This window comes from Magallana gigas, chromosome 10, assembly GCF_963853765.1.
Source record: "Magallana gigas chromosome 10, xbMagGiga1.1, whole genome shotgun sequence".
NCBI classification, from domain to species: domain Eukaryota; kingdom Metazoa; phylum Mollusca; class Bivalvia; order Ostreida; family Ostreidae; genus Magallana; species Magallana gigas.
Genome location: NC_088862.1, coordinates 14,337,539 through 14,409,627, shown reverse-complemented (window position 1 = coordinate 14,409,627; position 72,089 = coordinate 14,337,539). Strand labels below are relative to the sequence as shown.

At 33.1% G+C, this 72,089-nt stretch overlaps 2 protein-coding genes across 4 annotated transcripts; both read left to right on the top strand.

Annotated features, from left to right (window-relative positions):
- Nucleotides 1-22,011: 22,011 nt before the first annotated feature.
- LOC105339500 (PDF receptor) lies at nucleotides 22,012-54,931 on the top strand. Its single transcript, XM_034461931.2, has 12 exons — nucleotides 22,012-22,194; nucleotides 42,428-42,536; nucleotides 43,099-43,209; nucleotides 46,116-46,261; nucleotides 46,467-46,733; nucleotides 46,967-47,123; nucleotides 48,529-48,589; nucleotides 49,733-49,802; nucleotides 51,669-51,760; nucleotides 53,567-53,747; nucleotides 54,036-54,164; nucleotides 54,630-54,931. Exons 1-12 carry the CDS (start codon nucleotides 22,156-22,158, stop codon nucleotides 54,711-54,713), a joined length of 1,446 nt encoding a protein of 481 aa, XP_034317822.1. The 5' UTR covers nucleotides 22,012-22,155; the 3' UTR covers nucleotides 54,714-54,931.
- A 2,901-nt stretch (nucleotides 54,932-57,832) lies between these two features.
- LOC105339501 (uncharacterized) lies at nucleotides 57,833-71,000 on the top strand. 3 transcript variants are annotated; one of them, XM_034461927.2, is made up of 11 exons: nucleotides 57,833-58,021; nucleotides 62,671-62,894; nucleotides 63,351-63,430; nucleotides 64,283-64,355; nucleotides 65,033-65,191; nucleotides 65,562-65,720; nucleotides 66,013-66,083; nucleotides 66,490-66,565; nucleotides 66,695-67,962; nucleotides 68,686-68,822; nucleotides 69,221-71,000. In XM_034461927.2, the coding sequence occupies exons 1-11, from the start codon at nucleotides 58,002-58,004 to the stop codon at nucleotides 69,237-69,239; spliced, it is 2,286 nt and encodes a 761-aa protein (XP_034317818.2). In that variant the 5' UTR covers nucleotides 57,833-58,001; the 3' UTR covers nucleotides 69,240-71,000. The 3 variants fall into 3 exon arrangements, with proteins under 3 accessions (XP_034317818.2, XP_034317820.2, XP_034317821.2); XM_034461929.2 differs by lacking the exon at nucleotides 57,833-58,021 and adding an exon at nucleotides 59,808-59,898; XM_034461930.2 differs by lacking the exon at nucleotides 57,833-58,021 and adding an exon at nucleotides 59,808-59,948.
- Nucleotides 71,001-72,089: the final 1,089 nt, after the last annotated feature.

Below are 72,089 nucleotides of genomic sequence, written 5' to 3'. Positions count from 1 at the left end.
ATACTTAGGACCGGACCCAGAGCTGGTACGTAAATACCTGGAAGAGAAGGCCGCGATGTCTACGCAACAGAGGAACGCAGGAGACGCTCCGCGAGAAGTCGCCTCGCCATCCGCGCCGACCCTCTATCCACGGGTGCCGATGATGGATGAATAATTAAGCTGCAGCCGTGAAGAAGTTGTGTATTCCTTATAACGGAATTGTGAAAGTTAGTGAAAATTAAAAATGTGAATTGTGTAAAATGTGTAAAAGTATAAATGTGCGTTATCTTGTGCTAATATAAATCTAGCATTCGGTGATTCACTCTGGAGAACTGCAGGAAGAAACCGATGGACTCCGAACCTATGACGCTAACCTCGACCCTAAGGAGGAAGAGATATTTTGTGAACTTACAAGCATGCCTTGACTTTGTATATATGTGACTTTAAGCTTAATCATACTTAGTATTACTTTGATGATGAATTAAGATTATATTCAACTATGGTTATTTCATCTTGGTCATTATTATCATACTTTATTCATTATTGTTTTCATGATTGTAATGCGATATAATCAAGCTATATGATTTTATGAACATGTATACATCCTGGTTATGGATTTGTTTTTATAGATGAATGGTGTTCCAAGCCGGAGGTGGAAACATGTCACTTGTTACTATCTCTTAACATAGATGTTCTGACTGGTATGTCACTAGGAAGTTCGTCTGATCAAGGGTAGATCAAGGACGCTTTCCTATTCCGGGCGCCAGGCATGAGAAATCTCCCTTCGGGATATTTCTTTTGTTTGGGGGACGTATGTAAACAGATAGCCATGCTATGACCTTGAATTGCTAGTATTACATAATGGTCACTGATATTTATGTGTACCTAGATGCTGCGCACTGAATGGTGTTAATGATAATTGACAGAATGAACTCTGTGACTCTTGTAGCAATGCGTAGTATTCCTAAATGATGTTATGAAACCAGGTGCATAATACGGGCATAATAATATCCAAATTGAGAGTTTAACAACAAGTGACATATTTGGCGATTCTGTGTCTGCAACGATAGCTCTAGTTATATAATAGTGTTGTGTTGTGCATGTACTATGCCTAAATAGTAGTCAGGGTTTGATACATGGTGCACGAGCCGGAGGCGAGTGCACTATGTATCAAACCCTGACTACTATTTAGGCATAGTACATGCACAACACAACACTTTTGTTATTATTATGCCGACTGTTAAATATACTGACGTGCTTTGCTATAAGTAGCTCTGACGTTCGAGTGTTGACAAGTCCCTTAAAATAATCACCGGAAAAGCAAGCGTTTGTTGTTGTTTTTCAAATTACGTGTAATCAATTGATTTGATTGTTTATTTAATCAACAAGTTGTTGTACAATAAAAAGTCAACAAAGGTTTATGTTCTTTTCAAGAAATAGAGAGACGTTTGGCCTTACCGAGAAAACTCGAAATGTTTAGCAGACGAAATCTCAGTGAATTTTTTTTCTTGAACATTCTTTATCAAGCGTCATTTAAAAAAGCGTTTTTGTGATTCTCATGTAGAATTTCTTTGAAAAATGTTCAATCAATTTGTTCAAAAGTTTATAGGAAACTTTGACTTTAAAATTACCGTCAATAATGAAGTTTTTTTTTGGAAAAATGAATAATTTTAATTGCTTGATTTCATCGTATATATCTACGTTTTATATACCTAATTACCGATGTTCATAATAACAGATAATTTAGCGTAGCGGTAACGCGTTGGACTTAATGCCAGAATCAATGATTTTAGCGTCGTGAGTTCGAATCCCGCTGTCGGCGCTTGACAGATTTTCGTTGAAAATATTCGCCGTGCTCTATTTCGACATAGTATGCTTACGCTATATAAATCCTTTGATACTATGCGAAAATAGATGAGTATTGAATATATAGTGACAAACTGACAGAAGGCATAATAATACTCTATATTGAGTCATGTATTGTGTATTCTATATATTAACCTTTGTAACCCTTTATGCCGTGTATGAATGAACGTATTGTGAGTAAGTGATGCCTCATACTAGGTGGGGGACTCCGAGACCCAGGACTCGGAGACTCACATCCTGCATCCAGACTCTTTGATTGGCAGTTTTGACGGTTTTGTTACTTTATTTAGGAATAAAATAATTTTAATTTTGAACACTAAATGTTCACTCATGATCGTCGTAAATGGGCTGAACTAGTCAGAACTGTCCATCATAAGTAAAATGTTATATATACCCATGTAAAATGATGTTGAACAGATTTAGAGAGAGATTTAGATAGATTCCGCTTAATGAGACTCCTGATTTGGGCTGCTATTAGCTGATGTTATTGTAACTATACGATCACGCTTAATAAAACCGCTTGAGAAAGAAATACTGGACTTGGCATCCATAAGCTTGAGCTGACCCTCAATAGGATCCTGTAAGACAGAAGGCCTACAATAATATATTGCTGAAATCAGCACTTCAAATTTTGAAGTTTTTGATTCTGAATTTGCACATCAAATAGGGTTTCATGTATTTTTAGATATGCAATTTGGTTTTAGTTTCTTGCTTGCTTGGCAACCAATATGTTTTCAAAAACTGTTATTAATACATGAATTGAAAACATAGTATTAGATGAATGTCAAACATATATCTAATTGGATCTCTTTTCTGTGCGGCCGTTGTTTGTGGCGACAATAACAAAACCATCCTCCTGTTCTCGAGAGAAGACACGTCGCTTACAATGGGACACAATAGTTCTAGAAGTTCTGTCCCCTAGTAATAATTCCGGATCCGCAGATACAAGTGCTTTCAACGGCAAAGTCGCCGAGAACTATCACTTCTTACGTCGTCGTTTCATTGATTTACGATGCTTTTTCCAAAAGCAATTGGTTTTACATGAACCAACTATAAACAGGTAGTTGAATTGACTTTTAATGTCGCCTCAGTTTGAAGTGTCCAAGATAAAAGCATATCTGAGCATTTGACGTACTCGTTAATACCGAGCTTAAGTTCTCCTGAACTTGCAAAAGTTTAAAGTGTTTGATGAGAGGTTTTAAATAGTTTTATATTATAAAAAGCAAATGATCGAACGTTGTATAAATCTGAATGTTCAAAGTGACTCCAATGTATACATCCTCTGCACAATTTTGTTTAGAAATACTGCATATACAGTATCAGCACATCATTATCGTATTGATATATATTTTTAAGTGCGTGCATGTATATATAAGTAAACTATACTGCTGTAATTAAGCATTACGTTACGTTTTCTACAGTCATGTGAATATACCTTCTCTATAAAAGAGACCATTAAAACCAAGTCCTATGGAATAATTAGTATTTCATACATTCAATGATTTGGATATGATGATTAGCGCAGGTGACTGAGGTCTAGATATAAGAAGAAACTCAAGACACTAAAAAAACGTAAACCTGTAAAGAAATAATGCCATAAAAGTCAAATCTCTTCGCTGATCTGATGGTCTACCAAACATTCTTCATATTTGAATTTCAAAATCATGTATAATATTTTAAACAAACGGTTTAACTCGTATCTAAATTTGATCAATTTAGGAAGAATGTGCTCTGAAACCTTTTGAAATATCGTAAGGGCTATCACTATTTTCAATTTAAAAAAAAAAAAAAAAAAAATTTATAGCATTATTATGAGTCAGCTATAGTAAATGAGGAAAAGTTTGACTTGAAATTAACACTGTTTCCGTAATTAATATGATCCATATTTTCACTTAGGATTTTAATTGGTTGTTCCTGTTCCTATTTACATCTTCATAGCATGACAAAATAACGAGTTATCACTTATCGTAGACCTTGAATGTTGAACCACGTATATTCAATAGTATACTAAGGCTGGTCCGTTAAAAAAAGCCAATACTTACTATCTGTAAAACATAATCACGCCCCTTACATATCATATTTCATATGTTACAATAGATTTTTATCTAAAAGGACTGGATTTCAAAACTATACTAATTTCCTTGATAAGAAAAGCTCGAAAAAAAGATTTAAGGAAAAAATATCCAAATCTTAAATCTAAAATATTTGGAGTTTACCTATACTTAATGGCAGTTAAAGGCAAAAATTATCATATCGAGTGTTCCAAGGTAAATTTCATGGTTAATAGGTAGACCATCCAGCCTTTTTAATGCAATGTTTACATTACGAGGATATCGTTTATATCAAAATATTTTATTTTACTTCTTAGGCTAATTTTTAGACGATCAATCCTCCATAAAAACAAAAACAAAATTTTCCCATAAAAATTAAGTATAATGTTGTGTACCACTTCAATTTTATCTTCTAATAAAAAAAACGAACTCAGGTGAGACAGGTTTACTTAATTTTTCTACCTGGCCAATTTGTCTTCCCGCTTCTACAGCGTTGCCTGGAGTTTGGAGTGTTTCCGTGTTTGACTGAAAATAAATGGTCATTGTAAGAGCAATCAACTGTCCAAATAATAAGAGACCTGTCAAGGGTTTTAAAACGGTAAGCGCGGGTGAAACTGGCGTGAAGTTCCCCATACAAGTGGCATCATATATCCCAAAACAAACCTTGGTGGACGTCTATCCCCGGTAGTGTTATATAGACCTAGTTTTTTGGTTTTGGGGGTTTTATCTGATTGGCAGGGAGGTTTTTGGGGGAATCTTATTGGGAACACCTTATCTGGTTCTGAGATGTCTGTCTGTGTAAATGTTCAAACAATTCGATCAGATAAAAGGTAAGAGTAAAAACTTCCTGCACTCGATAAGGGATATAAAGGGCCCCTTTGGGATTACTTTTTTATTTATTCCCGTGCTCTGCCATTGAAAACTCTTGGTAGTTGGTGGTTCCTCTTGAATTTAACGCACACCAAGATGGTTTTTAATGTGACATATCGGAAAATTCAGGATTATAATTTCCAACATGTACACGAATCTCGGCCGTTGCCTTACAGAGCTCGAAGATCCTTACATAAAATCCGAGGACCCAACGTTCTCTCGGACTTGTGTGTTTCTACAGGAATCGGTCAGCCCCCGATTCGCACCCAAACAAAAATTCATCCAGCACCAGCTTTCAGGGCTTTCTCATCCAGTGACGTCAGCAAAGTCGTTGGTCGTCTGTACAAAAATCCATCCAATATTAAAAGACACTCACTTCCGGCTGTAGAGTCGCGAAATTGTTTATCCAAGGAAAGGGAATCGGAGCTCAGTGCAAGACTTATGCAGCCCACCGTGGCGGCGAAAATTCGAATGGCCATTCTCAGGGTGAAACCGAGCGAAAGTTTGCCAGACCTGGTCAGAAATTCGTGTGATCGACTTAATAATAAAGGACCTTCCTCTAGGTATTATCCAGGATGTTACGAGAATGTCTCCGAGCGGAAATTTAGTTACAGATACTGGAATGGGTCTACTTCTACCTTTTAAATTTTTATTGTGATACACACATTTCAGGAAAAACCGGTGATTTGTCTCATTTATCAGGAAAACGGAAAAATTTATTCACCATTGTTATTTATTATTGTAACAGTAGTCTGCTGATAAATGATGGCCGACAGAATGTTAGATATAAACACCTATTATTAACTTTTGAATGGGATTGTAGATTGTTTGTTATGTTGTAAACATTTGTGTATATTTGAAAACTTCATATTGAGTACGTTTTTTTTATTCATGTAATTCAAATGTGCGTCTTCAGATATTATCAACGACATTAAATACTAGTAGACATTTACTTAAAATTTAATGTTTTTGATCGTAAATTTAAATAGCGAAATGACAGAATGAAACCTGATATTCATTTGTTTATAAAATGAGTTTAATTGTTAATGATGTGAGTAACTAATTGATGGATTATCAATGGAAACAATTGTTCCTGTGTTTGTAAATGTATCTATTTTATATAGACAACCTTTACATACCATATAAAGGGTATTGTCAATCGTTGTTCTGAGATAAAAATTGTATTTTCTGCAGCGGTAAAAAATCAATCAAATGCTGAATGAGGAAATGTACATTTTGTCAGAGAAACGTTGATTTATATTCATTGATTAATACAACGCATTCATTATTTTTTATAAGACTCTGTAGAAAGATGGTTATGGGTATAATAACTATGAGAGCATTCATTTGTTTTATCAACACATTTTTCTGCATGTCTTTTGTTAACTTATTTAAACGATTGTTTTATAAAGCTTGTTGAAAAGTTAACAAGTTTAAATGCAAACAAGAAAATAAAACAGTAATATTGTTAAACATGCAATCTCTTTTTCTTGCTAATATTTCTTTGATCCATACGTTAATGCATTTTAATTATTTAATTATACAAAAATTAAATGAAAAAGTTGCATTTTTGTTTATAAGTAATGAATTTGGATTCGTGATTCGTACCAACAGGTTTCAGTGACTAGTGGATTTAAAATCTACATCGTAATGTACCTAACCATGAATAGATAATAACATTCTACATCTTTAAAAAGAGATGGAAATAAATCTTGATTGTGATTCATTCACATTCAGAAGCCGATAAGAGTACAAATTTATTACTTTTTATATTTTGCAGGTTTAAGGTACCGACCATTTTATTTCTGGATAATTTGTAATTTCAAAGAAAAGGTTTTATGGGGAATTAAAATGGAAGAATCTTAGTAAAACATGTACATCTTTTTAAAAAGTTTGACATATTTGGAACTTCTCTCGTGAAACCGTAAACATCGTTTCTGACTGCATCAAACGGGTTCTTTTATGTCGTTCTATATCGTTTGAAAATTGTGTGTTACCGCGTCCCTCAGGTAAAAGGTGGCGTTTTAAAAAAATCCCTCCAGAGTATTAAAATACAATTTGGACAGAAAGTTATCATGAAAATCAAAATCAATAAATCCTACGATACAGAGTGTAGTAAGAGTTACGTTTCCTTCAACAGCATTCTTCAACTAAAAAAAATCAACATATTTGTCAATTTAAGAAAAAAAAACTTCCACCATGACAACCGAAAAAAGTGGTTTTCCGAGCTCTGTCGAAAAAACCCCGAGATGTTGCGATAATCGTTATCCATTACCCAATTTAATCCATCCACAAAATTTCATCGCTTCGAATCGCTTTCATCCATTTTTCATTTTCTATCGTATATGTAATATATCAGCTGTGAATATTTCAAAACCTTTAGGGGTTTTTTTCTCGGCATTTAAGTTAACAAATCTCACATTTTGACACGCTTTTTTATCACTTTCATAATGATAATGACCTATGCTCTTCAATGACCATAGCAAAAACAAAAACATAACAAATTGTTATGATCATATAACGCACTGATGGCATTATACATGTATTGCCATGACCTTTCATTCATGATTATAATTACTTAGTCTGTATCGGGATTTCCTCTGTTTTGGACGACTGTCTGCTCAGCTATGTTAAGGGCGTCCATACAAAAATAGCGATATTTATCACATAAAATGTTAGCCTTTGAACAATCTTGGTATTCTACTCCAAACATTTGTTAAATAAAGTGATATTTTATCGATTATACAAATTAAATAATTTGTTATCAGATGAGCAATTTTTGAGTCTCTCGGGAATACCCTGTCACGTGATACTGCTAAAAATAGATGAACCAGGAATAATACGAAAAAATGCAAAGTGCAAGGGCATAACATAAACTAATATAGTTATTTCTGTTTCTAACTTGTAAAATGAACCTTCAAAATTTCGAAAAGTGCTGGGAGCTTGAAATATTCAAGTAAGAACAATTTTTAAATTCAATGTAAACAGTGTATGAACAGCAATTTACTGGGATTTCCTGCAATTAACGCTTATTTATATGAAATGCGTAGCGACTTCATACAGCTCCCAGCACTTTTTGATATAATAGGGATACAATGGTAAGACATGGAAATTTTCAATATATTTGATCAAGTGTATGCCCTTGCACTACTGCATTTTATCTGACCCACTTTCCTTTCAGCGTCATTTGTGTGAAATTCAAACGCAACACTGACTAAGATCATGATTTTAATTTCATTCTTAAAATAATTTAACGCTGTGAATTTCACTAAAATAATGTTAAAATGTTGTTCCTGTTCATACCAATCATCATTATAAAATTGTTGAAATTGGAAAAAAATAACTTCATCAGTTGCCTTTATTGGGGGGGGGGGGTGTAAGTGTTGAATTTGTAATTTACACATTTATGTTTCATAATAATTTATATTACTATGCTGGTGAATAAATTCTTTTAATGTATAATCAGGTTTACTTGTAATCATAATTGATATTTCAGTACTAATTAAAGAAAGCAAGAAGAAAGAATATATCAATATTATCAAGAATTTATTTTGATAATCAACTTTACAAATACTATAGAGATTGCTTTTCTGTGACAAACTGTTCAACAAGATTAGTGTTTTCTGATTTTTAGTATTTTTCAGTCAAATTGTGGAATTTATGGACATTGACAATTCTTCTTGCACACTACATGTTCTTCTCTTCTGTCTTTTTGATATTAGGAGGTATAGTCCAGTTGATAAGAAAACCAATACCTGAAATGATGAATATATATCAATTTCAAATTTCATTTCAATAGATATCAATGCAAATTATTATAATAGGTTACATTAGTATCATTATCACTATGATATTAAAAAGCAACAAACTATGCATGAAGTTGAAGTTAGTGAGTATTAAAAAGAAATATTTATATACATTTGTAGTACCTACTTTTTATCAACATCCCAAGAAGTGTTTTCAGTGGACTATCTACTGCCTAAGTAACCCTGAAAATGAATAATGTGTCATAATTAGCAAGCTATTGTGTTAAAGATAACATGAAAATGAAACATTACTCTATTATTGGGCATATTAATGGCGGTTTCAATTTCAGTGATATTACAACAGGCATAATCAAATGTTTATTTTTTAAAATGTGTGGAAATTCAGTTTGAACACACTTTAATTTTGTCTTAAATAAAATTAATTAGATCTTCATAAAAGAAGGCTGAATAAAATAACACATTTCGATTTACTTAAACAACATTACAATCTTGTCTATAATCATTCCAGATCCTCACAGTAATCTTTGTAGTGCTAGAACATACAGTGTTTGGCCATGGCCTTTTTATTGTGTACTTTGAACATGGAGCAAATGCAATCTAATATTATCGCGATATGAGACCAGTAAAAAGCTACAATGAGCCTCAACGCTCTTTATGATCAAAACTAGCGAAACACAGAACAATTTCTTTGCCTGACTGAGTCACCAAACTGATGTTTGAACACAATATTACATAAAAAAACAAATGTAAACAAGTAAACAAAATCGAAGCCGAGGAATTTCACTTCGTTTCCGTTCCATCCAACAATATTAAATAATATAAAACAACATCTAGGGGAAGTACAGATAAATCCTACTTTGTTCAGTTGAATCCTATGCCGATTTCTGTCCACGCTGGTTGTCAACGAGTTAAATTCCGAGATATATCACTGAATTCCACATGTTTATTCTGATCACAGCTGCAAGCGCCGATGTGACGTAGTCAGCCTCGACACGTCATCAGACGACTTAGGAATTTCATGATTTCGCGAGATATAAAGAATAGTTTATGATTTTATTTCAGTACACCTTTCTTGAACCATTCAAACCCAATAATTAATCATATTCATTTTGGTAGATGAATAAGGGGCGGGGCTTATGTAAATATTTTACTAAATCACACGTGGTAGAATTCTTAGACCTTCCTTAACATAGCTGAGTGTCTATCAATTTCCAAGGAAGACGAAGGGGTCCCAATTAAAGGAAAATAGTTTCTCTCCAATCAGACTTTGTCATGCTAAGGTCACATTTTCTATTTCTATTTTGCGTTTAATGAAGCAGTCATTCAAGCTTCTAAACAGCAATTCATTAAGCCGCTTCACCATGATGTTAAATTGCAACCATCCGAATGATGCTTACAAATGAGTACTGTCCAGCGCATACAAGCATTAACTAGGGTCTTATTCAACCCACGTAATATAAATGAAATTGCTTAGTTCGTGCATTTTCATTTTCAATGCACATTGCTAGCACTGATTAAACACTATTTCAACCATTAACCCTTTTGTAATCCAGAAAATTCACGACAGGGGTAAATACAATGTGTAGGTGAACTGGCAACTGTTCTTTACGAAGGATAACTGACATAACATGTGTTGTTACATAATGATTTCATTTAACTGTCATTGAACAATTCATCAGTAAAGTGGTCTAACAGTTATGTCGAAACAATATTTACGATAGCTTAATGAAATATTTGCAAAGAATTTATCGATTGCAAAGATAGCGAAACGAAAACAAATATGTAAAATGGCGCAAAAGCTTGATTTCATGGTTGACCAAAAATTGTAGATTTATTTATTGCAGATTTACCTTCCTACAAATTTTGACTCACTCTTTGATAGCAATTTATTCCTGAAAAAACCCTCCTTTAAAACAATACGATTAGGAGAATCTCCCAAAATTTAAGCATAATAGTATTTCTATTATCATTATTCATGGTGATAAAAATACAGGTATTATTTACATTTTAATAAATATTCTCTTTGGTTACTAGTAACTGAAAAAGTAGCTGCGCTGAAATATCAGCAAAACATTACAAAAATGGATAAGGTTTTTGTTATTTCGAACTTAGATTCATTCGGATATTGTTTACTCGTACCAAGAATAATTTTATTTTTTCCCTGTTGTCCGTTACCTTCAAAACATCGAGAGGAAAAAGCAGTCAATTGCGCTAACAAACTAAAGAAGGTCCCGTATAATAGAGTAACATCAACCTTTATTTCTTCAAATCTAGCCCCATTTTTTTTCGTCGATTCACAATCCAGTATTATTTTATTTCAAATTGTTGTTCTAATGCGAGTCTACATTCTATATTCATTCCAGTAGGAATACGTGATTATCTTGATAAATATAATGTTAGGGTGTTGAACAATTCAGAAAGGTCATGGACTAAAATTTGATCAAATCAATATTTGCATTCAGACCGCGCCAACAATTTAAATGCATTGCAGAGTAAACAACTTGATTCAATTGTAAATAATACATGTATATCCGCGGTAGCATTTAAAAAAAAATTCTCAGCTTGATATTAATGACACAGTCCAAGGTTTTGAATGCTCGCAGGTTACTTTTCTCATTCTTAATAAAAAAAAATAGTCATGCTCTTTTTAAACATCAAGATAAGCATTTTTTTCCATATCAGTTTTAATGAAGTTTTAACTTTTGTTTCAAGTTTAAGTTAGTTTGTGAGGGTGGTTGGAAGACCGTACATACAGATAATGTGATTATTTAATTTTTTTTTTTTTAGTCTGTGGGTGTCAAAACAAACCATTTCAAAAGATGATCTACCATTATGATATACAGTAGAATCGCATCTCGCTCAAAGATTAACCGCATGTAAGTTGATCTTTCTGGCCTTTCCAGCAAATAAACCCTAATTAAGTTTTTTAAAAGGGAACAATGACCGTGTCCGCTTCTCTTAAAAGTTCGACATACCAAATCAAAGGGAAATGATTAAAGGCTCGTTTTGCAAAAGCTCTTTATGGAGAGATTTAAATATTGATTCACTTTATAAACACATATAAGACAGTCCATTGTTATCGCGCGGGGCTTTAAAATACTTCTTTTATAAATTCACCGGTTACCCCAAATCAACAGAAGTGGTGGAGGAGAGAGAGGGAGAGAATTATTAATAAAACGTATTGACGAGTGAGGAATGCTCTGACATTAGGGCGGTGAATATCCGGTTTGTTTACATTAGCGACCATTCAGTCAGAAATGTAAGGTCGTTTTGTGATCTAATGATACAAGTGTATAATTTTTTTAACGTTTGGGTATTTATTTTCCCATGGTGCAGTCGGAGGGTTTTTAATGTCTCCTATGGATATCCTCGCGAGCAGTTAGCTCTCAGTTCATAGAACGAAAGAAAAAGAAAACAACTCGAGGAGATTCTAAATGGATGGACCAGTAATACGGCAACCATATCCGAGTTTAACTCGTGTATTGAATTTCGTTTTCGGATAAAAACTAAATTCAGCCATGGATCTTGTGATCTCTCATCCTGTGATCAAGGATAAAGGAATACGTAATATTTACAGTGGGTTACACTCCCACCATCTTGTTGGCCCCAGGTCATGTGACACTGGCGAGAGAGTGATTAAGGAGGATATCAAACACATCCACGCCAAGGAAAAATTCAGAAGGAGTCAGCTTGAATATATCCCTAAATTTCAAACATGTTTACCTAAAGCACCAGCTTACACAACCGTGGATAACCACAAGATTAAGAGGATAGTTGAACGTTTGTATTCAGCGGCCAAAAGGCCGCAGACGTCAAGCGTTTCAGAGACCGGATCCCAAGATCGGACGTTAACTCGATCGGTAAGATTTTCCAACGCGAAACCATCTTCAGCAAAAGAACAAAAGCCGCGCGCGCAGTCCGCGCAGTCTGCACATCCACGTGCTCTCATCATCTTTCCCAACATGCGTGCGCGGAGAAACTGCAGATCGGCGAAATCTAGTGTTTCTGACGATAAAGTTCCCAGAAGTGAATCGCCTACAAGCTGCCGATCGGAATTGACGCTAGACTTGTCAAAACTCAATACAAAGAAGAAGCGCAGGCCCAAAACCAGCGGGAAAAGTGACGGCTACCCAAGTGTTTTGTCCAGTATCAGCAACTGTTACTCAGAAAAAGACCAGTCTTATTACAAGCCATCAAGACAAAGCCTGTTTGAGATGATTCAAGACCTGTATTTAGATGAAGAGGCAGACTGAATTGTCTCCCTTTGCGTAGTTGTTTCCAGCCTTAATTAATGTAATGTGTTTCCTGTGTTTTGTGCCATTAATGATATTTGTGTGGGTAGCAAAATCACAATATTGGCAGAGGGATGTTAAAACTGCCGTTAATATGACTGTATAAAAGTTCATAGTATGTTGTAGTGAGTACCACACTGGCAGTGCTAGTATATGCCCTATATGAGATTAAGAAAAGGATAAGTGGTTGTTATCTGTTCAATATATATTGAAGAAATACGTTAACGCTGCTCAATAGTTTCCCATACACATGAGCTATTTACTTTATTTTGTTGCCATCTTCTCAGACAAGTACAATAAGCAACGTCTTACGAGGCACATCTACAAAAGATTTGTTCTCAGAGAAAAATGGTGGAATGGAGATTTAAGGTTTACTCAAAAATATCCCATAGGCTACCATATCTTATAAAGTGTTTGTTTTGTTGAGGAGATGTATGCATAGCACACAGGCACCTGACGTTATATAAAGATATATAAATTCGGTTGTCTGTGGCATATTAACCGATATTTAGGGAGGGGGGTGTAAGAATCAGGATAACTCTTGTTGTTGTAAAAAATGTGTATGGAAAACGTACCATTCTTCGGTAGACAGTAGAACTACGTTCATAATCAATATACATATATGCAGGAGAGAGAACGGTAAATAGAGCTTTCACAATAACTTACTAGTCCAGATCTACCATATTGAATTATATTGTGTATATATGTAATTTTTGCATTTATTGGTAGATCTATATGTATTATTTATTGTTGCACTTACTTATATCTGTATGAAACTCATTTATTTATGTGTGTACATTCAATTGCATATTGCATGAAAAAAAAAGTCTGAAGGAAGATGCATGTAATATTTTAGGCCAGAAAACAATGATAACATTGCAACAGGGTAAAACTAAATATTCATGTTTGTATTATGGATGTAGGAGCCTAAGGGGGACTTTGAACCCCCCCCCCCTCCCCCCAATCCGTGAAATATAATAACTTTGATCCCTGTTGATCGGAGCGTTATTTTCTAATCAAGCTTTCGTGTTTCCTCTACCGTTTTCAATGATTCTTGGCGCCGGTTTTTGATTGGTTCTATCGGAACCGACGGACCACCGTAAGATAAGCCAATATAGAATAGGCCTATATACGACGCAATGTACGCTTAGCAATAGATCAACAGCACATCGGATTGAATATACAGGGTTTTTGCCGACATTTCATGTTTAATATTTCCTTTTCCCCAATACCTCGTTTCCGAGAAATGATTGAGTATGAACGAATTAAAGTAAATAGAAAAAATATAAATACTCGTATATCATATCGGAAACGAAGAAAATTAAGCGTCACTTGTAATAAGCAATTCATTGATCTAGAATGCTTCTAAATTAGTTTGGGGGTTTTTTTGGAAGTATATATAAATCTCGGTATATTTTGTTCTGTCTGTTAAGTTTTGAATTAAAGTAACTTGTTATAATACATGTATATTGTGTTGATTTGTCTGTTTGTCAAGTTCGGAAATTTTATTTCTTGTTTTTTTTAAATATAAAGCAGCGGGGATTGCGTTAAAGAGGCTGAGACGTCCACAAATAAGCCATCAGATCTTCCTTAATTTTTTTTAGATAAGATGTCTTTCTCTATACAATAGCATTTAGGGTGATTGACACTTTTCGGACTCTATGTGTGATTTCAAAGAGACAGAGTATCATGTCTCAAGAACTGCTTATCTCTTAAAAACAACATTGTGCAATTATCAGTTTTACATGTCTTGGACATCAAAGACTCATTGAGTTTATTTAATCATTTTATATCTGTGAACCTTTCACTCAGCCTACTAATGACATCACCTGTCAATTGATACTCAACGTTCATATTTTTTCATATAGTTCTGTACAATTGTCAATCGGCAGTCTGGAATACGGCGGCCAGCCTCGGCCACGTCCGACTCACTCAGAGTCGAGAGTCTGGAGGCCACAAATGACCATATCCGACTTGTTTGTAACATGTCTGTCTGCTAAATTGTTATAATATTGCCATCGATGATTCGCGTCCAATAAATTCAGAATGATCCTGCGTCAATTGCCTGTTTATTTCTCTGGAGTAGTATACTGGTGGACCTTAGGGAATACGGCGAACATGCCCTTCGTTTTTAACTTACGGCCTACAACGCGCCACAACCTTATACCTTCTACCCTCGACGCCAACATTCTCTCACCTCGTTCGTACTGCACACGGCGGAAGCAGTTCCAGACGAATTCTCTAGCACCGTAAAATCTACGCGTCACGAATGTAACAAATTTGTATACAAACATAACCATCGATCTAGGTATCAATGCCCTTAAATACTGAATGAATAAAAATATCCACAAAATATTAACAGCCGTTTCAGTAAAGAGTTATCCAAGTATTAAGAATAACACATTCCATTCAACGGCAAACATTTTTGCAACTTGAAGGAACAGCTATGGGGACTAAAATGGCCCCTTAATTCTTTAGCCACCCTCACTTTGGGATTTTTAGAGGAGAAGATGTATGAAAATAAGTAGACAGCAATTAATCGTCAAACCGTACAAAATATAAAAAAGGATAGAAAAATATCTTGACGACTGTTTTATTATTTGGAACGAGAGCGACGCAAATTAAGCAGTTTTTTAGACATTGTTAATAACCTGGATCCAAACATCAACTTTACGCTAGATAAAAGTGCACTCCAAAGTCCATTTTTGAACGTCCTCATCTCTAAATGCGGAGAAAATATAACCGCCGACATGTATTTCAAACCAACAAATACCCATCAACAGCGTCATTAATTCAGTTCCTGCAATCCGAGCCATACTAAACACGCAATTCCATACAATGCGTGTGTGTACCATAGTTAATGACAACAAAAGAAAGAAATAAACGTTAACGCTTACATGAATTAAAAGCGAGCCTGATCAAACAACGTCATCCACTAGGAATCGCGGATGCTGGTTTTTGTAAAAAGGATTATCACTGAATAGGGAAAACCTTATTAATCCTCCTGAAAAAACTACCTGATTTAAATATATTAGCTCTAATAACGACGCATAATCCAAATAATAAAAATATAATTCTTGTCCAACGTCACCTTAACAACATTTTAAACAAACTGATGAAAAAATGTCTGAAGTGCTGAAAAAAAGTTCATTAACAGTAAAAAAAAAAACAGCCCAAGAATCCCCGAGGGATACTTTGCAAGTAAGTCTTCTTTTCAACATCCTCAATCTTACTCGGTCAACAAGTGTAACGATCCCCATTGTGGGACTTCTAATACATTTAAGTCGGAAATTCGTTCAAGTTCGGGAATAAGGACTTTATTATTAATGCGAACGTGCACCGTGCTTCTAAAAATGTTATATATACGTGTAGCGGATGCAACGAATTTTATATAGGAGAAACTGGAACAACTCTACGCACATGTATTCCTATAGACAAACAACACGCCGGTCAATCGACCCGGGTACAAAAAAAAACTTACGGAAGTTCAGCATCTTGATATTTTTAGCCACGGGCAATTTAAGTTTTTCCGGTTTTATAAACTTGGTCCGGACAACCCAATTGAACGAAGGGAAAAAAACATTTAAAAAGTCACTTAAACCTTCGTTAAATAATTTGATGCATACTAGTTGTTTCATCCTCTTATTCGTTTTATTTTACTATATATTTAACGCTATGATATTTAAGAAATAAACAGCAATTTAAAAAGTTTACTGAATATTTATTTAACTTGGTTGGTTACGTGATCAAACCCTGTGATGCCCCAAGGGCTTCTCAAAAGATTTGACCACGTACAAAAAAAGTTCATATCCCGGTGAATTTTTAAACAATGCTGTTTATTAAATCGTTCAGAATGGTTAAAATTACCGAAGTTTTGTTTACAATAATCCAACTGACAAGCGATAAAAAGATTCACCAAATCATTAATGACGTCATAATGGTTCTAGCACCAAAAAGACGCTCCGGAATCATTTACTAGATCTTGACCAGTAAATTATGCCAGAGTGTCATTTTGGTGCTAGAACCATTATGACGCCATAAATGATTTGTTGAATCTTTTTCCCTTACTTCAGGGTGTTGTTTACTCAGGGTTTGAGTTCTCAAATTCGGATTGTTATAAAGTTTAATGTCACGAGTAACATTTGTTCTAAACACAAAAAGTAATTTTGAAATGAATTATTATTGACATATCATTTGATATTTCTACTATATTATGGAATTAGGCTTAAACAAAAATAGAGGCCAAACAGAGGAAATTCGGACTAAATTTTGCAGATTTTGTTTTCCGATCAAAAATTTTTGATAGTACTCTGATATTATAAGTTATGATTTTAAATTTTAGTCTATATAATTTTGCATATTTCCTGTTGGTTTTACCTCTATATATTCATTAGAATGTCTTATGGCACAAATTGCAAAAATATCGAAAATCCTTAAAAACAATGAAAGACACCATATTTCAAAGTTTTGATCATTGACCTCATATGAATTTTATGCCAACAGAATAAGGTCCATATAAGTAGATTAATACAATAAGTGTTTTTGTATTATCATCATTCAATTTTTTGTAAAATTAAAATAAATATGGGTAGGAGTTTTAAAACTGATAGAGGAAAAGCGGACTGGAATATTTCAAAAAATAATTGCTGAAATTTAATTCTTTGTACCTATTTAGTGCCACTACTATTCATAAACTTTATTTCATTTTTTAAAGTGTTAAATTCTTTGTAATATTTTCACAATTAAGAAAATCTCAATTGTAGTGTAAAATTTTATGGGATTTTTCTTGATTTTTCAAAATATATTCCATGGCCATTAACTCAAAAAGTAGGTCATTGACCTACTTTTTTGAAAGAGAAAAATAACACTACAATCAAAGGTCTATAACATACAATAGATGGTTTTTTCATTATCATTAGTGGAATTTTTTTTCATTCTCAGTAAACGTTATACTTAAGGGCTTTAAAGGAATTTTGTAGAAAATAAACAGTTTCTTCACATGCTATATTAATTAAATCATGGAAAAAGCATTCCCGATACCTATGTTCAATTTGGCATCATTTTAAATATCTTGTTTAATGCCGTTTTTGAAAAGACTGCAGGCATTTCAGATATATTTCTTTAGTCGAAAATGGGCAAAATTCTGCGATTTGTTACTTATTTCCTTTATATTTCAGAGAAAATGACAGTTTAAAATCTGATTTTTCATTGTGTTTACCGTATTTAAGCCCCGATATAGCCTATCAAACAGAGCTATTGTTATGAAGCATCATTAAATTAAAGAACTTATAACTTAAATTTCATAAACATGTAGGCACTTTCAACATTCAACGATATACCAAAGATCAAAATGATGAAGAATTTAAAATTGTTTTTTGTTGTTTCTGGAGTTATTATCCAACCAAAAAAGAGGTTCCAATCCACAGCAGCATTGCATCTTAGCTTGTTTGATTTCGTTATTCTATAAATTCATCTTCGAGAATTATGACACAAAAAGGGACGACTCGATGTTTCTCGCTCATAAGGAAACAAATTGAAATGTCATATTCAATTCGAGGGATTTTGCTGTGTTTGTATTGGTACAGATCGAGAACCAATCCAAAAATACTCTCACATGGCACCGAACCTGGTTTTGTCAAAGACAGCGACTTATTGGGGACAGGGGATGCTGAGAACAGATGTTGCTGACGGAGAATACAATCCTTAATTAGACGGGAAGGTGACATAACCATCGTCCTGATAAGTTAGATCCAGAGCTTGACCTAATTTGTACCTTTTCTTAATTTCTCTTCTAAAGATTCTCTCTCTCTCTCTCTCTCTCTCTCTCTCTCTCTCTCTCTCTCTCTCTCTCTCCCTCTCTCTCTCTCTCTCTCTCTCTCTCTCTGGCCTTATTGGTAAAAGTTCATTACAGTATACAACATGACCCCCCCCCCTCTCTCTCTCTCTCTCTCTCTCTCTCTCTCTCTCTCTCTCTCTCTCTCTCTCTCTCTCTCTCTCTCTCTCTCTCTTGATGATTCTTTGATGATTCGTGCTTAATCTTCAGTCTTAATCTTGATAAAAGAGGCTGGATAGTCAGAAAGTAAACCATCAGATTTACCCTAAACTTTTAGGCACGATATTTTTTGCCCTAAAGCTTCATATAGTAAAGATTTTATCTTTAAAATTTAAACATTTTCCTATATTGCTATACAGAGCTCTTTGTCAAAAGGAGGTAAGTATGACCTAAAATATGGCCACGACCATCCAACCCCCTTAACGTCGGTGCTTCTTTTTAGAACTTCGTACAATGTAATACAATAACATATTAATAGTAACATGGTTTGCAGTTTGTCTAATTGGTTCATTACACGCGCCTGGTCAGAAAATTCAATTTAAAGCGGGTTCAGACCTGTATGAAATGTTATTGACCAAGGACATGGCAACACTATTACATATGCATATAACTGCATACACATGCCATGTATCTTACTGCTGTCTTTCAATGACTTGTGAGAAATCAAACTTCAATAATGAAAATGTTTTATGAAAAAAACACCAATGATACAAAATTTCAAAGTGCGTTAATTTTGGGACCAAGTCAACGCACTTTGAAAAAAAAAAAATTTCAAAGTGCGTTGATATCGTCGATATTAACGCACTTTGAAAAAAGAAAATGTTCAGGGTTTGGTCAAAATAATTAATACTTTTATATACAATAAATGATTATTTTACCCCTGTGTAGCTTAATTAAAAAAAGAACCCATTGCATTCTCAGCTAACTTGATAAACAGTTTCTAGATGAGAGTTTTTTTTCTTATAAGACAATATCGACAATTTACACACAAAGAACAATTCGGGAGATTTGAATTATCCAAATATGACATAAACTTCATCGCTTAGCAACTGCATTTTCCTATTTTGAGTATGCAGCAAATTTACTTCTTTTCTGGTATACTGAGCTATGCAAGAATGAATATGATATTGATGATGGAGATCAATGTAAAACACATTTCAACTGGCTTAATGCATGTGCTTGTAAACAAACATAATGTGATGAAAGGATACGTTAGTTATGTTTATCAAAAACAATATGATCTTTTAGAAGATCGGTGCGAGAAAAAAACCACACCCTAAAGCTCATTTTAAGTTTATAATAATTAATTGTTTTTTAATGTAATTTCTTTTTATTTTGAAGTGATTTATTTGATTAGAAAATAAAAACAGAATGTTGAAACTCTTAAAGATTCTTTAACATACCAGTGGAGAAACTATTGTTTGGCCAGCTCGTTTTTTCAATATCACTCCATGTACTTAATTTACAACAGAGCATATTTCTTTTTCCGCTCTTATGCGATTAAGTTGATGAATATCATATGTTTTGGAAGGAAAAATGCGGGGTCGGAGTCTTTCTTCCTGTAAAAAAGTAAATGATGCACTGGTGATTGACTGGTATATCCTGGTTAGCCCCCACCCCCATCTCCGTTCTCAAATACGGTAAATTATAGATTCACCAATGTGAACAAATCATCATACTATTAACAAATTAGAAATTCAATTCCAGAATTTGTGATTTACACATATTTTTTCAAAGAGCGTTAAGAGTGTTGATACTAAAAAATGTTGATGTACCTTCTGAACGCACTTTGAAAAAAATTTTCAAAGTGGGTTAACTTGGTCCAGAATTTAACGCACTATGAAAAAAAAATTCAAAGTGCGTTGATTTAGTCCAAAATTTAACGCACTTTGAAATTTTTTTTTCACTGTGCGTTAATTTTTCAAAGGGCGTTGCCACACACCAATGAATTCAATTGGCCGGTATACTGGTATATAAGATTACGTCATAATTTGAATAATTTCACAATTACTCGACAGCGAGTGTGTTCTTATTCGGGACTGCAGTCAATAAAAAGGAGACTGAGGGTCGATGTCATCAGATATTCAGATATCATGATCAGAGATATCATATATATATATATATATATATATATATATATATATATATATATATATATATATATATATATATATATATATATATATATATATATATATATATATGATTTGTTAAGCTACATGTATATCAAGCATTTCAATTAGAGAAAAAAATAACTTTAAAATTTGTATATTTTGTTACATCTTTAATCAGGCCCCGGGGCCATAAAACTTAGACGAACTTACTTTTGATCTAAGTCTCACTTTTACAAAAGAAACATATAGTGGAAAAGTGAGACTGAGATCAAAAGTGAGCTCGTCTAAGTTTTATGGCCCCGGGGCCAGAACTCTTTCTTTTAAACATAGTCCAAAAAAGGCAACGGCCATCCAGCCCTCAGAAAGAGTTTTCATATTTAGAGATATCCTTCATCTGTATACATGTCATCAAAGAAAAATATGCAGCAATGAAGTAGCGTTGTTACAAACATTTGAAAAATTAAAGTCCCAAGTTATAAATCAGTGAAATAGACATAATGAACAAATCAAAAGATTATCTTTTCGATTTCCGATAATTCGTCCTTTTTCACTGTTTTATGATTAGCCATATTTAACCAGTTATATAAAATCATCTTTGTCACAAGTACAAAAGGGTAGTAAAGGGGGGGGGGGTCTTTTAGATAGAATTTTTCGAACAATGATTCATTTTATAGAACACGTTGATTGTCAGAAGGCACAATGTAAAGTATTTGCATTTGTAAACACGACAGAATTCAAGAAGGTTCATCAACCGTCAAAACTTCTTAATCAGGCGCGAAACGCTTTACTTTGAACTTCCAATGTGTATGCAAGGTTGAAATCGATGAAATCTAAGCCAGAATTGCTAAATGCTGAAAAAATGTTACATTGCTCAGTTAGTTTCTGTCTTTCCTGTTCTTTTCCTCTCTCTCTCTCTCTCTCTCTCTCTCTCTCTCTCGCTCGCTCGCTCTCTCTCTCTCTCTCTCTCTCTCTCTCTCTCTCTCTCTCTCTCTCTCTCTAATGACCGGATAATTTAATTAGAGTTTTAAAAATCGCATACAAAAGACACAGAACCTCTTTGATCCTTAGAGATAAAGAAGGAAAAAACCAAAAACACGATTTTTTTTTTCATATCACTCGGATTGATATTTTTTTCCTATATAAGGATACCTATCAATACCGCAGCAGACGAGATTAGACGCCTTAGCGCGCAGCTGCGCTTAAGGGGTTTTCCCGAGTTAAAAATATTCTATATTGGAGGTTTCTTTCTGTCTATCAGTCGATCTCTCGTCACCTCAGAGGACAGCGGTCTTTCCCGGTCTCTCTCTCCCGGTCTTTTTCTCTCTTTCTCTTCCATTGAGGATATTGTAGCTATCGTGTGTCGTTCATGTATATAAAAGGAACATGAATTTTTCTCTGGGTGGCGTTTTCTCGTTTTTTGCGGTAAGTTACAAGTACATTATAGATATAATATATCAGTTTTTATAGAAACTATACACGTATTGTATAATCAATATCATACATCATTTATTGACAATAAGGTATCAACGAGTATTAACAGGTTTACCTATTGTGAAATTAACATCTTCGATATTCACAGCTAAGAGAAGTCAATTTTCTTCTTTACAAAAATTGTGTTCATTTTCTGCAATAGTTGTATTTGGCAAGAGGGCACAACAAAAAAGATGCTATTAATATAATTCTTGGATAACAATCTTGATCAAAAGATGTTAATCTCCGAATTTCCTTACCTTTACGATACCGAATTTCAATTTGATTTTTATTTAAATATAGTCCCTAAAAGCGCTTGCGTTTGTACTGTTTATTTTCATTGTAGCGGACCCTTGGGATGTTTTGGTCTAAAATAAAGTTTGAACAGTAATCGGAATAAAATCACAATTAACATAATTATATGCATTGTACAAACACTGTTGCGCTTTATCAGAACAGCAATGTATGGAGGTTTTGAAACAAGATAATTTTCTAAGATTAATAAGAAGCTTATCAAACAGTAAACCATTCGTATAAAAATTAAGCAAAAAACGTTATTATACCGAACAGATTTAAAATGTAACATTTTTTTTTAACTCTACAAAAACTCACCCAAAGGATTCAACATCTTTTAAATGAATAAAAAGGAAGAGGAAATGTAAAATGTTATAAACATATTTCAAAAGGGTTGCTTCAAACATACTTTTGATAACAAAAAGCAAATCCCAAACACAACAGTAGTTGTATGTCGTTTAATTCTATGAAAATATTACAAGTACGTAATGGATTAAAGCCATTTTCTTTAATTAAACACCCATCCCCTTCCCCACCCAACCCCCTAAATATTTAAGTAATCGTCGTGAAATCTCCATTAATCTTTTACATAGCTGACACAAAAACGCTACGCTAAAATACTAATTTGACTATAAGTTCACGCGTTGATATCATTTATATAAGTATGTTTAAATAATTAAACTGATATGGACATAAGAACCATTTTAACAAGAGCTTGGACTTTGGGTTGTTGTGTCAAACAGCAATGTGACGTAGCCTGTATATTTCAGTGTCGGCCTATCGGCCATGGCTCTCTGAAATCAGCAAGATTTGTCTGGCTTTTGAGCTAGGACTACTCAATTGGTGTTTATTTCACCTGAAGCCAGCGTCATTTTTAACGTGTTTTGATGCAAAAAAAAAGATAGTTACGTCTTTCTGAAAGTCCAAGGCCTTGTTAAAATGGTTCAATTTAAAATGATACGGACATTATATACATTCTTTGACTGAGTTTCAAGGGGAAACATTGTAGAGATGGACTATCTTAATAATGATTTAACCTCATAAACATTACAAACTTTTAGTTAATTGCATTTCAAGGATTAAAAAATGATAAGAATAAAGATATAAATCCTCCATTTCCAGCTTGGACACGACTCACACGGGGGGGGGTTGCTCTCTGGGTACTCCGGCTTCCTCCCGCCCCTTTGCGCTATTATCCGTGCCAACGAAAGATTTTAATATAAGCTGTCAAACTTGATTATCACTAGTTATAAAATAAATAAAGTTCAGTCCAGTTCAAGGATATGATAAAAATAATTGTCCTAACCAAAAAACGAAACGCATAGTAAACACCACTATAAATGGTCACAAGATTAAGCTATTTTTGGATTATCACGAACACTATATATAAGACGACAAGTTAAACACAAGGGAATTTGAATCAGGCACCGGAAGAAAATGTAATTTGGTTAGATAACCATACAACCAGACTTATTTGAATCAATATCCACTTTGAAATTGATACGTATATACTTATATATTTACCTGTCCTTGTCTGTGATAACATTACGAATCAACTTTAAAGCCTATAGTCCAATAATTTCATCAAAGATGAGCGACACAAAATGAGCGTATCATAATTATAGCATAACCGAAAAACGGTATTGGCTGTGCAGCGTAGTAATACTTGGAATGTGTTTCATGAAAAAAATAGTAGTTTAAAATGTTGTTTTTAAGTGTAAAAATTGGAAATAATATAAATATATGTACATGTACAGGTTATTAGGAATCATTTTTTTTTTAGTATTATGAGATAATAATTTCGATCGGAGCGTGGTTAAGTCTATCGCCCTTCAAGCTTTATTGGTTTTGATCACGCCCGGACCAAAATTATCATCTCGTAATATTCAAATAATGGCTCCTTATTCCTTAATGAAAAAACTCATATACACTCGAATTTATTTTTGATAAACAAGCAAACCCAGTGCATCATATTTTACCTCTAACAGTATGTGAATGAAAAACGACAACAATTACATAATGAATTTATTTCCTAAAAAATAAAATATTTTCAACAAAAATTCATGAATAGAACTTTTTAACAAAAGCTTGGAGTTTGTGTAGCTGTTTCAAACAGAAACGGGATGTACATGCAGGTCTGGCTGTTTATTTCGTTGCTGGCTTCTCAGCCATGGCTCTTTGAAATCAACAAAGATTTGTCTGACTTTTTAGCAAAGGCTACGCAATCTATGAATATTTCACTTGAAACTAGAGTTATGTTGAACTTGCATCATGCCTAAAGTCCAAGGTCTTGTTAAAATTGTTCTAATTTGACACCCAGGTTGCCTTGCTTCGGGAAATTTAATTTGCTTACTGGATTTTAAAATCCAATAAGATTTTTTGTTCAAATCGAATCGGAATTTAATATTGCATTGGAAATAATTTCGAAATTAATTAATTTTAGGGATAATAATATCATATTCCATTAGGACTTTTTAAAAAATAGACATCCGGCTTTAATATAGGCGAATTACATATACACTGTATCAATCATAAAAATAGTTATTAACACTGGTGCATCAAATGAAATATTGGTATAGGTTTTTTTCAAAGGGTTGACTTTTTCTCAATTTGTTTTGTTTTCTGTTTTGTTTTTTGTTTTTGTTTGTTTGTTTTTTTTTTTTTGGGGGGGGGGTTGTTTTCGGCGAAAGGGAGGTAGTTTTTTTCTTTTTTGTTTTTTTGTTTTGTTTTGGGTTTTTTTTTGGGGGGGGGGGGTTTCTTTAAATTTTGTTTTTGTTTTATTGTTCTTTTTTGCGGAAAGTGCACATTTGCTGGGCGTGACAATGCTATTTTGCTCTTGTCATAATTATCCAGCTCAGAATTAAAAGTTTAAGCCCCACATGCTAAGAAATTTACCAATAACATGTAAAATCGCCGCTGAGGTGGAAGTCTGTTATTGGCATGTGTTATAACAGATGTTATTAGGATCGGGCTCAATAATGTTTACAATCCCACATCAAAAACAATCAGACGTTCAGGTTGAATTGTACCAGCCTTTCAATTGCCAAATACATTATGGTTCGGCTGATTATATGGAGAAAAAAGGCGACATGACTAATATAGTTAGTTGTACAAACAAACACAGCGGACAGAAATAAAGGACATGTTAATAAATATTGATGATTTTTGTAGACAGGGTTTTAAACATTGAGAACACAGGGTGTCAGAACAGGAATTGGAAAGAGCACTTTTCAAGATTTTTATTATAATTTGGCAACCCACCCCCACCCCCACCCCAACCCCACCCTTTCCCTTCCATTCGAAGTTTTGAAATATAAGGTCAGCGATTGATACCTGTTGGGTATATATGAATTATTCAGAAGTAATTTCTTGATATGACTCGTAACAACAAAAATCGATCTAATTATTGCAGGCTACCTACCTACATACACTATCCACCACACATGATGAAGACAGTGCCTTTTGTCTCTCACCAGTAATATAATCAACTGAATCAGGTGTTACGTGAAAGAAGTTTTAATTAAGGTTTATTGGGCGGGTTTCCGGCAGATGCATAATAAAAGAGGCATCTTTGAAGATTACTAAAAGCAACTACATCTATTTTTAGTAATGAAAATTACTTCATTATCAAGATAGTTGTGAACAATATTCTGTTCAAAGAGGATTATTCGTTCGCTATGACGATGTTTATTAATTCATTGTCTGCAGTTTCTATATTTAATATCATATGGGTGGTTATCAAATGTCATCTTGAAATCACGTGGCTATCACATGACACATTTTCATACATTTGTCAACTGCTTCTTTTCATAGTTAGCAAAACAAAAAACAAAAACAAAAAACGAAACCAAAAATACCCCCCAAAAATAAAAAAACAAAAGTGGATATGTAGCAGTAGGAATATTTAAGGATGTATTGCAATACCTATGATTGTCTTTTTTTGTAAACGTTTATTGACCAAAAAAATTGCTACCATAATCATTTCAACACAAACCTCAATAAGGGGTCTCTTTGTTACTTTGGCGAGATTTTTTATGAACTGTCATACCGTATTGATGAGTCATATCGTGCAGTGATATTGATATCTAGACAATCACAGTCCAAGGTTTTTATTGTTTCATCAAGATTTATGCCTGCCCATTTTATTTTTCTTAATTCTTTTTTTTTCTCATTATGACCCGAGCGTTAAACAAATCGGGTTTGTTTTTTGATTTTTTACAACGCAAAGAAATGACAAAATTAAAGCAATATTAGGCGAGAGCGATTTTACTACCATTTATTGAGTATTTTTTTCCATGGAAGGAGATAGAAATAATCAGTCCTTGTAGACTTAATAAGTAGTCTTCAAAGTAAAACTCCTCCAGTTTCTTTACGGATCTTCCATCAAAAGGTATCTTTGCCCTAAGCCTCTATTCAAATCAATGGCACGTCCTTGAGCTATAAATATATTTACAACCCATTGAACTACAGAAAAACATGACAGCAAGCATACTGTTTTATAATATCTTCATAAAATACTTCAAGAATGTTTTTGTGACGTATATTGTACACATGTGTATTTGATATTACATAAAATTATAATTACATTGGATGAAAACGACGCAAAAAACGTAGATATACTACGTAAATACATACTAACACCTAGAAAATCGACCAATTCACAGAAGTGAGGATGGGAGAAAATATGATATAATTTTTAAACCAGTCTGGATCTTTTAAAGTCTTATTCACCAATTCGCAATTGAGACGTTCGGAAATCTTTGCAGAAGAAAAAAAATAAAACATCTAAAAATCGAGACTATGAAATAAGATAGTCAATTTGAATTCTGATACAGCCCCCACCAATCCCCACCCTCGATCCCCTACCATCAAAACCACCTCCACCATTTTCTCGTAATATCAATATCATTTTGCGTTTACGATATCAATTCAAATTTTGCTCAAAATCTTCTAAACTTCTAGCCTGTACTACTTCCATCGCATAAAGTCAGGAATCAGTGACGAATTTTGTTTTATATATATAAGAAAATAATGTAATGTCAAATATTTTCTTTTGTGATGTAAAATTCTTCAATTGATTAGTCATCCATTAGATATTGTTTTACAATAAAACAGCTAGAAGATAGAAATAGAAATGAGCGTGATCACTTATTGAATCCCCTGTGCTTTTCAATTCAAATATTTACACGAAACGTCAGCCTAGCCGAAACCCCCGCCAGATCTCGTTTGCACACAAACCGAGATGAGACTTCGTTGGGAGTTTAGCGGTTTCGCAGTCGTGATTTTGTTTTTTTGTTATCGAAAAAAAAAAATTCCGCGCTAATTACTGTTGTCGTTATTCATATTTGCAATGTTTCAACTTTCGATGTCTGCACAAAATCCGTTTGGATTTGTTCTAAAAGTTGGGGAATAGATATTACGTGTTAAGCACAGAGACTAAGTCTAGAACCCGATAATAATAACACCTCCCTCCGTCGTGAGACGTGACTCATCCCCCTTGTCATGTTGCCCTCAATGCTTAAAGAGGCTGCGTGGTCCACTTATTAGCCATTAGATCAAGTATAAGTTTTTAGATTTGGATTATTTATGCTCTATGTTATTTTTTTTTTGAAACTTTATTAAAGAAAAATGACATATATTTTAGCTTTAGAATTTGATTATTTTTTCTATATCTTTATATAGAGCTCTTCTTTTTAAGGAAGTTAATATAATCCACAAATGGCCATGACCTTCCAGTCCTCTTAAATCAAAAGAGAAAAGGCATTACACTTTTCGAACCCAAGATTTTCTGCATCGAACTGGTTTTTATTTTTGTTAGTACTTCAAGACGGAATTGATAGGTTTTGTAATTTTTTCCCAGAATTCAGTGACAAAACCGTCAAAACCAGACACCGGAAATTAGGAATCGGTCATTTAATGACGTCAGCCCTATGTCACTTACAGCACGGAGACTCATCAACCTGTCTTTTTCACCTGTGTGTAATTTTTAAAAGTAGTTCAAGCTGAGCAATATATTTCTCTGTTTATGGAATATACTGTGGTTTCATTCATATTCAAGGGTATCAATTTTCGTGGATAAAATGAAAATCAGAGTTTCAAGGATACATAAATTCATGGCCAATGCCCTATCAATATTTAAAATGTTGATAAAAATTGCACTACAATGAACATATACTTTCATCGATCAACTTTACAACGAAATCCACGAAAATTGGTATTCAACGAATATTGATGAAATCACAGTATTTCAACCCCCCATGTATTAGTTTTAAAGCTTTCATTGCACTCTTTACTTACTTTTGCAAGCCGACCATTTGTACTTTCATTATAAAGTGAAAGCTTTTGTAATCAAGGACAGGTGAACCTGATTCTCATAGCCCAATACTTCATTATTTGTTATGTTCTAGATATGCCGCGACGCTTTATAAATATGGAGTGATTATGATGTCTGAAACTTGATCTGAAAAGTAATCTCCATATTGAAACCGAACCTTGGAAATGAATGGCTTGCAGTGATGAGAAATATAAAACAACTTTTTGTACTAAACGGATCAAATTAAAGCTACTATATTTGATGATGATGAGGTTGCATTTCATCGTTTAACTTTCTGAAATTTTCCCACGCGTTTTAATCGAAACAAATTGGCACGCCTCTCTATACTTTTGTTATTTCGCACTTATAAATAGATACATGTAAATTAAGACTGTAAGAGTGTACTGTATAACTCAGCTTTTTAAAATTGACATTTATACCGAAGTGAATTTAAGAATATTTGTCTGAGAAAAACTTTATGATTGTGCCAACTGTGTTTCGCGATCGATCGAGACACTATCCATACTTTGAGAGAACGAAATACATAGAATTAAGGTAGATCTGATGGTTAATCTGTTGAAGATCCAGCGTCCTAAAAATTCATGAAATTTTGACATAGTCAAACAGATCATATACCGGTAAACAAATGATTCTATAGGTTCAATCAAATTTGACCAGCTTGTTTTCGCATAATGGTCAGGTCAAGGTCACTACCTTTTTTCCTCAACTTAAAAGATGATAAAAATAAATATAGTTATCTGAAGTTTAGTAGACATCTGTATAAGATGTAAAGTTTCTATTCTTCAATGAAATGAGTTGATATCAGAATGTCTATAAGGTTTTATTACTAAATTGGAATAAATATTTAAACTAAAATTAATATTGCTTAGTCCGCATTTCCTCTAATTTTCTTTTTAAAAGATATTTAGATTTTTTTATGCTTCCAATATAAAATATTTCTGATTTTATCATATCATGAAGACTTTATTGCGTGGACCCTGAGGTCCACGCAGAAAATATATAAGCGAGGTTAAACCGGATGCTATGGGGAAAATTCAGCCTGCGCATGATCTAGCCTGGTTCCTGTGCGTAATGGGTAGCTCCAGGAACCAGGCTAGCACAAGTTTATCTGAATCGGGATCGGGATCCCTTGCCATATGACACATATAAGTTCAAAGGCGCTGTAATTGTAAAGTTGTCGGTAAACGGTACAGACAAGGTATTCCTTTTAAAAAAATGATTGGCATGTGATATGAACTATCAGTATTATGAAATAAGTTAATGTTATGCCGAGACTACAACATGCATCAAATAGCATAATTTGCAATGTTTTGTTGTTTTCCGAATACACATGTAACTTAACTTTACATTTATAGTAGGCGAGGCTAGAGAACTTCCCGATTAAATTTTTTAATAATTTAAGTATGATTGAATAATTATGTCACTATAAAAGTTTAAATCTCAAGAAAAATGCATCAAAATATGAAATTTTTTAATTTACACAAAGCTGTCACTGTAAAGTTAATAAAGTAAAGCGAATCGTAATGTGTGTACAAATAGCAGAATTCACCGAATGCCTGATACCATACATGTAAACTTCATTCATAGATAAATCATAATTATTGTAGAAGTATGAATCCTTTAAATTCTGAGATAAAAAGTCAGGGCTATACATACATGTATGCGTAATACAACGTACAAATTGAGTGGTTAAAAGCAGAGGGATGGATTCGGTGGAATCTCTGATAATTTTAAGGCTTTCACGTTTTCGTTGGAAACACATGCAAAAGGTCCACGTATTGTAGTCATTTTTTAAAGGACAGCAACTTGTATAAAGATATTAGTTGGCAAAAAAGCTAATAAATTGACCATTTCGGACTTTTTCGACACAAGAATGTTGATAAAACCCCATATGAATCATGTTAAGTATTATTCAAAGATATGATAAATTAATCAAACTATGTATCAGTGATAGAAATATTTCTTGAAAATTTATGGATCCAAGCAATATTGAACTCTCGTCTCGTTCAACCAAACGCTCGGCTATCTCCGTTAATCTCCGACAAGTAAGAGAGACTCTCTGCTTGTTGGAGATTTACGGAGACAGCCTAGCGTCGAGGTGAACGAGGGTATTTGAACTCTGGCGTAAGAATACATACAACTACAAAAAATATCTTAATTGTTCGTACCATTTAAAATCTGACTATTTTCAAGGTATTTATAAATATGTTTCCTTGAAGAACAATGCTATAGCATACATTATTTCGGATTTATCAATTATTCTCAAGAACTAATTTTTGTCAGCGGCGATGATTTGTGCTTTGGTCCAAACACTGTTTCATTTTCGGTTTGTCAGAGTAACTGCAGAGGAGAGTTGATTAAAATCAACTCCCAAAAATGACACAACTTTTGACAAGACAACACTTTTTTATAATAATAAAGTGAAACAGAAAAGAAAATTCACTTGTACAGTCGAAAAAAAAACGATTGAAGCTTGGCGGAATAGTACCATTTCTGTTGAAGTCGCAGAGCGGTTGGAAATTTGTAAAGCTGAGTAAGAGTCTACATAAGCATTCTCAGGGGAAACTCTATCTCAGAATCACATTGAAGAATGAAGGGCATAATGATTTTCCTACGACATTATAGATGAAAGGAATTTTAACTTCATTTTACGGAAGAAAACGGACGGAGAAGCACAAGCAGTTTTAGACAGTGTGATATTGCGCGTTTGCAATTTTGATCGAGGCTTGTTTTACGAGTCAGAAATGAATTTGAACTGATTTTAACTTCTTTGACAAATTGCGATTGTAATCTTTAAGAACGCCTCGTTACGATGTCGATTCATAAACATTATTCTGTTTACAGGCCTATCTTTAATACATGAATTATTTATGCCCGCCAATTAATGTTACATTTTGTAAGACAAAAAATGAATAAAACTTCGTATAACAAAATTTACAGATACGTTTTCTTATAAATCCCTAAATGAAGTTTTCATTAAGATATTTAGTAGGTGCCATTGTGTGTTTCAGCAAAAGTCGTTAGTTTGATTAGTACATAGAAAAAGTAGTGACTGAGATTATTCATCCGCTATTTTGACCTCTTGACCTATAATGATGGTATGAAAGAATAACAGCGGATTGCGCAAACAGTGTTATATAAGGGAAACTATTTACAAGTGTAAATATTGTTATTTAAAATCCTAGTACAAGTTTTCTAAAAACATAAAGAGTACATGTAATATTTGTTTTTGTATATGTATGTGTTTTATTTAAATGTCATGTCTCAAAACCAATTCGTCAGTGCGGACGTTATACATAGAAAAAAAACCTGGATTGGTCGTGGCATCATATGATAAATTCATCAAAGTTCATTGACAAGGAAACATATCCTCAACAATTAATGGTCATTTTGGCAGAGTTCCAGGGTAATTGATAATGGTAATCAAGTGATTTATTACGGGGTTCAATGAACTTGTGGTGCTTGTCATATCTACTTTGCGTTTTATTATTTTTGAATGCTGTCATGTACAAATATAGATCTATGGAGAGAAAAAAGTACTGGTATATAACAAAAATCACGTCTTGCATTTAAATCAAGGAAGAAATGATTTTTTTTTTTTGCACCTTTGTATTATAATTGGAAATGTGATCTGAATTGTGAATTTTATTTACAAGTGAACATATTTTTACGAAATGCAATACTGTAAATTATGATCAGTCTATACCAAAAAAGCAATCAACGGGTATATCCACCATTCGGTGAAAGACCTTTTGTTAACATTGAGTTTTTTCCTTCTATATCAAATTTAGGTAAATTTTTGTTATAAGGTTTATAAAAAACATTCAGTGCAACAGGTATTCAAAAGTTTTATGATTGATTAGCAAAAAAAAGTTCGGGTCATTTTAGACTATAATTATTTCCTTTAAAATGAGATTTTGAGTGTTGTATCAAGAACTTGAAAAATACTCAAATTGTGTTGCAAAAATACCGCGTATTTTGTTTTGATTTTTTTTTAAATCATACCTTAAAACTGAAGGTTCTAATTATTAATTTGTCGCCTATTCATCCTCCTTAAATGACCCTTTACCTTTTAAAAACATGTCAGCACCTTAATTGAAATCCTTGTTATTTGAGGGTTAAAATGATCATCAACTCATGTAATTATACATGTAACAGTTTTATGTAACAGTGTTTAAAATTTTAAAAATTAACAGCTATAAATTTCGAACGACATGTCATAAGTTTTAAAGACCTCAGATTACCTGAGATTTAAGTGTCGTTCATTACACAACATTTCATGAAGGTCAAAGGTCAATGTCACATTGACAATTCAAATTAAATACTAAAAAAATAAGGATTTTTTTCCCCTTGAACTGCCATCATTATAATTATGAAATGAAATTAAAAAAAATTTAAAACTTTTCGAAACTAATCCATCTATATAAACCAAATTTGATGTGTTTCATTAAACCTAACATAACATATAAAATTCTACATTTTTATCAAAATATGCTTTTGAAAGTGTTACGATATTTCTAAAGCTCTGCTAAATTATATCCAGGTGACTGTTAAGGCCCATGGGCATCTTATCGTCAGGAATGTTTAAGATCGTGTCTCTGAATATTCCATTATGGATGTATTTCTATTACGTTATGTATGCAAGATGAATACTTCTTTGAAAAAAAACCCCAGACATATAGTGTCCTTGTTACAGGAAGTAAAGAGTTTTTTAGTTTATCTGATGAGCTGTAAGGGGTCGCCGGTGTATTGGCTTGAATAACTGCTAGTATTAATTGGTGAGATAGAATTATGTGTTTCCGATATTCCTGGGCAATAGAATGGACAATGAAGACGCATGACAATGACAAGATACTGAATACTCTAATAAATGAATAACAGCGTAGAGAAAGTACGAAAAAGAAGATAGGCAGTCAGCAAAACACATTTCAAATTTATCTCAGACTTTGAGATTTGATTTTATCTTACCCATAAACTATATATAAAAACATAATGAAACAATACTGTGGTTTCATTAATATTCAAAAGTATCAATTTTCGTGGATAAAGTGAAAGTTTCAAGGATAATATTATGTAAATTCGTGGCCAATGACCCAATCAATACAAAATGTTAATAGAAGTTGCATTTCAATGAACATTTAATTTCGTGGATCAACTCAAAAACGAAATCCACGAAAATTGATATTCAACGAATATTGATGAAACCACAGTATTTCATATGTTTTAACACGAAAATTTGTCCGTTCCATTATGGCTTCTATAGAACTCTTCTTCTCAATGAGATAATCTTAGTCTAAACAAAAATGGACACTTTGTATCATTCTGGTATAAAGGTATCAAGCATTATGGGGAAATTTGGATGAAAGTTGTCACTTTATGATCTGAACATAGCTGAATCATGCGTTTGAAAGTGGGTTTTATTTTTTAGTTTTAATGGTTGCCTGTATTTTTCATACACGGAAAAATACTGGGTTAAATTATATATATGTCATGATTCGGCTGCCTTATCGATTCGGGGCTATACATTATGCTATTCCCATTGTATATCTTGAGAAATGAGGTAGTAAATACTCAGTTTGTGCAAATGCAATAATAATATCACATTTCTATGTACTTTGTGTGCAAACTATATAATAAATGAGTAAGTACTACTGGCCGTATGCCTCATATGAAACCAACTGAGATCAACCGAATTCGATCACAAGAATATCATGTCACATATATTAAAAAAAATCATATGAAAAAAGGAAGAGAATATATCCTTAACCACGCTATCACGATTTTAGTTTGCAATTGAATAATTTTTCAAATTTCAATAAGATACATTTTGTATGTAATTTTTGTTTTTGACATTAAGCAGTAGGCCATTCTGTATTCCCGAGAGCTCTCATACCTTGTAATTCCAAGTGTCTTCCAGACGCTAATGTTTTTTCCCCTTTGAGAATCTTTATAGCTGTCAATAGTCAGGCATTATATTGTTCTTTAACAGCCTTCTTTGTTATAATTCTTGATGAATGAAAATGTAAAACGATTTTGACGATGAAATGCACAATATTGAGTAATAAGGACAAGTTCAAATATTGATAAAAATAGTAATTCTTTATTAAAAATATACTGAAGGTTGGCGAATAATCATGATGGCTTTAATTCATCCATGTTCGCGATTTATCATTTTTTCCGCAAAATTAATTGAATACTATCATTAGTTTGTAAAAACGTTTCAAAGCTATTACTTTGATCATCGCAGCCACAGGCCAAGCCCATTTGACTTTAATGTCTTTTAAAAAAGTCAAAACGGGATTGGTCCCCGTGATTGCAGCATGAAATTAAAACCATTACGATTGGTATTTTTTAGAAATCTTAAAATTTTAACACCGAAGAACTTAAAAGACCTACAGTATTTGATATATCGATTTGTTAAGACCTCTGATTTTCATTAATTGGTTAAAATGAGTATCCTTATTATATATACTAGTATATAGCATTATGCTTCAATAAAATCGGAGCTTTCGAAAGCCATGGTTCTATTTTATCTGTTTTTTATCATCATAATTATATCATAATCAATAAGTAATCGATTAACATGTGTCCTATTATTTCCGATGATATATCAAGAAATTTTTTATCACTTCTTGACTACAATGAAATATCAGACCAAGTCATAAGTGTATGGAAAAAAATATTAGTTTGGAATCAACTTTTTTTTACGTTCTGTTTGTCTTTAGTTTGCTGGGTTTTTTCTCTGTTCGTCTCTTGTTCTATTTTGGTGGGATTTCAAATAGGCTTTGCCTTAAATTTGGATGAATATCAATTTCAGCTCAAAATAATTTCCATTGATGTGAATAATTTTTAACGATTATTAAAAAAAACATTCATAAATTCATGATCATAATGTAACAAACTTTAATTTGTTGGGCTGCGGTTTTTTTCTCTCCAGAGTTTTCGTTCATTAAAAACTAATTTCCGGATTGTGTCTTTTTATAAGGCAGGGATTAAAAGATGATGCTGCAAGCACTTTATAAATAATCTAAATGATCTCTCATTATCATATCTTGTGACCAATTCACATCTAATTCATTAAAGTCCGCGTGCTTTAATCTTCTATAACCAAGCTGAGTAAGATTTGCAGCGCCTACGTTTTTCACAGAAAAAATGGAATTTTTTCAATTTTTGAATTGGATTTTTTAGAACTATTTAAACAAGACCTTGGACATTCGGTTGGATGTAGCTATCTATTTCTTGCGTCAAAACAAGTAAAAAATGACACTGGCTTCAAGTGAAATATACACAGTTTAAAAGCCAGACAAATTGTGTCGATTTCAAACAGCCATGGCTGCGTAGCTGCGATGAAATAGACAGGCCTACGTCACATTGCAGTTTGACTCAAGAAGTCCAAGCTCTTGTTAAAATGGTTCTATCATTTTCTTGACAAACTTCCTAAACTACTTGCCTTAAGTTTAACGTATTCTGAACTCGATATGAATGTAATATTCTTGATGTGACATTTACAAACACATTTACCGGCAATCAATCATTTTGTAAAAACACATAGTTGCAAGATAAAATAAATTTGCTTAAAAGTATAGAAAAAAATGTGTTACATGTCATAATTGTGGCACTTTTAGATATATGTATAGTATAGACTGTAACAATCAAATAATTACCAGCCTTCTCGATTCATCTTATTATCAAAGTTTTCTTTCAAAAGATGACATTCTGACAAAATAATCATATCTCGGTCACTTTTTTGGATAATCGTTTTTCTGGGTTACTTGGAATTATCAGATAAACGTTGTTACGGTATTTAAAAAAAAACAAAAAACTATGTCATCGGAAAGGCTACGGTCGCAGATATCACATGGTTTATAAGGAGGTCTCCTACAAGTTTTGGTACACAATCGGAGGTTTCCAGCTAATCGCTCCCCGGCGTGTCTTCCGTGTTTCCGATTTGTTTTACGTTGTAAATCTCCATCATTAGGATTCATCCCGGCGGTGTAGAGACCTACTGCCATTAGAATAATAGTACAATAATATGATTGAACAAAACAAAAACTCGCCATGTCCCCAAAGGAGATAATTGCAAGGCTAAGGGACAATTCTATCAACAGGCTGTTGTTTTGTTTGGCGACTAGGACCGCAGATTTTTTTCCGTTTTAAATACAACTGTGGAATAAACAATGTAAAATGGCGGTCCGTAGCGGCAGACATCTATACATCACAGGCGTAATTGATTGCAGAGGTTCCTTCCGAGGGTGCCTGCTAATTGATGTACTTATAAGCAAGGATTCGCGGAGTTTTAGTGCCCCATTGAATGTTTTTTGTTAATTGAACGCATGCATTTACTAGGGTTGTTCGATATGTAATATGTTTTTGTATTCGATTCAATATTTAATTGAACTTTGCATTCCTTCGAAATATCCAACACATTATTTCAATCTCTGAATCCATTTCTGAAATGAGTCAAGCTACGTTGATTAAGGTAGACCTCTAAGGGACTGACTGATGGCGGAGCCAAGGTCTTGTGGCGACTTCAGTTGCAACGATGACCAGATAAGAACTTTTTAGCTTTTGCAAAAGTTGAATCAAGAAGGCTAGATCTGGAGAGTATTGTGGGTGTGACAGGACAGTAATTTCTCCGAATTCAACAACTGCCTTAAAAACTGCTTTACAGGCTCAGATGTATGTGATGGAGCATTAATTTGAAATAAAAAGACATGCCTATATGTAAATCCTGACACAGGAACTTCCGAAGTCGTTTATGATGATATTTGTTGAGCTTTTTTAGTACAGGTTATACCAACCTGTAAAACGTTTGCCAATCGACATCGGGATTTGTACGGCTATACATGTACATATACCGTCATATGAAAAGAATATGCAATAAAGATCCTTCTTTGAGTTATGATTCATTTGGCAACTACAGTCATTCTACTCTGTTTACGTACATGTACATGTATGTAGTTATAGCCATGACATTTTGTTTCGAAATGTGCTTACCAGTTTGAAATAGTGAAATGTTTTGTCATCAGTAACAATATTTGCAAAATGTGTTCGGTTGAATTTAGGAAACATTTTTAACCATTGCGTTGCGAATTGTACTCACTACCGGGTTTTTTTTTTTTTTTGTTTTTTTTTTGGTCATCTGTCAATATAACGATCCCTGACGGACTTTGTGCCACCTTCGAACTGTCTCATAAAATAACCTTATCAGACCCATAAACTTTTCCAATTCAGTTTAAATCTGCATTTATTAAGCCATTACCGAATGACCAGGCTTGACCGAGTTTGGTGCGAACCTTTATATAAGCTCTATTTTTTATAAAAATTCTCAACCCGTTTCCCAACCATTTTTACAAAGGTGGTCAGCGAAATGCCAATAAGTTTAAAACTGTTTGGAGCTGAAGGCTCGTGTTTATACCTATTAAAAGACATTGATTAGCTCTATTCAAGGTTATCATCGTCCAAGAAATCGTGCAAAGCGTTATCGCGCTGTCAAGTACACATTAATATCAAAAAACCGTCGTATATAGGAAATGACATGTAAGCGTCCCATTTTATATTTGTTATATGTATGTGCACATGTAATTTATTTTTTCTGTGATGATTTTTGTTTCATAAAAACGATCTACATATGCATATGCTAATATACTCCTTCAGTTTTCTGTGAATGTGTTTTGTACATTTGGTTACAGTAGTTTGGCTTTCACCATGCGCAGATCTAGAATGGAAGAGGGATCTGGACCCTCTTGACAAATTAAAAATATGATCTTTAATTTACGTAGCGAAATCAACGAAAATAGATAAACATCTGACACCCCCCTCCCCCGCAAACATGGGTATTCCTCTATAACCCCAACCCCCCCCCCCCCTTTCCATGAAAAAAATGTTGATCCTCGCACGCGCATGTTTGGGGGGTTGTTAATTTTTTTGTGGGGAGAGAGAGATTTTCTTTTAAGGGTTGAAGGCCTTTTATTTAAATTCAATTATTTTGCTTCTTTTTCCTTTTTCTTTGAGAAATGGCTTTTCTATATTTTTATGATACGAAGCACATAAAGCAACAAGTTAATTATATTTGATATAAAGAGATATATTTTCTATTAAAACACAAGTAATTTATGGAATCTTTTCATGTGACCGTCAATAATGAAATGGAAGTACATGTACATTGACACAATCACAAAGGATATCTGATACAAGAGATGTATATCTGGCGCAAAAAAGTATTTAATTTTTTTTATTGATGCATGTTAGAATGAAATTTCATAACTACACTCCAATACGCAGCAATTGAAATACGTTTATTGATTCATGTACTAAATGTTTTATATATATTTGTGTGTAACTTAAGAGACTTTAAAGCAAACTAAACAAAATTATTTTATATATATTTTAGCATGATAACATTATAAATGGATTTTTTTGTCGATAAGATTAAAAATAATTACGTATTATTATCGTTTAAATCAAAAAGTATACTGTATGTATAGACGTTTAAAACGTTTTCCTCTGTCCCTATCATCGCAAGCCAAGGATTTACGATGGGGAACAGACCCTTGGCTAGTGCAGCAATCCTAACTACTCGGCCATTTCCGCTTATTATCAACGGAAACGGCCGAGTAGTTACGATTGCCTAGCGAAGATGCTCCGTCCCTTGAATAAGAATTATCTTGGCTGCATAATTGTTACCGTTAATCATATAAGGTATACTATTTATGTATATATGCGATTAGTATTACACACTGCAAGCGTAAGGTTATTATTATCATTAAAGTCTTTCGGGATTTGCCAGTTAGAGATTACGATAAAATCAGGGGTGGTGGTCATTTTTTGTTATCCGCCTTCGTGAAGGGGATAAACGGTCGGAAATATACACAGGAATGGGCGTTGTCTGAACAACATCTATAAAAAAAAAAAAGTACGACTATACTGTTCTTGGCCATTGATTTTCATTGATGATTATTGCTGCATGATAAGATACTTTCAGTAAGTCAGATGTAATGAAATATTAGAGTATGTTATGGCATTACGGCAATCCTCTGTTTTACCGTAATAATCGATGTACTAGTAGTATTGTGAATGAAAAATATATACATGTATATTGTACTCTGGTTAACGAGTGCAAAAAAACGGGGGTTTTTTTCTTGTAATGTGCAGCACTTGCATATATTATATTTTCAAATTTCTTAAGTTCTTGTAAAAATTAATTAAATAGCTTGATAAAGAAAATGAATTTAAAATGAACATAACAAAAAATTGAACTATGAATTTGGTTTAGAAATGTACACTGTATATATTTTCTTCGGAAAATTTTAATGTCAGCTAGAAAACAAATATTTTTACAAAAAACCGACCGATTTTGATTATTACTTACCTTATGACTGAGCTGAATATTGATCAGACACAAAAGAAAGTCAGAAAGAATCGATGGAAATGGATGCTAGGGATTTATAGAACAAGGAATTGTATTTTTCATTTCATTAAAATTTATTTTACAATTCTACATTCTGCATTGTCTTTATAGATTAGTTTAAAAGGCCTTCGTTAAACTACAAACAAACGAGGGTCAATCAACGAAATTCGTATACTAATGGAAAGAGCTGATATACATATAGGCTATTTTGCCTGCTGTTTAGTCCATATTCACTGTATATATTAAGAATAATATACTTCTCGAACTACATTGTATTAAGAATTGTTATTCTCTCGGGGAAATTTGAGGAAGCCCTATTCAAACTCTCTAATCAATATGCCTATGGATGGTTTGTACATGTAAATTACTATGCGAAGTTTCAATACAATAGGGATACTAATATTACGGGTCAACTGTTTGGACTCAGTTATGATGACCCTCCCCCTTCTTTTCTCAACCCCCCCCCCCACCCCACCCCGGGGGCAATATTGAATAGTTGAAAAGTTATCGTCCAAAAAAGATCTACGGAAAAGACACATGATCAATAGAATTGTTTTTTATTTTCAATATCTATCTTATTCAGTTTGTTCGTTTTGCTAAATTTACATTGTTTATATTATTGTATGTCCACCGGAAGTAATTGCTTATAATCTTATTTCTTTCTTTATTTCTCATTGTTCACTGTTTTAAGACTTTTCTGTGGTGGAAAATTATGCCGGTGCTTAGATGGCATTTTAGCAGCGTTCAAGATGCAGTTTCGGAAAAATCCTTAAATACCAATTGCAAATGATAGACCATTTTCTAGAGAGTATAAAACCACTTTTGTTTTTAGTGTGTTTCACCTGACAGGTGAGATATTTACCTTTAAAAATTAAAATTCCATAAGACAATGATTCTCCTAAAGGAAATAGTAACAATCCTAACAAAGGATTTTCTAAAATTATTAATGGAATAATATTTCCTATAGGAAAAAGCTGTTACCTGTAGGAATTTGATTCAGACAGGTACAGGTAATTTTTCTACAGGAAATTAAAATTTCAATATCGTAATATTGTTTTTCCTATAAGAAAAATTATTTTCCTGAAGGGTATCAGTTTTGAAAGGTAAATATCTCACCTGACAGGTAACAAAGGTGGTTGTTAACTCTTTAAGCTTTAAGCATCTGATTTATTAGATGGAATATTTGAATTTTCGATATATGCAGACTAAAATGGTGCAGAAATGCCACCTTTGCACTGGCTTAATTATCCAGCACAGTGTTTTTGCATTGTCTCAATTCCAGATATTAACCAATCACTGACATTGTTTTAAATTTTCCAATATTTTGATTATATAAGTCGCTCGCCTTTGTGTTATATATATTTTTCTTAGTTTATTTAATTTTGATTATAACCATTCGATTGCATTTGTTTTTATTTTGTATGAATATTTTTAGACTTTGATAAATCAAACTCTTGTTTTTGTTTCAAATCTCCCTCAGACTATAACCAATCACTCGTCGTTCTTAAATCTTCCTCAGACTTTGATAAACCCTGCAGTCATTCGCTATTGCTGTTCTTTCGGATTTGTCTTCGGTGTTGATGCCCGAATCTCTCGCGTTGCTTGAAATCTGGCTCAAAATTATTAATCCAATCACATGCTGTTCTAGACATAACAAAATGGAAGGTCAAATTGTGCCTTCGTTCCTTTAAACCTGTCTCTGTTTTTTTATTAACCAATCATCTTCCGCTGTATAGCCATAGATGTTGTTTAACCAATCAATCATCGTTGCCTTTGATTTTCTTCAGTCGTTATTTGACCAATCAGTGGTTGTTTTAATAATACAATTATTCGTCCTGCGTTAGAATCTATCAATTAAGGTGGATATCTACGCCAAATAAGTATAGGAGATTTTTGTTGCATGCATTTGTTACTAATAATAGACACAATATTCAACAATAATAGACAATACTCTATTTTTTAGAGAATTTTTAAAATATCAGTCTGCTTCTAGATAACTCCTTATATTTCGATGACCGAATAATCAGTGTTGTGTCAAACCAATCGTTCCAGATTTTTAAACTCCTTATAAACAAGATGTTGCAATAATATTACTAGTTGTAGTTTAAAGAACTTCATATGTTCAAATTTTGATCGACTTGTTTCAGATGACAAATCACTCACTGTTGTTTGAAAACGGACTGAGAGATCCCTGGAAGTACATCTCAGACGTAGATTGTACACACACCATGGAATCGGAAGTGAACACCAAAGAAGGTCTGTAACAACTCGGCGGATTGGTCAAAATTTAAATCGCACTTATTATATTATTTTCCAGATGCTTTGTTTATCTTTGTACATGTACAGTTAGTTTAGTCATTAACACTCAACTTTCAGGCACGTAGCATCGTTTTTGAAAGTGTGTGTGTGTGTGTGGGGGGGGGGGGGCAGGCTCATCCAAAAAATGTTGACAAGCAAACCCCCCCCCCCCCCCCGCCCCCCCCCCCCCCCCCTGATGCTACGTGCCTGACTTTTCATACAATGAAAACTGGTTTATTATTCATTTTTTACAAGAGTTAAGCCATTAGTTTAATCTTTATATTGATATGTTTAAAAGACATAATATTGAAAAAAAAATTGAATTCTAGTATTGCATATGTTTTTGCATGTCTTGAATACGTTTTTATTCTGAAGTTAACTAGTCTCTTAACGAATAAAAATTTAAGTTGAATAAATTTTAATTTTTACTTTTAAATTATTAACTTTTAAATTTTTTTTATGCCTTTAAAAAAATGATGACAGTGTTCCTGTTTTACGTCTTTTCTCTGTTACGTTGCAGTGTCTAATTGGTGCAGTTCAACATGGGATACCATTCTGTGTTGGCCCCCTGTCCCGGCCGGACAGACGGTGTTCATGGCGTGCCCTCCTTACCCTGGCCTGGACCCCCACAGTGAGACTCACTCTCTCTCTCTCTCTCTCTCTCTCTCTCTCTCTCTCTCTCTCTCTCTCTCTCTCTCTCTCTCTCTCTCTCTCTCTCTCTGCAGATTGACGAGCCTATATAACGTGGTTATAAATTGCTCTTAAATTTTGAAACACTGTCTCACTAAAGTGAGCTTTTCTGATCACATTTTGTGTCTCGTCTGTCCGTCCGTCCGTCCGTTTGTAAACGTTTCACATTTTCAACATTTTCTCAAAAACTACCATGCAAATTTGATCTAAACTTGGCACAAAGCACCATTTGGCCCAAGAATTATTGATTTTATTAGAAATGTTAAAAAAAATCTTCTTGTTAAGAACCATTGGGCCAGGAAAGTTGAAACTTTTGAAAAACTTTTAAAAAGCATCCTCAGTCAGTGTAGATTCAAAGTTGTGAAAATCATGACCCTAGGGGCAGGATGCATGGGGCCACTATTTTAGGGGGGGGGGGAGCGAAATTTTACATAGGAATTTATATAGCATAAATATTTAAAAATCTTCTTCTCAGAAACTAATCAGCCAGGAAAGCTGAAAAATGTGTGAATCATAGTCACAGTTGGGAAAATCTTAACCCCGGGTCACAATGAGGGGATTTGGTCGAATTTTTACATGGGGATATATAGAGTAAATCTTCGCAGCATTGTTAAGGCGTCCCGATGCTAAAATACGGCTGGAAAACGATATTATTTGATTCATGGCAAAAATAATTTTACCGGGAGTATTTCTTTAAATCTATGTTACATTTATTGACATCGATGTCAAACATTATATTTGATGCATTTTTGTGACGTCATATGTACTTCGTAATCACGTGACAGGCGAATCCTAATATTGCAAATGATCTAGTTAAAACGCATCGGCGCAGGTGATTAATGACATTAAATCATACATATTTTTAAGAAAAATCCTTTGTTAAGTCATAAACTTTGAAGTTCTTGCTTGGGAAAGAAATAGATATTTCGTTTATAGAAGATATTGTTGAAACATTCCACAAAATCATCAAAATAATGCACATTTTTACTAATCAAAAGCGATTTACAAAAAATTGGGGTAAATCCATAGGTTTCCGCAGCACGATTCACAGTGGTACTTATTTTCTCTACCAATTTTACGTAAAATATTCTAAAATTGTGTTGATATTTCACCTGCGCCAAGCTGGTTTTACATGCATTAAAATTTCTTCATTCAGTTGTTTACACGTAGCAGGGAGAGTCTCCAAACCACTAGTTTATAAATAGTCTTTTACTTAAAACGAAGCTTGAAAACTGCCGATTATTTGATACTGGTTTTTAATATGAATGAAATCTGTACGTCTAGAATTAACTGCAGCATCTATATAAAGGAAACATGCGGTATTATACTGGTTTGATATAATTCACTTTTAACGTTAAGATACATTCCCTGAGAACTATCGACAGGAATGCAGATCGTGACGTCAAAGTTAATTATGACGTCATATCATATGAAGTACAGACAAGTGACTTTCTACATATCGCATCGGGAAGCCTTAACATGCCCGCGTTTTAAAAGATTTCTTCTCATAAACTAATCAGCCAGGTGAGTCTTTGAAATTGTTTAGACTTTAATCCCTGGACGATTCTTGGGCCTTACAAGGGGTTCAAAGTTTGATGTAGGTTTTTATTCCATATATCAACAATTACTTATGATCTTTTTGAGAACTGCAATGCTCAACATGTGATATGACTATTAAATCATCCTGTTAGGACTAATGAAAGTCAACATAAAAAAATCCAGGGGGAAACTGGATTCTATTTATACAGGATTTACACGTATTATACTATATAATACTATATTGTCCAGATAGTTATATCATGACTCCATTAAGCTTATTTTATCATACCTATTGTTCCTCAGGTGAGCGACGTGGCCCAAGGGCCTCTTGTTTTTGTTTTTTTTCAAATCATCTGAAAAATAATTGATAATAAGAGATAACATAAGAAGTATGTAAGTCAAAAGGGCGAAAAATATGCAATTCAGTGGGGAAATATGATTTTAAAACATGAATAAATATGAATAAAAGCCCGAGGCGAACTCGAACACGTGACCTGTGTTTCACAAGCCCGATGCTTTAACCACAGAGTGGGCTAAGATGTGAGGTACCTTAACCGTTTTGCAGAGCAAGGATAAGTCTAATATAAAAATTTCAGAGCAAAACCTCATTAGATTGTCTAGAGAAAGAAATATTCAAAATCTTGAATACTAATAAAACCTTTAATGCATACAAAATTCTCATTAAAGCCCGAAAAGGTTTCATTAGTCTTGTGTTCGTTAGTGTTTCTGGAGCTGTAAAACTTAATTCCTGTACCAGTTTGGTTTTAATATCAAGGTTTTTTTTCAATTTGGTATGATCACGACTGACATCATATTTATAGCCATAATTAAAATTTGCGCGATGAAAACGCTTTTGAATTCTTTATGAGCAAGACTAATTTGATTCCATTGAATCGGTTTTGGAACGTATTGATATTTCCAGCAGGAAATAAAATTTGGTCAACGAGGTGGTTAACGGTAAAATTATGGCTAAATCAAATAGGGCAACATATTGGTCAATTGGTTTATTACCCCATTCCATTAGTTGTAATGATGTTCGAAAAAGAGTATTGATTCATATATTGATATATTAAATGTTCACATAATTTCAAAAAACTAAGGTCAACAAAATTTGTCAAAATTACATAGCTTGACACCAGGTATTTTAACAGAAATAGTTACTTACAATGTACCTTGGTGAGTTATCATCTCCTTCCTAAGGGTTTTAAGTTCGATGAACCTTTATGAAAAATTAAGAATTATTAAAATGTGGAACCCGAAGCAATTCTAAAATTTCATTATGATAATAGATGTATTGTCTTACAATAGAAATGGCCTACCGACGCTGTGGTGAGAATTCTCTGTGGGAGGGGCCTCAGCCCCTGGGGTACTCAAACTACACCGACTGTTATACCCCAGAGTCAAGGAGACTCATGGCCAAGTTCTACGGCAATAAGTCGGCCGAAGATAGAGAGGTATAGTACCCGATTAATCGATTGATTGATTGATTTATAAATTATTTGACTGATTATTTGGATTGACCGTGTCAATAAAAGTTAACGAAAGTGGAGCGAAGCACTGTGCATTTACTTTAAATTGAAAAGAAAACTTGACATAAAATTGCAATTAAATATCAATAATTTTTTAGAATTGTATTTTGAAAAAAAAATCCCTTTACAGCTGATGAAGAAAATTGTGGTTGGAACCCGTACTATGGAAATCATAGGTCTGTGTGTATCCCTCGTTTCGTGTGTGACGTCACTATTCATATTTTGTTACTTCCGGACTTTACGATGTCATAGAACTCGGATCCATCGGAACCTCTTGTTGGCTATCATTGTCCAAGTGATCATCCGTCTAGTCCTGTACATTGACCAATACATTGCCCGGGAAAGACAATCACATTACCTAGCGGCAACCGGAAGTTACATTGCAATATTTCATACGGTACATTGTTTTCCTTGGGGTCATTTCAAAAGTCAAAATTATTTGCTTCAATGTCTTTTTCGATTCGTCTTTCTCCCCATTGGTAATTATCAGTGTTCGTGCCTCGGATTTGTTTTAATGGATAACAAAGGCCTAGATCTGATCAAAATGCAATAAAAAAAACCTTAAAATCCGCTTTTAGAATGACCGTGCTTTAAAATGCATATACATGTACATCTTATTTCCTCTTGTAGCCAACATTTTGTGAGACGATATACACACTATTGGAGTACACGGAGTCCGTACAATTCATGTGGATGTTAGTGGAGGGAATCCATTTACACAACATCATCGCTGTCTCGTTTTTCTCAGGGAAACCCAACTATATCTTCTACTATATGTTAGGATGGGGTAAGACTAGTTCCACTGTGTGCAATCTTACCGATACATTGAAAATACACTTGGTCTTACGGTTTGCTAATGATACAAGCATTTAATATTTTTTTAACGTAAAGAATGTATGGTTACAACTGACAATTGCAATGTGTACATAAAGTTCATCTTACATGTACGTTATGCAGTTGTTAAACAGTTATTACAATAAGGCGAGGTGGTCAGGGTCTATTGAAGAGGGTTGGATGGTTGTGGTAATTTTTAGAATAATATATATCTAACAAGATGAGCTTTGAATGAAGATATGAGAGAAACATCCAAATTTTAAGGTATTCAATGTATAACGACCACATTTTGTACCTTATAAATGAATGCTCCGATATTCTTAATCATAATATCATTTTGAAGGTGTTATCAAATAAAAATACTCCACCAAAGGAATTTTTAATATTGTGATTATGATGTAACTAATTACACCCTGAATTTTGCATTGCAGTCTATGGGCAACATATGTTTTATTTAGATATTGTAAAAAGTAACTTGAAATTCGTTAAACTCTCTTGGTTAATACAAGCATAAACTTTTTTTTTTGAAATATCAAATAAAATGATTCATTTACCGCAGATATGTTGACGAAATTAAAATTTTCTGTTTTTTTCATCAAGGGGAGATAACTCTTTAAAAAAATTTTAAGTGCGAAATGATCAGCTCCTTATATGATGTCTGACATGTGAATTTGGTTCATTTCACTTTCATAGTTATCTAGCAATACATATTTATCTAGTTTAGAACGATTCTAAATCGTTCAATATCCCTTCATTATACATTAAATACCTTAATCTAACGCGGCATTTGATTGGATAGAAAAATTTAGTTAGTAAAACGGACTCAATTTGTACAGCAAATTACAGAAAATTAAAATATAAGGAATGAACTCAATATCTACCAACGTCATACTCGTATAACCTGGGTTGGAGCAATTTACGCTTTTTTTTAATTCGCTTCGCGGATTATAAAGCGTAAATTGCCCCAACCCAGGTTATACTCGTATAACTTGGGTAGATATTGAGTTCATTTCTTAAATATGTGGAATTTTTCTATATACCGGTATAATAGTTTATATCTATAAATCAAATAATTAAAAAACATAAGTAGATTTGACCACCCAACCTCCTTAACGTATTTTCTATTTTACAACAACCAAGAAATATGTGTATATATACATGAACGTGTAGTATGATGATTTTAACTATTGTAGTTATATATAAGAGTTAACAGAATCTAAGTTCAAGCAGGTGAAGATTTTGTACTCAACTATGGCGTCATAGCAATAAATATATAACTGCGTGAGCAAATTGAATCATGATCTGTGTCATGTCTGCAATTAATGAGACCATTGGATTTCTTTTTTTTTATACTTCAGGTGCTCCGATTCCCTTCACAATAGCATGGGTAGTTACAATGCTGGACTTGTATCAAAACAGGTGTGTGAAAAGAAGTAGGTAGATATTTACACACGAAACTTACACATTCTGACGTCCGGAGTCTGCTATCTGATGTTAATGACCCAAAGTCCGGAAAACTGATATACACACGCATGCCAGTTGTCACCATATTGGCTGGGGATAAAATAGATCCGCAAAACTTACAAGATCACGTGATATGGTGTCGATCATGGTCTGCGATGACGTATATAGTGTCAAACGCTTAACGGAATCGGATCATAGGAAGTGTCACATTAACCTTGATTTCTTGCTGTTAAAATGATATCGTTTATTTAAAGAACATATATTAAACAGGATATCAATTCATGCTTACATTTTGCTTGCCTCATAGAGTTGCTAATATTACGCGTATTGGTTTAATAAATCTTTGCTTTATCAACGGGAATTTTATTACACTTTTTGTTGGGATTACTCTCAGTACATCCCTTTGCATGAAAATATATATGATTTTGTGATTTCCAGAAATATTTCAATAAAAAAATTTTGATACAAAATAAAACCAAATCCAAAAAAAATATAACTAAAGTGAAAATTTTTCCTTGTTTAATAAAGAATGGGACACTTTCAATTATGATTTGCTCTGATAAACAATACATAAATTCATTGCTCTATACATTTATTTTTTTCTACAAAAATCATAATTATTATTAGTTTATCTAATTCGTTGGACGAAAAGTGATCATTTTAACGCATTTTATGGCTCGAAAAAAATTCATTTCTCAAGGACTATGAATGATAAAAGTCAGTTATAAAACAACAGTTTTAAAAGTCTTTCCAGTATAATTTTTTCTTTTGGTTTGTTTTTGGTTTGTTTTTTAATCTGTGTATCTTATTGTTTGCATTTAATGGTTGCATGTGACGTCAGGGAGATCGCCATTTTATTATTCAATTAATGTCCCCCTTTTTTAAAGATTTTAAATGAAATACAACCTCACAAAGAAGGCATGTGGATCAAATTGAAATGTTCAGTAAAAGTTAATTATTAATAACGTTTACTCTAGGGACCCATTTAATACAGTACCCTTTTCATGTCCTTTGAAAATGATTTCATATCAAATAGGTTCTACTGTATTTCCTTTAGATTTTGAAATTCTTAAATGGTTCACTTGTTTTTTCTTACAGCTGTTGGTTTCCATACTACTTTTTAAAGCAATATTGGATCATAGAAGCGCCAAGAGTAGCAGTTATTGGTGTGAGTACCAGTTTATACTGACTAAATACTGTAAACCAACCATTAATTAGCGATGACATTATTTCGCGATTTTAATGGACACAAACTGGTTCGCGATGACTAGTTTTCGCGAGTAAGCCTTATTATATTAAGACCTGTGTTGTTATAACAATCATACGACAAGGGCTGGTTCGCGGCGAGAAATATTCGCGACGACAATGCTATCGCGAATCTCGCGAAAATATCTCGCTCACAAATAAAAGTTGGTTTACAGTACTAAGATAGCATTTGCGAACTTTGTTCGAAATGTAATTTGTTTTGTTGCATAGCGCGTTAACGCATTGCGCGATTTCTTTGAATATGAGACTATTGAATAGCTCTATTAAATACCTTTCATATTACATGAACACGGTCTTTAGCTCCATACATAGTTTTAACTTAGTCATTCAATAATGACAGTCAATGACCTCCGATGTAGTAATGGTTTGGAAACGGTTGAGAATATTGAAGAAATAAGAGCTTATATAAGTTCGCAGTAAACTCGGTCATTCGGTATGAATGAAGATTTTTACTAAATGGGGGGGGGGGGTGTTATGGGTCTGATAAGCTATCTTATAAGACAGTTCGTGCCCAGAAAAAGAAAGAATCTCTGACTGGACAGAGTCCGTCAAAGATGCAACAAAATACCGGTATGGCCGACCTGTTACTGTAACAAGCAACGCAAATATCTTAAAAGTTATGCATATAATTGAAAATGATGGCAGATACACGATTCGATGTTGGCATGTCGCTGTCATGGGTGCATTTCATTTTGAAGCGGATTTTGAAAATACGAACGATTTCTGCCAGATTAATACCGATATACATGTATTGACAGATGACCAAACACGGGTACAAGCACAAACCGCTAAACAATTGCTACATATTTTTCTACAATTCAATCGAAGACAACTACTAGCAAATATTGACACTGGTGACGAAACAGGGGTTCACTATTTTGAATCAATAAGAAAAATTGGAAACAAAGAATGGCTAGGTGAACACGATAGAAGGCCTAAAGTTGCCAAAAGAACCATAAGCACAAAAGTTCATTTCACTTTTTCGGTCTAATGCTTTTGAGATATTGTAAAAAAAAAACAAAAAACCCACACACATTACATATCGAACACTCCTTGTGGGTGTTAGAACAAAGGGACAACAGTTGTGAAGAATATTTACTATCATCAATGGCCAACAATTTTATCGAAAACAGCACTGGCAGATTGGATTGAACATTTCGAATGGAGCAAAAAATGTATTATTTTTGGTTGAAATATTAAAGGGGCATGGTCACGATTTTGATCAAAAATTATTTTCCCGATTTTAATGTTTACAGTGCTTCTGTGAGGCATTTTTAATAGTCAATATAAATTTGAGTGTCATTCGTTGAGTTAAAAGCGAGTTACAGAGCTTACAATTCTTTGCAATGTAAACAAAGCGTTTGTTTGCATTTTGAACGTTGAAGTGAACATTTCAGTTTTAGACCGAAAATGAATGTGGTAAACATTCAGATCTGTTTATTCATGCTTGAGTTGAATAAGAAGATGGAAAAATCAGCTTAAAAAAGAATTTTTACCGGTATAATGAACTAATGTAAACAAAAGCAGGGCACGAGCCTTGTTTACATGACAAAGAATTGTGAGTCCTGTATCTTCCTTATAACTCTACTACTGACTCTCCAATTTCATTTGGTCATTGGGAAATGTATTCCTAAAGCATTGTACATAATAAAAACAGAATTTGCCCAAAATTGTGACCATGCCCCTTTAAATAGCTATTAATTGACTTTCTTTAAAGTTGTGTTTTCCTCAGAGTTTTGATATAAGGACGATATTGAATATTTTGTAGGTTAATTTATTTTTCCTTCTGAACATCATTCGAGTTCTCGTCCATAAGCTGAGAAAGACTCGCACATTGGAACCCCAGGTGACGAAAGTCAGGTAAACCTGTTTCATTTTTGACACAGGACAATTGACAGACTACACAATTCATGCAATGTATTTTTTTTTCCAAATGTTGGGGTTTTTTTAAGTATGCTTTATTTTACATAAATGATATTATTATACCTCAATATGATCATTCTATGTAACGCGTTATCTGATTGGTCTAGAAAGTAATGTGACAGGGCAAACAAATATAATGTCTCTATAGGGAAATAAATATCATATTCCACCTAATATGAAATCTCGGTATTTTTCATTCCAAATATATATATAAAAAAAAGCCGATATTAGCATATTATAATAGACAAATATGATTAAATCAAATGTATTTAATTAATATAAATATTTAAGTAATAATCATATTAATCCTAATTCTTTTTATATATGACAAACACCAATATAAGTATTCTATAATTCCAATGTATAAAAGAAAAGAAAGAAAATATCATAGAAAATCAAACAATTACGTACGACGTTATTGCTTTCGAAAAGTAAAAAAAAAATTATGTACTATAATAGACATATTTAGTATAATCAAATGTTGTTCAGTATAATAAAAAGTTTACTTTATAAATGTTTGGGAAAAATTACCCCCCCCCCCCCCCGAAAAATCAAATTTGCCTCGGACGAAGCCCTCGGTAAATATGATTTTTCTTGAGGGAATAAATCTTGAAGTTCATATTTCCCTGGTCATCATGCAATAAATGTATACAGTTATAATGTAAATAATGTTATTACATGTATAGAAGTATATGCAAGTTATGGCAACGCACATTAAAAAAATATTATACAACACTTTAAAAGTTCTTCTTAAGTGCATTAATTTTAAACCATATCATTTTTTTTTTTTTGGAAATACTGAAGTGAGCTAAATTTGGGACAAAGCGCACTTTTTAAACAAACAAATGATTTAATTTACATTGTAATCAAATTAGCATTTTTCTTGGTATATATATAGACATTTGACATACTTTGATGTTTAAAACAAAGATTCTAGACTCTGTTTTTATATATAGTTACAATGTAGTAGACATCAGAATGAACCATTCATGCAAATTTATGACCTGTGTCTTACTTTATGTTTTGACTTGAAGGGTGTATATCATGACATACATGTATCTAGAAGATAACCATTCCTTTCCTTTACACGGATATCAAATGTATTTACATATTAACTTCATTGCATTGTGTTAAACTACGTCTTGTTCAAAACAATTGAGTTAACGTAAGAGAGATTAAAAAAGGGATAAGCGTTGATGTAAATCTATCACAATATTATATTTTTGGGAAAATATGACACAACAGGTAATTCTACGGGCCAAGGTATGATGCATAAATACTTTTGTTTTAGTAATCTTGAGCCATTGGAGTCCAATTTAAAATAGAATACTATAGATATAGAAGAATGCTAGTAAATATGTAGATAGAGACGGGAAAACGCTGACAGAAGCTGTATTGAAGTTGAATTGAATTTCAGTGATATATGAAACATAGTGATAAGTCTATCATGAAATGCTCATTGAAGTTCACTGTCATAAAGTTCCAATATGATATAATTCATTGATTTTTTTTCAACAGTCGATTGCATTGTCTTGGCGTATTTTTCAACTTTCGTGTCAGAAATATGGTCGAAATTATCGCATTTTGCATGTATCTCATAATTTTACTTTTAAAAACTTGGCTACATGACCATTTTTTGCAGCTCAAGCAGTAAAAGTTGTGTTAAACAGAACTTCTTTATAATAAAAAGAGAACATCGCTTTTTAATGTTTTGTGCACATAATATTGTACTTTGTATTTCAGAAAAGCCGTGAAGGCCGCCATTGTTTTGCTGCCACTGCTGGGCATCACGAACATCGTAAACCTGATCGATCCCCCCGCGGAGAGCGTGGTCCAGTTCGGACTCTGGTCCTACTCCACCTACTTCCTGGTTTCCTTCCAGGGATTCTTTATCTCACTGCTGTACTGCTATCTCAACGGAGAGGTCAGAATTATCTCTGTCACGTATTTATTACATGTAATCAGTCATTTTATCTTCATCTCACGGCTGTACTGCTATCTCAACGGAGAGGTCAGAATTATCTCTGTCACGTATTTCTTATGCATGAAAGCTGTCACTTTGTCTTCATCTCACTGCTGTACTGCTATCTCATCGGAGAGATCAGAACCTAGCTATACTGTCAATTACTGTGGTATCACCAATTTTCGTTGACCAACAATTTTCGTTGATTTTGAAATTGTTATTTATAGTTATGCATTCTGGCATTGACAGGTACAGGCTGCTTTGAAGAAACACTGGACCAACTACCAAGAGAGTAAATCCTGCTCCAGTCTCCAGAACATGAAGAACCGACGGTCGTGCTCCATGGTCACCAGTACGTTTGACCTTGCCTTGAACCAGGTAATTAGTGTATTAATTAATAAGAGGCTTCCTAATTGTCAACAATCGGAACATCATTCGGCCTTTGATATTTGACAGGGGGCAGAATTGACGAAAATCATTTTGGTTTTTAATTGCGTAGATTTAGGGATATGCACTGATATGCACGTAAATTTACTGAAAACCTCGAGAAAATTTATGAAATAAGATCGATGGTTGATTGTCCTTCACTGGACCATGTATCAATGGCGTGTTTGTTTTTTCTTCAGATGAAGCCAAATATTAAATCACTGAGAAGTTAAATAATCTCAAATAAAAGAATAAAAGCTGGATAATATTAGAGTAATCCATAAGAACTAATATCTTTTATCGATAATTTGTACATATTATATATAGATAAAGTGTTTACGTGCTGACAAATGTGTTTTGAAAGATTATTTTTTTAGTATGTTAATAATCTTCTATCCATTGTTTTTTTGTCTTCAGCGGATTCATAGCCAGTTTAACAAGAAAAGTCCTTTGATAAAAATGAAATCCTGCAGTAGTTCATACACAGAGTCTATTCTCTAAAGAACCGGAAGTAGAACAAGGGTACTTCCGGGTACATGATCTGTATCCGGGTGCTTTTATGGCCTGAAGAGGGGAAGAACAGATATGACAAAGATTTATTTTGATACATTTTTAAAATAGCAGCATGTAAATAAATTTAATTTTGTACTTTTCGTGAGTTCCCTTCATGAAATTTCTTAGCATTGGCTTCTTTTACTTCCAGTATAAGTATATATTGACTTATTCTTGTGAATATTGTTGTTCAACTTTTTCCATTTATAAAGATTTTGAATAAAAATCTATATTTCTTGTTTGTTTTTCTTTTTACATATATTTTTTAAACATAGGTGAAAGTGAAAGATTATTTGAAATTAAAAGCACAACGTTGCATATAAAATGAATCAAATTACAGTTTACCTACAAGGTACCATATGACACAAAATCCTCTATACGTGTAAGTATGCATATAATTCTTTTCTTTACGTTTGACTTTGCCACAAGGTCTGTAAATAGAAGAAATAAATTCTCGGTGATTTTTCTACCGTATGGGAGCTGGATGGTCATGGCCATTTGTAGACTATTTAATCTCCTTAAAATTTTGGTCAAGTTCTATTTTTATGTTTTTATTATTTACAATGCTTTAGAAATACATCTCTAATAATCAAATAAAATTTGAGAGTCATTCGTAGAGTAATACCGGTAAGCAAGATACAGGGCTCACAAGTCTTTGTCAAGTAAACAAGGCTCGTGCCCTGTTTTTGTTTACATAGATTCAATATACTATTAAAGAATCTTTTTCCAGCTTATTTGTCTATATTTTTATTTATTTTAAGCATAGATAAACAGTTCCTATAATTTAAAACATTCGTTTTATGTTTAAAACTGAAATTTTAACTTCAACGTTCAAATTGTAAACAAACGCTTTGTTTACACAGCGAAGAATTTCAAGCCCTTAACTCGCTTATAACTCAACAAATGACACTCAAATTTCGGTCGCCTATTAAAAATGCCTTAAGTTTCTGCAGCATTGTAAATATTAAAATCGGAAAAATAATTTTTGACCAAATTCGTGACCCCTTTAAGGCGAAAATCTCGGTAAAAAAGATAAACATGTAATCGTTTATGACTAAAATCTTAAGGTAGATTTGATGAATGTGTATTTTTTTAAGCATCTAGAATCCTTAAAGTCTTATTTAATGCTCCTCAAAACGTCATAAATATTAGGTCCTTAATACTCCTCATAGCGTCTTACATTAATACTCCTCAAAGCGTCATACATTGTAGGTCCTTAATACTCCTCAAAGCGTCATTCATTGTAGGTCCTTAGTCCGCTCTGAGATGTCCGTCTCACAACCAAGTGGGAGGCCCCTGGCGTTGATATGTTGGTTTGTCGAAAGATTTTTCCATTTCATGGACTATTATATATGGAGAAAGGTCATAGAAAAATGATTTTTCTTTTCGACAAACAAAGAGAGACAACTTTTGAATGACGTCTATCAAGTTATACTAGGGTTGTGAATGTTGTCGTGGCCATTTTTATTGTTTTGACCTCCTATAGAAGAAGAGCTCTGTATAAAGATGTAGGGAAATATTAAACATTAAAACCTGAAAATGGATTTTCTTTAATCAGAAGATAATATTGTAATGTATAGCTTAAAATATCATATCTAAAAGTTTCAATGTATAGATCTGATGGTTAAGGTGGAATAACACATCGTCACAAAATGGCTGACCTTTGATCGGAACAATATTTCGTTTCATTAAAAGAATTTTTTTGATGGCAACATGTAACTTACTCCAAAGCCGAGTGGATAAGGACTCGGTATTGTGATCCGTATATCCCGAGTTCGAATCCCGCAAGGGCGTTTTGTTGTTACTTACTAAACTTAATTTTTTTAGATAATCATTTTTTATCCCAAACTGCAATTTGATCGCTTATTTGACATATGTTTAGTTTATTTATCATTATATCTTTCATAATAAAAAAATTACTGTAAATATGAGTGATTTTTCCAGGTGTGTTATTCCACCTTAAGTTGGTCATCCAGCCTCCTTAAGAAAGTCTCGTAAAACAAACTACATGATCATTATGTATTTATTAACAACAGTATTTAAGAAGTCAACGTAAGCTTATGCAGTATTAAACGCAATCATGGTTACGGCACCAGTTAATCTGGGTGACTGCGTCCGATTCATCTTCGCTAGCGAAGATGCGTCCGATTAAAATAGACACTTGCAAAAGGTTCACAAACGATTCACAAAAAAGTTGTAGCAATAAGCAACTTTTTCAAATCTATTTTTAACAATGAAAATGTGCATCGTGATTATATCGTCTTAAATTTAATGCATATTTTCATTTTTCTTTGGGACATGTGTGATATTTCAAAAAACTTTTGATTATGTAAAGGCAATTTTCCCTATTTATGATATAAATTCTGTAATTATCTAAATTAAATGCTTTAAAATCGCTTATTTAAAGAATTTCATAGAACGTACCATGAATTATTTCTTACAGAAAAAAACATATGAATATTATATCGAGGTGAAGTACTCCCCTTCAGCATCCGAATTTTTACTTCACTAAGTAAGTACAAGTCATGTGGATAATAAAACATTTACATAAACTTAAGCAGTAACGCTAAAACACATGTTTATAATAGCATGCATTTTCTAGATATTTTTCTCTATTTTTCAGAATTAAAACTTCAAAGAGATTAAAAAAAAAATTACCAAAAACTTCAATTTTTATAATTTTTATAATTATTACTTTAATCTCGTAATTATTCTGATTTTTTTTCTAAGTGACATTTTTCTATTATTTTAGGCATAGACGCACGACGTTAATAGATAGTGAAGAGATAAATGTTTGATGTTTGTGAAATTTTAAGCACGGGAAACGTTCAAAAAGTCTTTCTTTATTTGAAGAATACTGATTTGCATCGATTGGATCCCCCTTTTCTATATTGCTGGATCCGTCTCTGATTTTTATTTTAAAAACATATCAGAAGGATGTTTCGTATTTCCCAAAAAATTCATACCAAACAGAACAAAAATGCTCAAAAAAAAAAACAAGAATGGGGGGGGGGGGGCACGAAAGCTCGGCCTTTTACGTCGGGTTCGAGAAACAACACTTTGCTTCCCGGAAGTCGATATTGTTGCGATGTTTACAAAATTTCGAAATGTCAGATGAGATTTTAATATTTAATGATTATCGGCCTAGTTGCATTTATCTTTAAAGAATTAATTATTTGTTAGTGAATAAATTAAGCAATTGGAATACATTTCAGTCACTGGAAATTTTATCAGCGGATGAGACAAAACGAAGCCAGGTAAAACACTCTAAAAATAATTAATATTTATAAATGACCTTAGATATTACTGAATTTAGATTAATTGCCTTTAGTGATACTGTTATTCATCGTCGACGCATTAGAGCTAGAGAAGCTATTGAAAACATGTAAAAATACTTTCATTTTTTTTTTATTAGCGTCTCAGTCATTAATATTGGTGTATTAATCTGTCAATCTAACAGTCTAATTGTCAGTTAAAATTGGCACATGTACAAAACTGTATCTACATATTATGTATTAAAAAAAAATATTGTGTGCAGTTCTACATGCATCATAGCTTCTAATCATGGGACCATTATCATGATAATCAACATCAAATGATAATCGGAAAATTATCTTAAATATGACATACTAGATTATTGTGTGTTTACTTCGATTGAAGTTAAAAAGGTTATCTTTTAATCATATACTTGACATAACTGACAATTTCATAGCTGCTGGTCTGTAGCTCTGTATTAATTTCTTTGAACATTTTACTATAGATATTAATTGTTACTTTTCTAGCTTATGATTATCTTTAAATAAAATTAAATATACCACCACTATACAACTGCTATAGTCTGTCCCAAGATATTTATGCAGCACATTTGGATGATTTTTAATAAAAATACATATACCTGTGAAAGAAGTGCAATTGAATAGTTGAAAGGGATGATTTCCAAGATAATTTCATTGACACATTATCATCTTTCACTCTGAAAAATTCACAGGAACAAAAAAAGATTCCTTACGGAGATTTATAATGGGCAATGTTTACATCTTTTCTCCATTTGGAATACACTCGGAATTCAATGCGCAATTTTACAACGTTATCATCTGGGCTTGCTGCAATACAAAATACCTGTAGACATCACATTTTTTAGCATTGTATTCATTTGAAACCTGATAAGCTAACAGGGGCGTTTTGACTGAGAAATCTTGGAAATTTTTCTTACTTTTGAATGAACATCGTTTGAAACCTGAGGTATTTATAAATATCATGCAATTAAGCAAATTGTGAATCCAAGATATCTTGGGACAGAGTATAGCCCCTTATAGTGAATGGTGCAGTTTGATTACATGTGAAAATTAACATAGGTACTGTACTTCATTTCGAAGGTCAGTTAGCGTTTTTAAGAAGCCTGCAACTGTAAGGTAATTAGTGATATCAGTTGTTAATTGCCTAAGATATTTAATGGTAAAAATTATGTCCACAGAATTTTTGTGGAAATAATCATAAGATTAATCAATTCATTACTAGCACATTTTTTGTGTGCAGTCAATTGCATCTTTTAACACATTGTCATACCAAACTGTTGCTCCCCGGCCGTTCATATAAGTTTTTTCAAATGTATAATTATCATCAACTAAAATGTCACATATAGTAGATTGAGGAAAAGATTTAAATAGGTGATATTTTGATGGCCCTGCATGAATTTGGAACCATGTACAAGACAATTAAGATAATTAGCATTAAACAGTTACACTGTATAATGCTATTGGTACAGCATGGGTATATATAATATATGGTTAAAATGAAAATAGGCAGTAAAATGTGATTTAAGTGATTAGTGGAAAGCTATTTTTTATAACTATTAAAATATGTCAATATGAATATAAGTTCAATTTGGGATGGTTATTGTAATGTATTACATGTATACTTATCATATTAAAACATTAAGACACTCCCTGGGACCACTATATAGCCACATACAGAGATTGACAGTTACTTTCAGGAAATTACTTATTCTAACACTTAAGATATTGTCAGAAATAACATACATGCATGTTACTATCTTATTTCTGTACCATGTCAGTTTTATGCAGTGACGGTGAGGGAAATATCACTAACAGTTATTTAATGTCAGTTACATGATGTGAGTTTTATTTATACAAGAGGAAATTTTTAAGGACGGCTATCATACATGTAAGATTGAATGCATTTGTCAGTAAAGGCTTTAAATGCTTAAGAATGCTTGGGGTTAATGCTCATGTGTTGTTTGGAAAAAAAAGGTGCATGCAAAACAAAAATAATTATGTACATGTACTTTGATTGCATGAGTGATTTTCAACATGCAGCATTAATATAGTTAATATCATGGTTATCTCTGATGTGTAAAGCGTATACCTTTTTTCTTTGTTTGGGTTGAAAATTAAAGATCGATATAAAGTACGTCTCATGACTTAAATTGGTAAACATCAGGGCTTGCATTATTCAGAATATTTCAAAATAGCTAGGCCATTGTTGACACATGTCTGTGTAAATAGTTATTGGAACACAATGTATTACCGATAATGATTTATATGTATTGTGCAATCGTTTAGATTTATGGTACAAACTACTTTGTAAATTAACTCAATTTTTTTTTTATCTCAAACTAGATGGGACTGTTTAAAAACTTTAAGATACTGTTTACTTGAGTTTTCGATTGATGTACAAATGCTGTAAATTCCTTATAATTTTACATGAGTACGGTACTTAATTCCGCGATTCAGCTGTTTTGCATCATATCGCGAAAATATAAAATCGCAAGCATCAATTTTTGTTATGGTTTCATGTTGCTCAAAACTGTCCAAAAAATAAGAGCGAGATTTTAAAATCAGCGAAGACTGCTTCTTGCAATTTTACATGGAAATTAATTCCTCGCGTTTAATTAGGAATTTACAGTACTTAAAAAACTTTAAAAATTAGTGGTTGGGACTTAAAATCACTTTGACATATATCCATTGTATTCGAGATATCAATGTTCGAGATATAAGGAAGTTCAAGTGTAAATTGCTTTCTTAATCACAGCATGTACAGTAAGGCTCATTGTTTTGTTGCCCATTTAATTTAAACAAGACTGTATTGTTAATTTAACATTGTTTAAGCTTAAATTCATGAAGACTGTGAAATGTACAACTGTTCTCATTACCGACAGTTTAAATTTGAGTACATACACATAAATTTATGAAAAAAATAATGGTCCTTATATATGTTAAGGCTAAAGCTATTGCATAATTATAATGCTTCTCTTGATGAATTTAGTTTTGATTTATTAAAAATTTAAAATCATGCATGTACATGTACATACAGCAGGTATACATTTATCAGTTATCAATGTTGTGATTAATTTAATTTAGATCATGTAGATAGGAGCAGCATTATTAAAGCAGATAAGTAAATTCATATCATGTTTTGAATTGGGAAAAGTATTAACCACACCCCCCCCCCCCCCCAAAAAAAAAAATTAATAAATTTAAAATAGAAATGAAGAAAAACCAAAAGATAGCAAAATAGTTTAATTTTTTTAACAGTGGCACAGTGTCAATTGTCATTTAATAGGTTAATCTGTTTGTTATCATAAAAGTAAATTGGAGTTTTTAAATTGAGATGGTATAGAACTATAGATACCTACGGACTAATAGTCCACAGTACTTTTCAAGTTAACACATTATTTTGGTTGAATCTGCTATATGATGTAGATGTACCTGAAATATGTGTTCATGCACACCTTAATATGTAGATTCAAGAAGCAAGATTGAATTTTGACACAAATGGCAAAAATATTAAGTAAACATTAAGTTACATGTACCATTATGATAATTTTACTTAATCCAAATAACTGGGAAAATCTCGAGTTCTGGATGGTTGCATTTTATGTATATAAATATTTACAGTTAACTGGTGCAGAACATACAGTATAATACAGATTTTAAAAGGTATATATGCACCTAGCTAAGTCATAATATGATAATGAAGTAAAGTGATACATGTATATCTTTGTTGGGGTTATACACATAAGTCATCTTTCTAAAGAATGTGACACTTTTCTGGTGTACATGCACATTATAATATTAAAATGAAACTACAAGTGCTGTAAGGTATGTTAATTATTAGATTGTAACTAAAAGAATTTTAAGTGGCACTACTTTTTAAGTGAGCAAGTGTTCGTAATTTTTTTTGGGGGGGTGGGGGGGGGGGGGTTGCTTTGGTAGAAGAAGGGTTCCATCAAAAGGAAGCTTTTAAAAACCTTTACGTGTTATCTTATGCTGATGGCTTTGAAATGTGTCAGTTAATATATAAACATATGACTTAATTTTAAAATGTAAAAAGATTGTGTTTCGACTTTTGAATAGATAAAACTTCACCTGGCATTTCCAATACAGTAACTTCAAAATGAACAAGGGGTAGCAATGAATAACAAAGCCAGTATTTTTTTAAAAGTTTTTTATTTATAAACTTTTGTAGACAGTTACAAATGTTTACTTATAAAGTATCAGTACTAAAGACTGTTACATTTTTTATGAAGCATAGAATATGTTCATGACATTACATATTTTTTTTTATGATCACACTCAAAGTTGTCATTGATCAACTGATTTTCAATATTTCCACACTTGCAAGGACTGAATATCATCTATGAAATTTGAAAAAGTTTAATTTACAAGAATCATTAAATGTCTAAGATATTCTATATAAATTTACACAATAAGCATATATTTTAATTAAGATCTACATAATTATTTTGATATCCACTTGCGTAAACTAATAGATCGATTGCTCTGCTCTTCTAACCTTTAGCTCACCTAATCCATACATCCAATGAATACAAAATCTATTGACTCTGTTGATTGTGTAAATACTGAAGTATCGACTGGCCTTTCAGGCGATCAGAAGAAGAAAGCAATAAACATGGCCGAGCAATAATGCAGAATAAGCTGTCGGGAATATCGCTAGCATTCAGGTGGAGTCCGATCAAACCGTTGCCAGGGAAGCCGTTGCCAAGGTCAAGAAGTCGCCACTCTTCCTGTCGTCACGGTGATTGTATTTATGTGATTGGAGGAAAAGACGGGCGTGTTTCTTTAAAGGATGTCTGGAAGTTTTATATAGGTAAGAATTTTTCAATTTGTACTAATTTCTTGTTGAAATAACTTTTTTAATGAAGCTTAATCTCTATCGGACCAATGTGACATATGAAATTCAATGCTGTAGTGATTGTTATTTTATTTCATTACATAATTGAATACTAGGCTAAGATATTTTGGAAAATTTAAACTCATTAGATATAATAATGAAAATTATATAAGGTATAAGTGTATATAATTATATGCTATTCTGCAAAAAATATAAGTCAATAGTCATTTCCAAACTCTTTAATATATATATTTTGCAATTGTCAAAATGTAATGGAACTTAAAAAATATCAAATTTGAAAAAAGATTCATTCATTACTGTTAAGAGTTGATGAAATTAGTTCACTTTTTGTGCTGTACATCTTACCCCCAGACAGTGTCTAATAGTGAAATATATATCAATTTTAAGAGCTGATAAATTTTATTTGTTTAGGATCTGGAGAATGGGAGAAATTATCACTGAAGGGGGACTGTCCGTCCTACCTGGAGGGACATACCCTGGTGTCTCACAAGGTAGGTCAAGGTGTAGTGACCCAGATACAGGACAAGAAATGAGTACCCATAATGATATTGTGACCCAAATACATGCAGGACTAGTTTAAAGTTACCCTTACAGTATTATTTATGTCGACATTCAAATGTAGTTTAATGAACAAATTTATCTATAAAAAAAGAATAAATAATTTATCATTTACAAAATTATGTAGTTTAATTATTATATTAAAACAACATATACAATGTGTATAATACAAATCCTTCATCATTATACAGTCAGGAGAAAACATCTGTTGTTCAAATGGTGCAATCGTTAGACTTGGCGGATAGTTTGTTTTTCGTTTAGAATCGATTCAATTTTTATTGTTGGGTTGGCTCATATTGACAAGCTATAAGATTAATTAAGTTTGAGTTTTGTTCCATTTAAACAACAGGTGTACAGGTGCTACCTAAAGGTAGTTAATTTTCAGACCTCAATTAATTTTTTTTTTTTGATAGCATATATACTGTAGAAGCAGAAATATTCGTTGAGGATTTAATTTTGTTATTTTCGTTGCCAGTATTAATCAACAAAATCAAATCCATGACGCATTTTTAACCCAAGTACATGTATTTATGAATACAAAGAAATTACGATATGATGAAATTAAATGCCAACGAAATTTTGACCCAACAAAAATATGTACTTTTACAGTGTGCTACATGTACCTTTACTAGGTCTAGGTCATGTATTTTCTAATCAAAATGATAAAGGTCATTACCGATAGTTTTTTGTATAATGCAAGTCTTTGTTGCAAAAAAATATATAGCATGATAAATTCACTGAAGATATCCATAAGTGACTCGATCTGGTTTTTCCTTTTGATTCAGAAAAACCTGGTGTTGTTTGGAGGTTCCTTTGGAGATGATGTCACAGACTCGGCCCTATGGATTATTAATCCAGGTAAGAATTAGGCTAGAAACCAAGGTAAAATCCAAGGAATCATTCATTCGTTAACAAGACATCACATTAATCCTGTGGTTCCCATTAGTTAGTATGGTGTTAAAGACAATTTTTCTCTATTGGTAGCCAACTTTGCCTGAAAAAGACAGCATTAAAATCTATGTACTTTACTGCATGATCATTTAAAAAAAACATTTTTAAAAATATTAATGCAAATATGAATGCAAATAAAGCAGTGTTTGGATTACATGAAGAATCCAAATTAAATTAAATGTTCAATAAGTTTTCTGAAATCAATTAAAATTCAAATACACTTATATAATGTCACATGTGCCCATATAATCATTGGAGTCTTCATGTAATCCAAACAGTGCTGCTTTAATTGCTTGAAATTATTGTCATTAATTAATTTAAATTTTAATTACCGGTATGCATCTACTGCTATGCCATATGTATATATAGGAATACAATACTGTTATCGAAGGAATGCAACATTAGTGATTTTCCTTTTCCTTATTAACAAATTTTTTACTTAATTCCCTCTTCTGCAACTAATTACTTCTCTTTCGTGTATTAAAATCATGCGCACGCATTTCAATCGCCCATTTCCATATATCCACTGCAAGGAGTAGGTTGGTGCATTATGTGTCAAGAAATTTTTACGCAAAACATTTCAGATGTCCAGCATGTACGACAGGTGTCCTGTGAGCCCGGATTTCCTCAGCCCAGTACACGGCGACACCATTCCGCTGTCGTACACGATGACGTCATGTATGTGTACGGCGGACATATCGACCTTAAAGGAAGCAGCTCGGAGATGTGGGCCTTTCATGTTGGTAGGAAATTTCAAATAGACTCTGAGTATGTTTTATGGAAAGTAAATTACAGAAATTATCAATTTGTACATTTCAAATGTGCTATGACAGGAGATGTATGTTGTAGACATTGCAGCTATTTATTTTAAATTCAGTATGCCAAAAACTTGCAGAAATGAGATAAAAAGTATAATCTCAGTAATATATCTTTGAAGTTGTCCCACAAAATTCAACTCAATTTACAGACTCGTATTGTTTTTCACAATAAATCTCACAATAGATAGCCATTAAACAATGTATGTGTCTCCATTTTGTAGTTCACAATAGATCTCTCTGTTCTATTGAACTACATCTCTATGTTATGTTATAAATATGATGTTATGACTTGTAGCTGAGGAGGAATGGGAGCTGATTAAGCCGCGACAGGGTCGAGCTGACATGCCCGAGGGGCGACACGGTCACTCAGCGGTGCTCTACGGCCGGGACATGTGGGTTTACGGGGGCACGTCTGACCTGACCCCCAAGTCCGACCTCTGGTACTACAACTTCCGTGAGTATAACCGACCACTGGTATAACTGCATGTACTTCTACGGTACTGTAGTTAGGTTTAGAAACTTTAAGATGACAGATTTGCCTCTCTGAAAATTATTAACATAAGATGAAAGATAAATACAAGATGTTGCCAGAAAACAACTCTTAACCTGACATTATAAAGAAAATAATATGGTAGTAGAAGTTTTTCCCAATGAAAGTTATCTCCCCTTATAAAGGGTTATTAAACCTTAATTAATAGGGTCTGGTATCAGTAGAGTGATACATTGATTGTTTTGTTTTTATGTAGATGTTGGGAAGTGGACACGTATGAAGTGCAGATTTGGTCCTCCGGCCTTAGTTGGGCATGCAGCAGCTGTGGTAAGTGCCAGGGATTATCTCCCCTGATGACGAGTAAAATGCGATTATAGTAAAATACTCTAATCTCAATGTTGCTTTTCCACCTTATAATATTTCTTTTGGTAATGTTAGACTTGTAAAGTGAGCCTGTTTTAAGTTTTATGGCACAGAACCAGGAACAAGCAATTTTTATTCAGTGTAGAACTTGTTTGTTATATCTCACAAGTTTATAATTCATTCTAAATAGATGGGGATTGAAACTTACTTCCCTGTAAGTGTGAGGGCATGAATATAAGCTTGTTTAATGTAACAATGTTTTATGTTCTGCTTAGTTAGGTATATACAGTAAATGTGTAGGATGGAGCATGCAAAATTCTTGGCAGGATTGTAAGTTGACTTGATTTTGTAAAATTTGTTATTATTTCAGATCAAGGACAACATGGTACTGCAGGGTGGGGAACAAAATGGCGATCTTAGAAACGATTTCTGGATTTTTTCATTTGGTAAGAAGAAAGAAATTTCAGACATTTGCTAATTAAGCAGTCATTATAGAAAAAATATATAACTTTATCATCATAACCAGTCGAAAAGATATTTTGCAATCACTTTAAAATTTTTACACTTCTGATCAGGTTCTTTGAAATGGACTCATGTTGAAATCCCAAACCAAGTTCCGTCACCAAGAATGTGGCATTCACTGGAAGCTATTACTACAGTATCCAAAAAGTCTGAAGGTTCCACAAGGACCAGCTCCATGCCTTACCTACAAAACAAGCAGGGTCGGAAACATGCGCTCCGTCCTCGTTCTAGCCCCGCCTACTCCTCTGCCCGCGTGGCTCCAAAACAATCCAAAGATAGAACCAGCACTAAAGACGAAAATGTGTCTGTGTCGTCTCAACGCATGCATGCTCAGAGGGCTAGTCCTGATAAAGAAAACGTTTCAATGACCTCTCTCAGACCACAGACTCTAGAGGTGAAATCAGTGAAGGCTCTGTCAGATTCTCTACCGGTGGTCATGAGAACTCCCACCCCGAAAAAGAAGGAGGAGAAATCGCCGTTGTTGCTGGAGAGACATATCTCGCAGTGTAGTGTTGGAAGTGAGGGTAGTTTAAAAGGGACCGATAATCTGGGACTGGATATCTCGTCCAGCTCTGATGCTTTGCCATCGTTGGAAGTCATGTCGCGTCAGGCGTCTGACAACTGTGATTGCTTGCCATCCATGGAGTTTACCTCATGTCAGGCTTTTACGGAGTCCTACGGGTATCAGCAGAAGCCTCCCGAACCAGTCAAGGCAATAAAAATGCAGACGTTTAGTTCTAATTTTATCAATGTTTTGCCTTATCCCCAGGTCGCGCAAGACTTGGTGGTGGAGGATTTAGAATTGTACGAGAATTACTTCTCAGACTCGAGGGAATCGGCGTTGGTGCAACCGAAAAGTCAGAGATCTCATTTCATTGGCCAAAACAAGAAGTACAAAGTTATCAAAAGTGAAAGGAAAAATTTACGTAAAAACTCGCGGGATAGTGAAACATGGTTGGATCGCACGAAATCCTCGTCAGTTGGGGAGTTAGTGACGTTAAAGCAAGAATTGACATATACACAAACTAAAAAGATGAGCAATAGTCTCCATAATTTGAAAAAAGACATGCCACAGTTATGCTGGCAAAGTTTTGAATCTGACTCTATGGAAGACGTAAGCTTTGAGGAACCAGTCAAGAATTCAGAAGAGCAAATTAACAACTCGGGGGAGCCATCGGCAGAGGAGGTTAAAATGAGAACAACAAGTTTTTGTCAGCCAGAGAACAACAAGACGTCCAGCAGTTCTGGAGAAGGGAAAACCGCGTGTTACATCCGAAACCAACAGCGGAAAAGACAGATATCAAACCAGGAGGAGAATAAGGTCAGTTACTTCATGGATTATTCTCAATTATTTGAGATTATTCATTGACAATCTAAAGTCAGTCCTTTTGCTAATAGACTTGTTAGGTTTATTAAGTGACTGAAGTTTTATCTATTACAATATTGTACAATATTTCAATAAATGTTTCTAAAGCAACTTTATAAATCAATCTGAATAGAATTAGACTTATAAATCTGCCTTTTTTTGACACAGTACCTGAAAAATTCTACATTCTCGTCATGTGTTCACAATGCGTTCACCTTTCTCTCCCTGTTCGTTCAGCATTTACTTATCGTTCAGTCAGATAATATTATATTTAGGCGGATAATAATACATAGAAGTATTTTATTCACTTTTTTTTTCTTGATTATCTACTCAACACAATGTAAGAATAACTCCCGAGGACAGGCACTCCGAATAAATCGTTCATCCTGCATTCAACTAGCATTTACATATCATTCACAGTTCACTTTGCGCCCGTGCTTGCACACTGCATTTGGTCACTGTTATCCGTTCATAAGCCCACACCAAATTACGTTCATAGTGTGCACTCACTGTTACAAGTTGGAAAGTAGAATGTTTCAGGGACTGTTCAAAATTAATCCAAGCTCTAACAACAATATGTATAGGGTTTCCTCAGCATGAGTCTAATTTTAGTTCATAAATATACCTGCTGTACTTTAATGAATTCAAGTTTGTCTTTTCTTTGGTAACAATTAACAGGAGCTTGGTCAGCCCTACCTGTTGTTGTTTGGGGGTAAGGACATGAACGGGGGGAGTGTCCGACTGGAATCGCTGACCGCCTGGAGATGTGAGGTTTTTGTCCGACACAGCGATATTTCTCACGGAGAATTCCACAAGTAAGTCAGCCATGATGATATATTACTTTTTGAGTTGTCGATTTAAGATTTGAGAAAGTTCTGTTCTAATTTTTTAGTAGATTTGAGAAAATTGGATAAAGATTTATTTTATTAGTGTATCTTGAGTTCATACGTTTTGGGAATACTAGTTTTAATTGTAACAGAATAAGAGGAAAGAAAACAAATAGGCTCAAACTCAAGACTCTTTAGTTTAAAAAAAAACTCTTTCATCTGCGCTTAAAGGTTAAACTATAAGCTAGTGATAGAAGGAAGAAGGCAGTACCAACACGACCAAGGCAATCAAATATTTTAGAGATATATATTTTTTACAAGCCTTAAATTACTTCATACACTCTATTTTGCCTCTTTATTGATAGTGTATCTCACTGTTTTTGCAGATCAAGTCTGATCATCTAAAAAGAACAAAATCACCTAAAGAACAAAATCATAATCCAACCTTTTGGTAGTGATATCCAACAATCAACGTATCCAGGGAATGCACCATTATTTTATTCCGTAGAATTCTGGGAATGAAGCGAAACCTACACAATCAGGGCTTTATCATAATCCTGTAGATTTATGTATCTGCATGAAAAAAAAAATCATTATTTTTGTATCTTATACGTTTAATACATGGAAATTCTGTCATCATTTACACCAAAATCCAAAGGGACCAGATGCATCATGGAGAAGAAAGTCTTTGTTGCAAGTTTTCTACTCGGAGAGTTCTCCCTCCTTACAAACCGAGCAGCTCATACTTTGTATGCATATCGCTACTTTATATTTTGTTATTTTTTTCTTGATGTTTTTTTCAACCTAGATACAAATGCGTGTACCAGAAGTTAACATACGTAAACTTGTACAATATATGGTAATCGTCTAGTTTATATTTCTTTACTTTTATAAATACATTTTAAGATAAACAGATATGTATTAATACACTAGTACATATTTTTTTAACGGACCTACCCAGACCATGTAGTATGTGTGTATACATGTATTTAAATGCTTGTTTTTTCATAATACTCTTACCTCAAATGTTTATTCTGCGGTAAGAGATGCTTGTACTTAGTACAATGACTAAAATTCAAGAAAATGCTTCTAATTTGAAACATTAAATAAGATGGTACAATTTTTACTAGTTATATTTAGAATTACATGTACGTACTACTAGTATATCTTGGTACATGTATAAAAGAATTTCGAAGATTTTTTAGAACTTTTCTGTTATCTATGTATTACATGACTGCATTTATTTCAACATTAAACAGTCAGTTGGGGACATGTTGCACGTGTATTTCCAGTTTACTCATTGTACTTAGCTAGCATTACCCATACTAGTCAACAGCCTGTAATATCTTTCAATGATACATGTACTTTATTTGATGTGTACATTGTAGTACATGTACTATTTATCCATGTTATTACACTATCATATATTAAGCAGCTAATTTGGCTGTTTCAGAAGAGTTACAATATAAATTATGTACTACATATCAAAAGTTGCATGAATTAAGATTTTTTTGAGAAAAAAAGTAGATGTCATCAATTTTATATGTATGTACAGAATTTTATCAAGCCTTGCAAATTAGAAATATTTGACAAAATTGAATCATTCTTTTATTTGAATTTTTTGAAAAAAGGACCAAGTTGTTTTATTTCTGTGAAAGTTGATTTATCTCTCCTCAATTTACAAGGGTTGATGTACCTATATAATATAATTAATATAATATAATATAATGTTAATAATGTTAATGTAATGTTTAAATCTCTTGGATGCTCCTTTACAGTTTATCAGATTATTCAGGGCAAAAATTAACCATGATAGCTTTTAATATGCTTTTTTATAGAATGAGGTACATTTAAAAATGCACGAATATATATATTTTATTTTTAAATAATTAGTGAGCTTAGATCAAATTCTTTCTTTTCAAACTTCTGTGATATTAGATAAAAATATACATTATTTTATGAAACAAAATCTTGTTTGATCATTAATGAGAATTAATGAATTATTATGTGTAAACGAGACTGTTCACTCCTTATTGACTGTAGGATAAACAGTAAAAGTATTTCACTGTGTCACTGAAGTATATCTTGTACTATGTTTCATACCAGAACATTCCAAGCATTCTACTAGCTCACTGAATTAACACTGAATTATAATTGTTTGTTATTTAAAATGCATATATATAGCCTTTCATTGTTGCATACAATACACCAACATTTGTATTTCTTGTTAACTTTGACTTTTTTCGGAGGGGGGGGGGGGTTACTCTATGTTCTTGATTTGATTTTTTTTTAAGTGTGTTTTATATATCATCAAAAGGACATAAAAGAGAAAAGAATTTTTTAAACACCAATTAATTTATTTTCTGTAAAAAGTACTTTAAGTTGAATTTTTGAAGAAAAAAAAGAATGATTTTCAACATTGAAACTGTACTCTACTCTGCAGCTGCTTTGTTTGATTAAAAACCTTTCTGTCATGTAGCACCAATGCAATTTTTTATCATCATTTTGTTTTGGTAGAAGTTTTAAAGAGAGTACTGCATGCATGCACTTATCTATTAATTGACTTTCAGTAAGCTCCCTTGTCATTTTATGCTAGCATTTATATTAATTTTATATACATTTATTGTATGATTTATTTATCAGTGAATCTTGATGATAGATAATATTTACTTCAAGTGCTTTAATCATTTCTGTGTATGTGAATGTAATCCTTTAATACTTTGCTTAGAAGATAAGTTGCCAAAATTTTTGTCAATTTATGTCCCCGAAAAGAAATATACATGCACAACTGACCAGTTGTATTTTAGAAGGGAAATCATTATAGGGAATGCATCTCTCTGGATTTTTGAAATTTTGGTGCAAAAATTTCATTTCTGAGTTAATAAACTTACACTTGAAATATCTATTAATCGTAATATCTTGAAATCCACAGGTCATATTCTTGTATAATTTTACATCATGATTTTTTATTCAAATTGTTTTCGCTGTATATTTTACTCAAAGTCCGTATACTTTTCTGGCAAAGTTGTTAATAATTCAATGGTATGATAATTCTGTGTGTTTATACTGTCACCAATTAGCACACTTTTCAGTGTAATGACGTAGATTGCGGTCATTTATATAGAATATTAATTAGGTCATTGTTGCTACTTTATTGATATCATTTATGATTGATAGTATGTTAGGAACATTTTGTTCAGTTTATTACTTGTGAGGTGCTAGATATCAACCCAAGTATGTTGTCATTTTCATGTC

Bases quoted from the DNA above. Each gene is read 5' to 3' on its own strand.
- LOC105339500 (XM_034461931.2), top strand. From the start codon at position 22,156: ATGAATTTTTCTCTGGGTGGCGTTTTCTCGTTTTTTGCG. The intron at 43,210-46,115 runs GTGAGACTCACT...GTCTTACAATAG, and splicing joins CCCTGGCCTGGACCCCCACA to AAATGGCCTACCGACGCTGT. The intron at 54,165-54,629 runs GTAATTAGTGTA...TTTTGTCTTCAG, and splicing joins TTGACCTTGCCTTGAACCAG to CGGATTCATAGCCAGTTTAA.
- LOC105339501 (XM_034461927.2), top strand. From the start codon at position 58,002: ATGAGACAAAACGAAGCCAG. The intron at 62,895-63,350 runs GTAAGAATTTTT...TTATTTGTTTAG, and splicing joins TGTCTGGAAGTTTTATATAG to GATCTGGAGAATGGGAGAAA. The intron at 64,356-65,032 runs GTAAGAATTAGG...AAAACATTTCAG, and splicing joins CCTATGGATTATTAATCCAG to ATGTCCAGCATGTACGACAG.